This window comes from Peromyscus californicus, unplaced genomic scaffold (assembly GCF_007827085.1).
Source record: "Peromyscus californicus insignis strain IS unplaced genomic scaffold, ASM782708v3 Scaffold_24__1_contigs__length_46423439, whole genome shotgun sequence".
NCBI lineage: Eukaryota > Metazoa > Chordata > Mammalia > Rodentia > Cricetidae > Peromyscus > Peromyscus californicus.
This window is the reverse complement of record NW_026294535.1, coordinates 45,480,675-45,552,763: the sequence shown is the minus strand read 5'-3', so window position 1 is coordinate 45,552,763 and position 72,089 is coordinate 45,480,675. Positions and strand designations below refer to the sequence as shown.

The 72,089-nt window shown below is 36.3% G+C and overlaps 6 protein-coding genes across 6 annotated transcripts in view; all 6 read left to right on the top strand.

The window, feature by feature from the left end:
- LOC128120057 (olfactory receptor 6C76-like) overlaps window positions 1-3,139 on the top strand; it is a 3,343-nt gene extending 204 nt beyond the window's left edge. Inside the window, exon 2 of the mRNA XM_052753809.1 lies at window positions 2,208-3,139. Within this exon, the coding sequence (XP_052609769.1) occupies window positions 2,208-3,139 (932 nt within the window). The remainder of the gene's footprint in view (window positions 1-2,207) is intronic.
- A 13,063-nt stretch (window positions 3,140-16,202) lies between these two features.
- On the top strand, window positions 16,203-17,138 carry LOC128119565 (olfactory receptor 10P1-like). Its single transcript, XM_052752896.1, has one exon. It carries the CDS (start codon window positions 16,203-16,205, stop codon window positions 17,136-17,138), a length of 936 nt encoding a protein of 311 aa, XP_052608856.1.
- Window positions 17,139-32,858: 15,720 nt separating this feature from the next.
- LOC128120056 (olfactory receptor 6C68) lies at window positions 32,859-33,797 on the top strand. Its single transcript, XM_052753808.1, has one exon. The coding sequence runs from the start codon at window positions 32,859-32,861 to the stop codon at window positions 33,795-33,797; it is 939 nt and encodes a 312-aa protein (XP_052609768.1).
- Window positions 33,798-44,718: 10,921 nt separating this feature from the next.
- LOC128120054 (olfactory receptor 6C2-like) lies at window positions 44,719-45,654 on the top strand. Its single transcript, XM_052753807.1, has one exon. The coding sequence runs from the start codon at window positions 44,719-44,721 to the stop codon at window positions 45,652-45,654; it is 936 nt and encodes a 311-aa protein (XP_052609767.1).
- Window positions 45,655-53,262: 7,608 nt separating this feature from the next.
- On the top strand, window positions 53,263-54,198 carry LOC128120053 (olfactory receptor 6C2-like). The gene has a single exon (XM_052753806.1). It carries the CDS (start codon window positions 53,263-53,265, stop codon window positions 54,196-54,198), a length of 936 nt encoding a protein of 311 aa, XP_052609766.1.
- An 8,175-nt stretch (window positions 54,199-62,373) lies between these two features.
- Window positions 62,374-63,312, top strand: LOC128120052 (olfactory receptor 6C68-like). The gene has a single exon (XM_052753805.1). The coding sequence runs from the start codon at window positions 62,374-62,376 to the stop codon at window positions 63,310-63,312; it is 939 nt and encodes a 312-aa protein (XP_052609765.1).
- The last annotated feature ends 8,777 nt before the right edge of the window (window positions 63,313-72,089 follow it).

The following is a 72,089-nucleotide window of genomic DNA, read 5'->3' as shown; positions in this document are numbered from 1 at the left end:
ACCATTTGATGTTGTTTCTTCACTGCTGTTTGCACATTTCTCCAACACTGGATATTTCAAAAGCTAATTTCTGTAATTCACCTAATTACTCAGCTTAGCTTTAGGGCACACTCATCAACACCATCTCTCTCCAGAGACATTTTAACTCTGCTTTGCTGGAAGAATCCCTTGTGTCTGTTTTAAAGGGGTAAAAACATAAAATGGAAATGCTTCTTCTGGAAAGAATACTTAGAAAAACCATTTTCTAACAGTGGTGTAAAAAGCAAAAATTTTAAATTGCAAGCCATCTTTCCTTCCCAAGAGTTACTAGAAGCCAAAGCGGAAAATGATATTTGTCTGTTTTCATAGTTCCCATGGTAAGGACTTTGTTCTTTCTTGGAATTTTAGAAAACGGGTATTTGCTGTTAGGCCTACAACTGGGAATTTCAAGTCATGTTCCGTCTCAACAATTTCCACTCATAGGTCATGTAGCTCTCCATCTTCCACAGATGTTGATTCTTGATTCTTGATTCTCACTCACACTTTGGGTCTTTTCCTCTTTTACCAGTTTAGAGCTTCACCTAGGGAGCAAAAAATACATATATACAGCTTTATTGCCTCTTAGCTGTAAGTATTGCTTCAAACAACTTGACATTGTGCCTGCTTTCTTCCCATTTGTTTTCTTTCTTTGTTTTGTTCCTTTCTTCCCCTTCTCTCTTCCCTATCCTCTTCCTTCCCCATCCTTCTCTCTCCATCTATCTTCTTGAGAGTCTTGGCTACAATCCAAGATACCATGGCTTCTGATTCTGAATCCCTGTTGTTTGTGAGCTTCTCTGTTGTCTCCTCAGCCTTTAAATTTACTACTCAATAGTAGGTTTCAGCCAGAGACACTTTTACTCAATTAAAAAAATACTTTTTCAGTTTGAGACTGTCATGCACAGTATGCATTGACCTGAGAGTGCCTCCTGAGCTTTTTGCTGCTCACTGGGACCCAAGGGTTTCTCAACTTTCTTTGACCACAAATTGTAGAACGCATTACTTTGGTGAGTTTGGCTTTTAGCAGTTTCTACCAACACACAAGACCATATCACCTATCAGACCTCTTCTACTTTAGAGATTTTCCTTATATTCATCCCCATAGTATGCTCCTGTTACTGTGTATAGTCCAATTATCTTTCCAAATTTCAGCTACATGCTGTATAAGCTTGTTATGTATGAAAATCACAATAGACATGAATGAGAAGTGTGAGCAATTGTCCAAAAGCAAGGCATCAAGCAATGACAGTCAGTTAAAAAAAATGCACTGAGTATTTGGGTTTGTGACCACATGGCATTATATGATTTTAAGTCTATGTTCTGTTCCATACTTCATTTATTCTTTTTCCATTTTCTAATTATACTGTGCCCTTGGTTCTTTATCTGGCTGTTAGAATATCATCTGTAAAGTAAAAAAAAAATTATTTAATTCAATAAAGAAACTCTAAAAAGGTTTTTAAACGTTGGAAATTTCTGAATTTGTTTCTTTAGGGTTGTATAAAAATTGATTTTGATGGTCCTGACTCATTTGCTAAATTATTAATTCTTCAGACAGTCAAGAACAGTTTTAAATATTTTCTAAAATTGAAAAATAACATTTGTAATGTTTCATTCACAAAAGTAATACATTCCTTTGTTGAGACAGTTTTGAGAATAAATTAATATTTTTCACATTTTAAGTATTTTTATCTAGTTTTCAGATATATCTGCTCATATACTACAACAAAAGACCTGTAGTGGCCTTATTTTCATCTGTCAATGTGCTTGCTGGATCTATCAAGTGATTCTTCAGCACTAAATAGCTCAAGGCAATCATCAGACATGTACTAGCTTTGTGGTAATTAATATTCACTTTTTTTTTTTTTTTTTTTGGTTTTTCGAGACAGGGTTTCTCTGTGTAGCTTTGCGCCTTTCCTGGAACTCGCTTTGGAGACCAGGCTGGCCTCGAACTCACAGAGATCCGCCTGGCTCTGCCTCCCGAGTGCTGGGATTAAAGGCGTACGCCACCACCGCCCGGCAATATTCACTTTTAAAACTCAGTGTAATTTGGTGGATGATTTGTTTCAGGTTGTATATTGTTACAAATTTTCAATGATGTAATGAAACAAACACATATCACAACAAATATAATTCAAACTTATCCTGACTCTCTAATTCATTTCATAATTACAGACCTGGCAGAATACAAGAAGAAATGAAAAATCGGACATCTGTGAAGGAGTTTATTCTTTTGGGATTAACAAATGACCCAAAGCTAAACATATTGGTTTTTATATTTTTGTTTATCACTTATATTTTGAGCATTACTGGAAATCTGACCATTATTACCCTCACTCTGGTAGATTCACACCTCAAGACGCCCATGTATTTCTTCCTTCGGAATTTCTCTTTCCTAGAAATCTCATTTACAACAGTTTGCATTCCTCGGTTCCTTGTGAGCATTGTGACAGGGGATAAGACCATCTCCTATAATTCTTGCATGGCCCAAGTGTTCTTCTTCATACTCCTGGGTTCAACTGAATTTTTCCTTCTGGCTGCTATGTCCTATGATCGCTACGTGGCTATCTGTAAGCCCTTGCACTACACCACCATAATGAACAGCAAGGTCTGCATCCAGCTTATACTTAGCTCTTGGCTGGCTGGATTTCTCATCATCTTTCCACCTGTGATCATGGGGCTTCAACTGGACTTCTGTGACTCCAACATCATTGACCATTTTTCCTGCGACTCCTCTCCCATGCTGCTCATCTCCTGCACAGACACAGCCTTCCTAGAGCTCTTGGCATTCTTCCTGGCAGTATTCACTCTCATGGTAACCTTAACATTGGTGATTATCTCCTATCTATTCATCCTTAAGACAATTCTAAGACTCCCTTCTGCTGAGCAAAGGAAAAAGGCCTTCTCTACCTGTTCCTCACACATGATCGTTGTCTCCATTTCCTATGGAAGCTGCATCTTCATGTATGTCAAAACTTCAGCAAAGGAAGGGGTGGCTTTGACTAAGGGGATAGCAGTGCTCAACACCTCTGTCGCCCCAATGCTGAACCCTTTTATTTACTCCCTTAGAAACAAACAGGTGAAAGAATCTTTTAAGAACTTGGTCAAAAAAATGTGTGTCAAATAAAATTTAAAGGTAAAGAAATTCACTGCTTCCATTTTTAAAAAATTATATGCAATGTGTATTCACATTATTTTATTTCCTCATACACTGCTGTATTCAACTTAGCTGAATGTTTTTATCTTTTCCATTTCGGCTTTACTTGACACAGTTATCATTTTAAATTTTAGATGCCCCTTAAAATTTTCTGAGTGTGACTGATTTGATGCCACCAAAATGGGAATGGTATTTTAAAAGAATGAATTTATTTTCAAAGAATTTATTCTTTGAGCAACAAGCAAAAGCTAGGAAAAGGGCAACAAGTAACTGAAAAATTATTTTCCCACCATATAAGCATTGAATAAAATGAGATCTTCCACAAGGCAATGTCTCTTACCTATGCTTCTCATTGTATCTCCGAAGGTCTAGACATATTAAATATTGCCCTGTGTGATTCAGTGCATTGGTATTATTTCTTTGTTGTTTATTCCACCATTTACTATTATAATGTATGGTACTTGATGCTTTTTGACCCATTCCAAAAGTTGCTATAAGAATTACTGGGAGCTGGAGAGACGGCTCAGCAGTTAAGAGCACACAGTGGCTCACAACCATCTATAGTGGGACTGATGCCCTCTTTTAGCGCAAAGTCATACATGCAGATAGAACACTCATATACATAAAATAAATAAATAAATCTTTAAAAAAAAAGAATTACTATGGCTCCCAAACCCTGACCATAAAGCATACTTAGGTTGATTTGCTAATTCTGAACTTAAAGCTCTCCTAAAGCTTCCTTGGAAAGAGCCTCTATCTATCTGTTTCCTGATGTATGGATTTCTCTGGCAGTAAAAGCTAATATTTGTTCTATGCCCCAGATAGTTCTCAAAATTCCTGGCATACTCATAATATCTTAAGTTGTTTTCTAATATTTATATGGTTTAATCTTTTTTAAGTGTTGACTTTTTTGTTGACTTTGAAGGATGTGGGACTAAGAATATTTGCTATATATACTGATATGCACTTTTCCTATGAAAGGTTGTTAGGTGTGTGTGTGTGTGTGTGTGTGTGTGTGTGTGTGTGTGTGTGTGTGTGTGTAACTGCCAGAGGCCATGGGAGTATACAGCAGGTGACAACTAGTATTCAAGAAGTTTGACCCACCAGACAAATAACTCTCTGATGGGAAGCCCCACTTGGTAAGGACCATGGGGTCATTGACTGTAAATGACTGTGTTTCTGTCTGTAATTTTTCTTATGTGCCATTAGATTTCTTCCCAAAAAAACAGCTATGGGTATTTTCCCATTGCTTGTGTGTTTTTCTCATGAAAATATTCCATCTTTTGGCATACATATTGCTGTGGATGGTCAGGAAGATGATTCTGCTTAAGCTGTATAATTTTGATGAATAGAAATAACATTAGGATATTTTTATATTCTAACTGACATAGAAAAATAACTGTATTCTCAGTTACAAAGAAAACTTTTCACATATTTAGCTAAGACCTCAGAAAAAAATCCAAAATAGACTAGTTGCCCCTGGAGACTAACTGCACAAGGACAAGTTCCCAAGTGTCTGTTTGTTGAACCCAAGTCAGGCCGATAACATTAAGACATAAACTCCCCACAGCAATCGACGTTTTGCACGTACTCCTAGCCTCAAGGTCCAGCCAACTAATTATTTATTATTTAAGTCCTGAATTTCAATGTCACTCTCTGTCTGGGAACACTAACCATTCAGAGCTACATACTCATTTTATTCATCATGCCCAGTCAGCATGACCTCCCTAGCCTGAGAGAAACCATGTGATTCCTTATGTGTATCAGAATGGCTCTCTCTTATTGTTTACTCAAGAAAATGCTTTGTGACCCTGAAAATGTAACTCAAATTTGTCCAGAGTTTTTGCTGTGGAGTCAGAGAAGTGTATGTAGGGCAGAAATATTTGTAGAGGAAAGTGAATGAATGAGAGAATGAATGAGTAAAGAGTGAATGAATGATGTAGCAATGTGTGAAGGAATATAGCAGAGAGAAGAAATGTGTATAGAAGAGAGATATGGAGCTATATAAAAAGGGATGTAACTATGTATAGAGATGTATGGCTGTGCAGGAGAGAGTTGTAGCTGGGGAGAGAGATATAACTGTGTGAAAAGAGATATAACTGTATGTATAGATGTATGACTGTGCAGGAGAGAAGTATGAATATAAAGAGAGAGATGTAGCTGTATATAAAGAATGTAGCCATATGGAGACAGAGAGATTTTCAGAAAGAGATTTTTTAAGATGATGTAAAAGAGAAAGTTACTATCAGAAAATGTGTCTTTCCTTATTTACCCCTCAGATAGAAAAGTCTAGCCCTCACAGCATTCATGGATTTTTTTTTTTTTTGCATACCCTGGAGGCAGTCTTAAAGCAGGTTTCCTAAAGGCTGTCGATATGTAACCAAGCTGCTCAGTCTGTATAATATTACTTGTATGTATACATTTTCAAGGTAAACTACACAAAACTTAGCTGAAATAGCTTATGTTAATAACCAATAAGTGAAAATAAGTATAACTTTCTCCAGGTAACTTTATTGAGAAATGTATTCAATGACAATTGAATGGGGATGAGGTAAGAAACCTACAAGTAAATAGTTTCATAATAAAATTTAGCTGCTTTTTCAGATTGTTTCTAGACTTTTATTGTTTCTAGACTTTTTTTAAATTAGATTCTAGACTTTTGATTTGGAGCCAGGCATAGTGGGTTAGGCCCTTAATCTCAGCACTCAGAAAGCAGAGGAAGGTAGATCTTTAACAGTTGGAGACCAGCCTGCTCTTCACAGTGAGTTCCAGGACAATCAGGACTACATAATAGAGCTACTCCATCTCAAAACTGCTTGATTCGGTCAACCTTTCTAGCTTAACCATTTGTTCAGTTTGGTGACTGATCTTTTGAGTTCCCTCATCTAGTATTATTTTATTTACCTAAAGTATAAATATTTTGTTTGATAATGGACAAAGATATCATTTTATGAATTTTTGCTGAAGCAATGGTCTTAAGGTGGATATGATGTTGTCCAGGTGAACTTTTATTTTATTTAAAAATTTTTTTCATTTTACATACCAACCACAGTTCCCCCTCCCCTCCTCCCATTCCCCCCTCCTCCCCCCACTGCAAACCCCCATCCATTCCTCAGAGAGAAGTCAAGAAAGTCTGGCACATCAAGCTGAGGCAGGACAAAGCCCTTCCCCCTGCATCAAAGCTGAACAAAGTATCGCACCATAGGAAATGAGCTCCAAAAAGCTAGTTCATGCACCAGGGATAAATCCTGGTCCCACTGCCAGGGGCCCCACAAACAGACCAAGTCACACAACTGTTACCCACATTTAGAGGGCCTAGTTTAATCTCATGCAGATTCCCCAGCCCTCAGTCCAAAGTCCGTGAGCTCCCACTAGCTCAGGTCAGCTGGCTCTGTGATTTTTCCCATCATGATCTTGACCCCCTCCCTGCTCACACAATCGCTCCTCCCTCTCTTCAACTGGACTCCAGGAGCTTGGCACAGTGCCTAGCTGTGGATCTCTGCATCTACTTCCATCAGTTACTGGATGACACTTAGAGTAGTAAGGAATCTGATTACAGGGGAAGGCCAGTTCAGGCACCCTCTCCACTATTAATAGTAGTCTAAGCTGGGGGTCATCCTTGTGGATTCCTGGGAATTTCCCTAGCACCAAGTTTCTCTCTAATCCCATAATGGCTCCCTCTATCAAGATATCTCTTTCCTTGCTCTCACTCTCTATCCCTCCCCCTGCTTGACCGCCCTTGTTTTCTTAGAGTATCAGTTCAATCTACTTTCTTTAAGGTTCATCTTCACATAAAAGAAGGCTGTCATTAAGAAAATAAAAAGCAGAAAATAGTGACAAGGATATAGGAGGAAGAATCCTTATATATTCTTATGGGAATGTAAATTAGTCCTGCTACTATAGACATTAACACAGAAATTTGAGCTAATATGTGATTCAGCCATAAAATCCCTGGGTCCCCAACTGAAGGAACCTAAGCTGACACAAAACAGAGGCACCTGCATATTTGTGGACTCTTCACATTTGCAAAGTCACAGATTCAACCTAGATGTCCTTCAACAGATAAAGAAAGAAAACGTGGCGTATATACATGATGGAGTATTATTTAGCCATAAATAATCATAAAAAATATATCATTTTCAGGAAAATGGATAGAACTGGATATCATCAAATTCAGTGAAATGAGCCAGTTCAAAAAGACATGAGTCCCACGTTTCTTCTATTATACAGAATCTAGTTTTTTGTTTTAGCTGAGACTTGAAAGTAGAAGGACAATGGGGAGACCAAAGGAGACAAAAGAGAATAATAAGAAATAAAAGTGATCAAATTAAGTTGTACACCTAAATGGAAATAATATAGTGAAATTCATTATTTTGGACAAGTACTATACACTTAAAATTTTTTAAGAAACAAAGAAAAGCAAAAAAATGTTTGGATGCTAATAAGTGCATCCATCGTCCAAAGTTCAAGATTCTTTGACTAATATCAATATATGCATGAGATGGCTTCCCCAGACAAACTCAGCCTCATGTGATGTATGTGCCTGAAACTATGACTTCAACCCACAAACACTCTCTGTTGTCCCAATTGTTAAGTACTACTTTATCTTTATCATTCCGAAGTATGAACCACAGATTTGCATTCCCATGAGTTGGATGCCTGTATTCACTGGAATCCTGGAATCCATGATGCTAGTGAATTGTCTAAATGTAGCTGTGAAATAACTAGTCTTATATCTGAATTCTCACTGTGTCCTCTCTAAATCTTCAACGGCTCTTGGTTTACTTTGAGAAGTTTTTGCTACTTCTCAAACTCACTCAACTAGAACTCGTTGTCTTTCCCAAGACTCTCCACATCTGTACTGAAAATATTATCTCTTCATTTTGATTTGTGGTATGGTTTCTCCAGCTGGAATTTGTTTTATGACACAGCTATATTCCAACCCTGAAATTCATGTTTTCTTACTAAAAACTACTTAATAACCAAAGTGAGTGTCTTTTCACTAACAATATTAATTGAGAGGATAATTTGTGGCAATTTCTCAGCAAGCAATCTGTCCATCAGCAGTCTTTTTCTTTGCTTCATGTGAAGCCTACCATCACAGGTGACATTCTACATTCCTACAATGCATAATAGCTCCCTAGGGAACCAGACTAAAGGGTTGACAAAATTAATTAGTCAGACACGCACTCATTCTTCTATCTCTGGGGATGATTATTGCTATGTTTCCCTTTTACAGATTCCTCTAGTATTATACTCCAAAATAGGCAAAATGTGTCTGTGGCTTTTAGGGAGACTTTTGGAAAGCAATATGACTAAACAATATCAGAAAATCAAAATATATACAACATTTATATGACATGACAGAAATTTTGGAAGTATGGTGACTCAATTTTTCTCATCCTTACTAATTGGTATTTAAATTAGAAAGAGATGATTTATTACAATGAAGAACCTTTTAAAGTGCTTAAATTTTAATAATTAAGTGATTTTACAAAAGTGACAGTCTGATAAAAGGGATAAGAGTGAAGTAACATTTCCTTGCCTAAAACAGTTTATTTCCTTGATTACAGATAATCAGCAAAGTATATTGGGACTATGCCTGGAAAAAAAGATGAAATTGAGTATGTATGTAGTCTACATCTACACTGCATTTACCTTTATAAATCAAAGAAATCAACTATTACTTTTTATTATGTTGTGGAGACATCTTGTCAATTCTTGCCTTAGCATTTCTGCCTAGATAGTCCTCAATTTGTTGCAGCATGGTTCTAGAATATACAGCACCAGCCTCACAAGAGATATTTTCCTAGCTAGCACAAAAAAAACCTTTACATGGTGCTTTCTGTTATGCTAGAGAGGATGTGGAGCAAGGGAAATACTCCTCCACTGTTGATGGGAGTGCAAACTTGTACAGCCACTTTGGAAATCAATATGGTGGTTTCTCAGAAAATTGGGAATCAATCTACCTCAAGACCCAGCTATACCACTCTTGGACATATACCCAAAGGAAGCTCAATTATATCACAAGGACACTTACTCAACTATGTTCATAGCAATGTTATTTGTAATAGCCAGAACCTGGAAACAACCTATGCAACCTGAAGCTTTTCTGTGTCCCACCTGACCCCACAGCAGCTTATAAAATAATCATTCAGAAGCTTAATTTTAATTACAAACTGTTTGGTCTATGGCTCAGGCTTGTTGCTAGCTATTACATCTTAAATTAACCCATTTCTATTAATCTATGTAATGCCACTTGTCTCATAGCTTTACCTGTGTTCTATTACATCTTGCTCCCTCAGCAGCTTGCCATATCTCTTCTACTCTTCCTTTCTTCTCATATCTTTCTTGTGTTTCCTGCCTGGCTATATCTTGTGTTGCCATAGGCCAAAACAGCTTATTTATTAACCAATAATAGCAACACATATTCATAGCATACAGAAAGAATATCCCACAGCACTTCCCCCTTTTCTGTCTAATCAAAAAAGAAGATTTTAATTTTAACATAGTTGTGGTGATATATTGTGCACCCTAATAAGCCTTGCCTGAGTATCAGAGAACAGAGCCAGCCATTAGATTAGACAGAGAGGCCAGACAGTGGTAGCACACACCTTTAATCCTATCTACTCAGGAGGCAGAGATCCATCTGGATCTCTGTGAGTTCAAGGCCACATTGGAAACAGAGCCAGGCAGTGATGGCACACACTTTCAATCTCAGTACTTGAAGCACACACACACCTTTAATCCCAGGAAAAGTGTGGAGAAAGGTATACAAGGTGTGAGGAAACAGGAACTAAGGCAGTTCAGCTGAGACCCTTTCGGGTGAAGACTCAGAAGCTTTCAGTCTGAGGATATAGGATCGACTGAGGAGTTGGCAAGGTGAGGTGGGCTGTGGCTGGCTCTGCTTCTCTGATCTTTCAGCTTTCACTCTGATATCTGGCTCTGGGTTTTTTATTTAAAAGACCATCTAAGATTCGAACAACACATAGTAAAATTATATACAGCAAAACAGTTATCATGCAAGAATTACAGTTATAATATCTAGTCTATTTGTATTTGGCAAAATTAAAGAAAATATTCTGTCATCTATCCTATTTTGTGAGTCTAAAGTTTTATATCTAATTTACCTTTTATCAAAACTAAGGAAAACAATTATAACTATCTAGTCTTCAACTCCATCAAAGACCCTAGAAGGATATAATATTATCTAGGTAAATAGGAAGTGCATTGTAAGCAACTTCTGAAATTCTACAAATGACCGAGACATCTGGCTGCCTGGACAGTCACCCAAATTTCCTCTGTAATGTTGAGGCATCTATGCCTACAAGCCTAGAGAATCTGGAAGACTTTTCAGTGGACCAGGAAACTTGAAGGATTGTTCCACCTAATGGCAAAGTTTGACAGTCACTTTCCTCTGTGTCCTGCAGAATGTCTGAGCTATTAGTAAGCTTGGAAGATGTATTGTTTAGCTTTCAAAACTCCAGAAGATGTAAAGGCAGGCATGCAGTATGAATTGGAATAGAATTAGATGAGGGATCTGCAATTTATGCCAAAGCATTCCTGTAAATGGAAATTTCTGTCCCTCCAGCAATCCCCAAATACCTGGCAGCCACTTCCCAAATAATTGACTTGGAGGCTTAGTATTACTTATAAATGCTCAGCTGGTAGCTCAAGCTTATTACTAACTAGTTCTTACACTTAAATTAACCCATAATTCTTATCTATATTTAGTCACATGGCTTGGTACCTTTTCTCAGTATGGTATTCTCATCTTGCTTCCTCTGTGTCTGGCTGGTGACTCCTGAATCTGCCCTTCCTCTTCCCAGAATTCTCCTAGTCTGATTGTCCCACCTATACTTCCTGCCTGGCTTCTGGCCAATCAGTGCTTTATTAAACCAATTCGAGTGACAAATCTTTACAGTGTACAAGAGCATTATTCCACAGCACTCCCCCTTTTTCATCTAATCAAAAAGGAAGGTTTTAACTTTAACACAGTAAAATTGCATAAAACAGTTATCAAGCAAGAATTACTGTTACAATATTTAGTCTATTTGTGTTTGACAAAATCAGAGAAAACACTCAATTATCTATCTTATCTTGATGAGTTCAAAGTTTTACACCTTTGAGTTTACCCTTTTATCATGTACCAGTCTCTTCTAACCCTAAAACAATCACTATAAACAAAGCAAAATCTTCTCTGTCTCTTGTAGTGGACAAGAGCTGAACCAAGCACCCAAATAAAAAGCAAATGTGATCATTCTCTTGGAGATGTGTGAAAATAACATTGTGAGATTAAGATGGTCATAGTGTGTTCAAGGTCTTTCTAAATAAGTAAAGCTTCAGTTGAGACTTCAGTAATGAAAATTTATATAGGCATGTAATAACAATTAGGAGAGAGAGAGAGAGAGAGAGAGAGAGAGAGAGAGAGAGAGAGAGAGAGAGAACATCAATTTGAAGGAGAGTGGGAAGGAGCATATAGGAGGATTTGAACAAAGGAAATGGAACTGATAGATGCAATTAAATTATAATTTCAAAAAATAAGAATTTTAAAAAGAAAAGCCATGTGTGGATAGAGCTGTGGTGGAGATATAGTGCATGAGAAAAGAATGAATTTTAAAAGTATTTAAAGAAAAGAGAAGAAAAAGAAGATTCACAGTTGGATTAAGCAATGAGGGGCTGGTTGGTGATTTCAATAGGAGTAGAGAGGTAAGGACAAATGGAGAAAGTGAGAGAAAAGTGAGGATAGTAAGTGTCAACCAGAGGGCATCAGGGGCTGAGGGGGAAGTCCAGGTTGTTTCAGACAACACAGAGGTCATATTTATTCTACCCCCAGACTTCTCATTCCCAGACTAATAATACTTAGAAGGCTGAACTCTGTTTGGGGTCCTACTCAGTACAGCTACACTGACATGAGAGAAACAGGTTGGCAGAATCCCAGTCCTTCTTATAGAAACCTCTAAAGTAACCACACAGGCAATGGCCTCACTAGAATACTTCCACTTGCAAAGCAAACCAAGCATGAAGAGCAATATGACTAAGTCAAGATTCAATTATTAACTAAGAGTATCTGCAGAAGTGTCTTTATTTAACAGGGATATGAGATTTCATACACAGGAAAAATGTCCCAGGGGAGAGTCCACATATGAGGCAGGGAGGCCCTCAAGCCTCATGTCATCTGTGACCAAGAAAATACAAATAGAAGGCCATTGCACCCAGGAGAGGGAACAGGAAAGATGAAAGCAGGGTCAGTCATTAGTTTATTTTAGGAAAAAGAGGATGGATACAGCCAACATTGGAGACATAGACACAATTATCACACCCAATGACACTACCAGAGCTCAGGGCCTCCAAAGTCCCCTGGGGATGAAGACACTATACCAACCTCAAAATAGTTGTAGGCACCACAGAGGCTGACTTTCAAGGAGGAAGAAGGAGAGGGTAGCCTTCCCTATGCTCAGCATCTCTTGCCCTAACTGGGTGACCACTTTTACATATCCTAGGTAAGGACCACACACAATGCAATACACACTTGGGCTTTTGTCTGATAAAGCTAGGCTGCCAGAAAGAGAAAGAGAAGGCAAAAGGCAGAGCAGGGCCCACTTAGAACCCTGTGTTTGGGGGACCAATACCTGTTCCTGGTCACAGGAGAAAAGAATCCTGGAGAGTGATTTTGAGTCTTGACTGTTTTCTTTACAGATGTATGATCCAGATGTCACATCTTGGTGAGGAGAAAAATCTCAAAAGGGTATAGGGAACAGTGGGGAATTTCTTCCAGATAAAATTGCACATAACAGAGAAAAGCCGATGTATATACAAACAAACAATGCAAACATTTGATGTGTAAGGTAAGCAAATACACTGTTGTCGGGAAGACATGCCATGTGATGTGTTGTGATTATATGCTGTGTATTTCGTGCTGTGTAGGGTGAAACAATGGGTCGCATGTGGGTCTGAGAATTTCCGTGTGGCCTGCCAGGTGGTAATCATAGCTTCCATATGTCTATGACCAACATCTTTTAGGGTCCTCCTAATGGTCTCCTTCTCATGGTTTACAGACAGAGTTGCCTACACTCTACTTTTCTGTCCTACACTTGCCTGATGAATGTCTCTCTCTCTCTCTCTCTCTCTCTCTCTCTCTCTCTCTCTCTCTCTCTCTCTCTCACACACACACACACACACACACACACACACACACACACACACACACACAATGCAGGGGCGAGGTGTTGAGGATCTGGTATCTACCTCTTAGATGGCATATTGAGGCAAAATTTAGTCAGAGAATTGAGTGAAGAAGTGATCACAATGTGTCAAAGGTAACATGGAAATGGAAGGGAGGACAGACTGGCTTCCTCAGCTTTCGTTCGGAAGGAAGATTGGGATTGCTTTCAGCAAATCTTAAGGAGATTTTTAAAAAATATATATAATGCAGCAGGACACACAGACACACAAAAATGTCTACACAACCAATACTTCCATTTCTGGAAATTAACCCTAGAAAAATGTTAACAAAAGTAAATGGAGATACCACAAAGATATTGTTTACATCACATATAATCCCCACAAAATGGGACAATTTAAGCTGCAAAAGTATGCATTGAGTTTATTAAGTGTTATTGGAGAAAATCAATAGATTAATACAAGAACTGGTGTTTTTATTGTTATTGTTTGGGGTTTTGTTTTGTTTTGTTTTTTATTTTCAAGGACCATTTGGATCACTGTGTGATTTTGTGGTAAAATGCCTATAGGAAATATTGAAATGATTGGAAGAAGGCAAAATAATGTGCATACTATAGTTATAAGCATAACACTCTAAGTGTTCAGCAGAACAAAGGCTTGAGAGCGTTTACAAGAAAGGAAAAATTCAACAAAGGTGATCAAAATCACAAATTTATGCTAAATATTCCTTAAATATTTTAATTGAAAAAATAACACTTGAAATCTTTTAAAACAGAGGCTCTGTTACATGTTATCTAAGTGGATGTGGGCACTGGGAGGATCCATGATCACTGAGGTTAGATACTTCTGTTCAAACTTGCTCCATGCAAGTTCATTTTTCTAAAGTATGTGGCTTAAATACACAATTCTGGCTCTGCTACTCCACTATCTGATCTTAGGCGGGGAGTTTAAACCTAGGGGCTCTAGTTCATTTTCTACAATGACTATTAGATTAGTACTCGAGTTTGTATACAGACAACTGAGAAACCACGGAATTCCCAGCATGTAGCAATCTCTAAATGTAGGTGTTAGGCAAACTATATGGTGAAAGGACAAAGGACAGTGAAGGTTAGGTCCATGAGCAACGGCACAAACTACAACCCTCTTTCCTGAGTTAGAAAGTAAGTAAGCAAATGGTTAGACTGAACTCATATAGGATATGGCCACAGAGAATCAATGGTTGATAAACCTTAGGACCCATAGCTTCTGGAAACTGAAGACACAATGTTCTGTCTTTTCTTAACTAGTTACCTAACTTTAAATTAGTCATTTAATCTTTCTGTTCATTTAATCTGTCCCCATCTGTGTAACTGGGATTCATTAAGCCATCTTGCATATGTCTGGGGAAGACTTCACATTTCTAGTACTGTGCTAGTTAAATTTATCTCTGTAATACTTGATAACTTAGTGGCTATGAACACAGATTCTGGAGTTGGAAAGAAACTTGAGCCCAATCTTACTTACTATGTAAATGGCTTGGGCAAAGTTACTGAGGCTATCTACGATTTCATTCCCTCATCTTCAAAATGGAGAAAAAGAGCCAGGCAGTGATGGCACACACCTTTAATCTCAGTACTCAGGAGGCAGAGGCAAGTGAATCTCTGTGAGTTTGAGCCCAGCCTGGTTTACAGAGTGAGTTCCAGGACAGGCTCCAAAGCAACACAGAGAAAACCTGCCTCAAAAAAAAAGAAAGAAAGAAAGAAGGAAAACAAGAGAAAAGTAAGATTTTATACTGCATTGTATCAGTGATTTGATGAATATTAAGCCTTAGGCAAAGTACACTGTAGCAATGAGGCACCTTGGAAACATTAGCAACTTCTCCCCACCATGTTCTGCAGGATCTCACACTGGAAGTAACACTAGGAAGTCCTGGGTCTGTGTATGTATCTCATGAGAGAATGAATAAAAAAATTATCTCTTCAAAAAATATTTTTTTTCAAGTAGTTTGGGACTGTCTGGTAAAAGAGGAGTTAGAATGTCAATAAGCTGCTACATATGTGTCCAAACACACTGTAATTAAGACTTTTCCTATAGCCAGAAGAGGCCAAAGCTGGAAAGAACTGCCTTAGCCCACTACTGTTCAAACACACCAAAAAAAAAATCTTTCTAAAATGTTTTACATAAAATGTTAATGTTGTTCATAGAAATACTTAACCCTAAATGTCAATCCTGAAATGCCATGGATAAATATTTCTAAGTATAAGGAACACACATGCTGCCATGGGGATTAAACTGAAGCCTGAAGGATAAGTGGGATTTTAACCCATACTGAGTGTGCTAGGACAGTATAAAGTGTTTAGCTAATCACAAGGACTTAGATGAAAAGAAAGGAATCGGGGCAGGTGTCAGAATCCCTAATTATGATGTGTCCATGCTGTGACGTAACAAATATTCACATTATTACAGATCATACTCAGTCCTCGGAAGACTGTGATGATCATTAGACACTACCTTGGGACCGTCCCTATCGTGGCCATTTGAGTTTCAGTGTGTTGAGTACAAACGGCACAACAACTGCTTCACTTAAAGCACAAAGTGGGGTATCTCCATGTGGAAGGCGAGACAGAGAGAGTGAACATGGACGATATACAGGCTTTGGAGTCAAAAGGCAGGGATCAAATCACAGCCATGCTATTTCCTCATTATTTGTTCAGACGAGTTTAATCTCTGAGATCCAAGGCAGGCCCATCTGAAAACGGAAGACACCAGCTGTCTTGGATTTGAGGAGGAGCTGTGTGGAAAGTATTTGACTGCATTACAGAAATGTTATTTCTCTTTCCTAGCTGTGCAAAGCTGTGCTCTGTCTGGAGCGATGGCTGAGGAAAACCAAACTGCAACTCCTGAGTTCCTCCTGTTGGGGTTCTCTGACCTCAGAGCCCTTCGAGGGCCACTGTTCTGGTTGGTGCTTCTGGTCTACCTGATAACTTTGCTGGGCAACTCACTGATCATCTTTCTTACGCAAGCCAGCCCTGTGCTGCACTCCCCCATGTACTTCTTCCTACGCCATCTCTCTGTAGTAGAGCTCCTCTACACCACCGACATTGTGCCCAGAATCCTGGCTGATCTGACCTCCTCTCACCCCCAGACCATTTCCTTCTGGAGCTGTGCAGCCCAGATGTATTTCTTCATTGTCCTGGGCATCTCAGAGTGCTGCCTACTCACAGCCATGGCCTACGACCGTTATGCAGCCATCTGTCAGCCCCTGCACTACTCCACCCTAATGAACCAGCGGGCCTGTGCAGCCATGGTGGGAACCTCATGGATCATGGGCATCATCACAGCTACTACCCATTCCTCCCTCATCTTCACTCTGCCTTTCCCCAGACACCCCATCATTCCACACTTCCTCTGTGACATCCTCCCAGTACTGAGGCTGGCAAGTGCTGGGAAGCACAGGAGCGAAATTTCCGTGATGACAGCCACTGTGGTCTTCATCATGATCCCCTTCTCTCTGATAGTCACTTCTTATGCCCGCATCCTGGGAGCCATCCTGGCCATGGCTTCCACCCAGAGCCGCCGCAAGGTCTTCTCTACCTGCTCCTCCCACTTGCTTGTGGTCTCCCTCTTCTTTGGAACGGCCAGTATCACATACATCCGGCCCCGAGCAGGCTCTTCTGTCACCACAGACCGCATCCTTAGTCTCTTCTACACAGTTGTCACACCCATGCTCAACCCCATCATCTACACTCTCCGTAACAAAGAGGTAACGGGAGCCCTGAAACACATGATGAGGAGGTGGGTTCCCTAACCCTGAGGGGAACCGGAGTGTTCCTCTCATTCACTGTTCCTCCTCCCAGCATTCGGGTGTTCAACTTAAACTTCAGCCTAATAGAATCCTTAAAGAAACCTCAAATAAGTAAGTTCTCTTGGTAGAAAGTGCTGGAATTGAGACACAGATATATATCTTATTTCTTACTCCATACCCCAGATACTCTCTCAGAGCAGGTGTTACTAGGAAACAGCAGAATGGAAGAGATCCTTGACTTGGGAAAAGAACATCCTCTAGATTGTCCCGTACCCTGGGCAAGGTGCCAGAGAATCATGTAAGTCGTGAAGGCAGGTTTCTATGAACTTGACCTCCAATGGACCCCTAGAACCTGGAGGAATTAACCTGCTTTGGGTTACATTTCTTCTACTTGTGTGAGCCTTTGTCTGCTTAGTGATACATTTGCTCTGGGGTCTCCTTCAAGAGGGTATCTGAGGGTACTATCACACAATTCCCCTCCCAAGATAACACTGTGAAGGAAGTCATGTTAGTCTAATATGAGACTCTGGAGTTGGGGAAACCTTTTTCCAGGAGACCCTTCCAACAGCCCTTCTGCTTCACAGACATTCCTCCTCTGGAGGAATAACAACCACAGGAATCTTCTGTATTCCCACCTGTCTCCTCCTCTAAGTCCATTTCCATAGAACCTCCTGTTCCCACTAAATCTTCTTATAACTCTGTGTCTTTTCAAAAGCAATTATTTCAGAAATTTTTCATACACGTCTTACCCACCATGTCCACCTAGCAAGTTCCCATTCATCCTGTAATGCTCAACTCAATTAATTCATCCTTGAAATTTGCTGCCTAAACACATCTCGTTACTACATTATGCCACAACTATTATAAACCTTTTGCAAAAATTGTAATTATTTTTATAGTTTTTCATTTACTGTATATAGCAAGTGCTAATATATGAATGGCACTTAAAGGAAAACTGAAATGGCTTTTAATTTAGTAAATTTAGTACATTCTTTTACTTTATAGTTATAAGAAAATAAAATACACAACAATAGAGAAGTCTTTTGATGTTGATTTTATATAAGACTTCCCAAAAACTTGCTTTTGTGAACATAAATTTTGTTCTTGAAATTTTTAAAACATTGCTTCTTTGGTATATCTCTTGGTATATACCTAAAGGATTAGGTCAGCATACCCCAAAGAGATACATGTACACATGTTTATTGTGATACTATTCATAATAGCTAAGAATCAATTGAAGAATCCATCAACAGATGAATAGATATAGAAAATGTGGTGTATATACACAATGGAGCTTTACTCAAACATAAAGAATAAAATTAAGCCATTTGGAGGATAATGGATATTACTGGGGATCATTATGTTAAGGAAGATAAGCAAAATTCAGATAAATATACTTTCTCTCACATACAGAATACATGTACTTTAGATGTAAGACACTAAAATAGAGGTAGGACCATTTGGAAGGAGAAAATGTACCATCAGGTGGGGGAGAGAACAGACAGTAATGGGAGGAGTAATATGATCAAAGTACATTATATTCATGTATAAAAATGTGATAGTGAAAACCCACTGTTTCATACAAAAATACGGTAATTAAAAAGAAGTAAAACATGTTAAGAGAAAAGTTTAAATGCATTTAAAGTATAAGAAAGATTTTCAAGGTCTAGGAAGCAGAAGCTTACTTCAGAAGCTGCAAAGAGTATTCACGAGTATCATGAGTCACTACCATCATTTGCTCTTGTATTCTGGATGCTTCTCTTGATTCATATATATTTTTAATATACCAGAATTTTTGTTTCCTTCTTTCCATAAAAGATTATCTTCTGGCACATAAATGGTACAGTTCCCTGCAGACTCCAACTCATTTTTAAATAGTTCTTGCTTTTAATTTTATATTTGATGGTAGTTATTGAGACATAGTTGATATATAAGAAGCTGTGTTTTAAGGCACATAATCATCCATGAACCCATCATCACAATCAAGTTGATAAAAAATATCCAACAGCTCCAAACCACTGCCTGTCTCCCAATTATCTTTGTTTTGTAATTTAGAAAGAAGGTTTAACACGAAATCTACGCTTACAAAACATTAAGTGAACCACATACTATTGCCAACTATGAGGATACTGTTTTTGTTTTGGGTTTTTTTTTTTTGGTTTTTTGTTGTTGTTGTTGTTGTTGTTGTTTTTCTTTTTCCAGGACAGGGTTTCTCTGTGTAGTTTTGTGCCTTTCCTGGAACTTACTCTGTAGCCCAGGCTGGTCTCGAACTCACAGAGATCCACCTGGCTCTGCCTCCCGAGTGCTGGGATTGAAGGTGTGCACCACCACTGCCCAGCAAGGATACTGTTATGCTGTAGATCTTTAGGATTTATTCAACTTGATAACTAAAATGATGCAATCATTGGCCAAAAACTTCCAGTTTCTCTAATTCCTCACATCTGACAATTAGCATTCTACCCTCTGTTCTGAGCTGGATTACAGTGACTCCTACATTATTTATCATTCTATGACCTAATATTTTGGTTTAGAAGTGTCTTCCAAATTCATTTATGTGTTACATATGTCAAGATTTCCTGATAACATAAAGTTGAATAATATTACATTTTATATATTTCATGCATTTTCTTTTTAAATTATTTCTTTATTCACTAATCTTCAGGTAGACATTTAGATAATTTATGTCTTCCAGTATAAATGATGCAAATTATGTGAGTATAAAAATGCTTAGTGAAGGTCATTTTTTCTGTTCTTTTGTAAATATATCCAAAGTGGAATTTCTGGGTCATATAGTAGTTCTGTTTTTAGTGTTTTCAGGAACCGTTGTGCTGTTCTCTGTAATGATGGAACCACTTTACCTTCCCATTAGCCATGTATTTGTTGTTATTGTTGCTGTTTGTTGTTATCATTATTGTCACTGAGACAAAGTCGAACTGTACCTTCAGACTGGCTTATGATCCTTCAGCATCAGCCTCCTCAGAGCTGAGATTACAGGCCTGAGCACTGTACCCCCTGTGTATTTGGTTTGCATTTTCCCAATGATAAGAGACGTTGAGAAACTGTCCCCAAGCAAGGTGACTCTCTGAGTATATTCAGGTCCACTTCCTGCTTTATCAGTTGAGATATTTTATCCTTTTAAATTGGTAGGGTCCCTTGAATATTTTGTAAATTAACTACTTACCTACTATGTTTATGAGTATTTTCTTGATCCCATGAGTTGACTTACTCACTATTGTTTCCTTTGCTACACAGAATCTTTTCAGTTTGTGGCTTTCTCAATTGTCTATTTTTGCTGAGCTTATATATAAAACCAGCAAAACACTAGACACTTCATTTTATGAAGATTTCTGTGTCTATTTTTCCCTAGGAATTTCTGTTTATGTGCTAGGTTTAAGTCTTTAATCTATTTTACTTGCTTCCACAGAAAGGGACTGTATAGAGATAGGCTTTGCACCCTGACTCAACGCTCTTTTCTTCACATTTATACATCCCTTGTTTTGTACCTAATTTTAATAGATTATATTATTTATTGATTCTGCTTATATATATTTATTAGTTTTATTTTTGTGTAAAATATAAGGTAAATTGCTGTGGAACAACTTTTGTACACTTATGTATTACTCTCATTGCTTAATAAAGAGTTGACTGGCCTATAGCTGGGCAGGAAGAGACTGGGCAGGAGAGTCAGACTTGGAAGACACTGGGAAGAAGGAGGGTGGAGTCTAAAGACACAGAGGAAGCAGGATGTATAGAAACTGAAGTAACAAGCCATGAGCCACGTGGTAAAACCTAGATAAGAAATATGGGTTAATTTAAGTTGTAAGAGCTAGTTAGTAACAAGCCTAAGCAATTGGCCAAATATTTATAATTAATATTAAGTCTCTGTGTGGTTATTTGGGAGCTGACCAGCAGTCCCAACAAAAAACTCTTCCTACAGTAAATATCCAATTTGATTTCTTTGAATGTGAATATCGTTTTCTCAATTCTACTTACCATAGAAACTAACCCTTCTCATTGTGGATTCTTGGTAACTTGTGAAAGATCAGTTTCCTGTGCATTCATAAACTTATTTATGTGTTCTCCAGTCTATACAATTGGTTTACATATTGCTCTCTATACTAATACCATACTGTGCTGAGTATAGTAGCTTTCACTTATACTTTGAAATCAGGAAGTCTAATATCCCCAACTGTGTTATTCTTTCTCAAGATTGATTTAAATATTCAAATTTTGTGGTCATATTTTGTGTTCTAACAAATAAAACTTATCTGAGGATGAGAACAGAGCTAGTCACTAGATTAGACATAGAGGCCAGACAATGGTGACACGCACCCTTAATCCTATCACTGGGAGGCAGAAATCCATCTGGATCTCTGTGAGTTCAAGGCCACACTGGAAACAGCCAGGCAGTGGTGGCACACACCTTTAATCCCAGGACTTGAGATCTCATATCTTTGCTAGGGAAGGGCATATGACTTTAATTCCAGGAAGTGATGGCAGGAAGCAGAAAGGTACATAAGGTGTGAGGACCAGGAACTAGAAGCTTTTAGCAGCAGTTCAACTGAGACCCTCAGCAGTGAGGACTCAGAGGCTTTCAGTATGAGGATTTATGGAAACAGGGTCAACTGAGGAGTTGGTGAGGTTGGCTGTGATCTTTCTCTGATCTTTCAGTTTACACCCCAATATCTGGCTCCAGGTTTTTCATTAATAAGACCATTTAGCAATTCATCTTACAAAACTTTGGCAGTCTATACCATTTTTTCCTTCTATGAAAAATATTATTCAAATTTTGGCAGGAATTGCACTTAATCTATAAAATACATTGCATAAAATGGACATTGAAACATTAAGTCAAGTCCATCTATTTCTTTTCTAATTCACTCATCAAAAGTTTAACCAACAAATCTTTCATCTTCTTATTTAAATTCATTTTATTATATTAATATTATTGTAAATGAGATCACGTACTTGATTTTTTACTAAGTGTTTGCTTTTGTATGTTGATTTTATATCTTAATGCTTTATTGAGTTTGTTTATTGATTCTAACAAATTGTGTGTGTGTGTGTGTGTGTGTGTGTGTGTGTGTGTGTGTGTGTGTGTGTTAGAGAGAGGGGGAGAGAGGGAGAGAGAGAGAATCTGCTCATTTGTCCATGTGAGTGACCCTCTGAAAACAGATATCCTACCTGAACCTATGTGAAAGCCCACAGAAAGACTATGCACTTGTATATTAGTTCTATTATAAATAATTACCAAATCATCCTACTCCTCTCATTTTTATTCTTAAAATATAACTTTGGTTTTGTTTTTTAACCTTTTATATATTTATTGTGTGTGGGTAGGAAATCTGAGTATGTATGCGTGTGGGTGTATGCTGTGGTGTGTATGTGAAGGGTGAAGACTGCTTGTGGGAGGTGGTTCTCTCTTACCACCAGGTGAACTTTTGTTTTGGTTTTTCATACTATTCTGATATGTTTGGTTTTATCTTCTTATATTTTGTTTCATTTTATTATTATCCTTAGAAGCCTGTTTGTTTTCTAAAAAGAGACAGAAAGGGAGTGGATCTGAATGAGAGGAGAGGTGGGAAGGAACTGAGGGGAGTAGAGGAAGGGGAAACTGTAATAATAATATATTGTATAAAAATCTATTTTCATTTAAAAAACATTATACACGACTTTCATTTGCTCAGTTAGAGCTATCTTGAGATATTTTTGAGGCTATTGTGAAAGGTGCTCTTTTCCTGATTTCTTTCTCAGTGTGTTTGCCATTTGTACACAGGAAAGTTACTGATTTTGTGTTTTAATTTTGTATCCTGCTACTTTGTTGAAAGTGTTTATCAGCTCTAGAAGTTTCCTGGTAGAATTTTTAGGATGTCTTATTTATGAAAAGACGGTGATCTATGAATAAAAATACTTTGAATTCTTCCTTTCCTATTTGTATATCCTTGATATCCTTCAGTTGTCTTATTATTCTAGCTAAGAATTCAGATATTGTCCAGAATGGGTGTAGAGAAAGTGAACATCCTTTTCTTGTTCCTGATCTTAGTGTAATTCATTTAAGTTTCTCTCTGTTTGAGGCGATATTGGCTGTGGGCTTATTGTCAATTCCCTTTATTATGTTGAGATATGTGTCTTGCATCCCTAGTCTCTCTAGGACTTTTATCATGAAAGGATGTTAGATTTTTGTCAAAGAGGTTTTTCAAAATTAATGAGATGATCCTATGGTTTTTGTCTTTCAGTCTGTTTATGAGGTGAATTTCATTTACTGATTTGTGTATATTGAACCATTCCTGCATCTCTGGTATGAAGATAACTTGATCATGGTGGATAATCTTTTTGTATGTTCTTGAATTCAGTTTGCAAACAATTAAGAATTCTTGCATCTATATTCATAAAGGTTATTTTTTTACTTAGTCTTTATGTGTTTGGGGTATCAGTGTAATTGTAGTTTCATAAAAATAATTTGAAAATTCTCCTTCAGTTTCTAGTTTGGGAAATAAACCAAGGAGTATTAGCATTAATTCTTTGATGGTATGTTAGAATTGTGTGCTGAATCCATCTGTCCCTGGGCTCTTTTTTTTTTTCTTTTTGGTTGGGAGATTATTTAATTATTACTCCTTTTTCATTGGTGACTATGAGCTTGTTTAAATTGCTTGTATGTTCTTGATTTCACTTTGAAAAGTCATATGTATCAAAAAGTTTACCCATTTCTTTTATGTTTTCCAGTTTGGTAAAATACAGATTTTTTTAAGTATGTTCTTATGATTCTCTAGATTTCTTTGGTGTCTGCTATACTGTCCCCTTTTTATCTCTAATTTTATTAATTTGGATATTCTTTCTCCATCTTTTGACTAATTCAGCTTTGGATTTTGTCAATGTTCTTGATTTTTCTCAAAGAACTAACTCTTCATTTCATTGTTTTGTTTGTTTGTTTTATTGATCTCAACCCTAAGTTTTTTTATTTATTTTATATACCAACAAGTTTCCCCTCACTCCTCTCCTTCCATTCCTTCCTCCCATCTCCTTTTTATCCCTCCCCACCCAAGCCTTGCTCATATAATCCCTCCTCCCTTTCTTCAACTGGACTCCCAGGGCCCAGCCCAGTGCTTGACTGTGGATGTCTGCATCTGCTCCCATCAATTACTGGATGAAGGTTCTATGATGACAGTTAGGGTAGTCACCAATCTGATTACAGGAGAAGGCCAGTTCAGGCACCCTCTCCACTATTGCTAGGAGTCTTAGCTGGAGTCATCCTTGTGTATTCTTGGGAGTTTCCCTGACACCAGGTTTCTCCCTAACCCCATTATGGTCCCCACTATCAAGATATCTCTTTCATTGCTCTCCCTCTCCATCCCTCCTCCATCCCAATTCCCCATGTTGCCATCCCCCATCCCCTACCCTTTACCCTCCCACCCCCATTTTACCCAGGAGATCTCATCTATTTCCCCTTCCCAGGGCAATCCATGCATCCTTCTTAGGGTCCTCCTTGTTACCTAGCTTCTCTGGGGCTGTGGATTGTAGCCTGGTTATCATTTGTTTTACATCTAATATCCACTTATGAGTGAGTACATACCATGTTTGTCTTCCTGGGTCTGGGTTACCTCACTCAGGATGGATTTTTTTTTCTAGTTCAATTTATTTGCCTGCAAATTCCATGATGTCATTATTTTTTACTGCTGAGTAATACTTCATTGTGTAAATGTACCACATTTTTTTTATCCATTCTTCAACAACCCTAAATTTGATTATTTCTTCCCATCTACTCTTTTGGATATTACTTCTTGTTTTAGAGTTTTCAAATGTGTTATTAGGATACTAATAAGAGATTTCTCCAATTTTTATAGAGGCACTTAGTTCTATGAATTTGCCTCTTAGAACTCCTTCACTGTGTCCCTTAGGCTTGGGTATGCCGTGTTTTTATTTGAATTTAATTATAAAATATTTTTAGCTTCCTCATGATTTCTGGCTTGACTAAATTTTCATTCAGTATTGAGTTGTTCAGTATTTCCATGAGTTTGTATACCTTTGCTGTTTCTGTTGTTATTGATATCCAGTTTTAATCCATGGTGGTCAAATAGGACATAGGGTGTCACTTCAATTTTCTTGTATTGTTGAGACTTGTTTTGTGTCCATACCACTTGTGTATGGTCAATTTTGGAAAAAGTTACATGAGCTGCTGATAAGAAAGTATATTCTTTATTGTTTGGGTGGAATGTTTGTAGATGTCTACTGGGTCATTTTGTTTTTTTTTTTTTTTTTTTTTTTTTTGGTTTTTCGAGACAGGGTTTCTCTGTGTGCTTTGTGCCTTTCCTGGAACTCGCTTTGGAGACCAGGCTGGCCTCAAACTCACAGAGATCCGCCTGGCTCTGCCTCCCGAGTGCTGGGATTAAAGGCATGCGCCACCACCGCCCGGCTAATCTACTGGGTCATTTTGATCTGTGGCATCTTTTAACTCCAGAATTTCTCCATTTAGTTTTTGTCTGGATAACCTATCTATTGATAAAAATGAGGTATTGAAGCCATCCACTATCACCATGTGAGGATCAGTATGTGATTTCAGCTGTAATGGCGTTTACGGACTTAGGTGCCTTGTGTTAGGTACACACATGTTTAGAATTGCAATATCCACTTGGTAAATTTTTTCCTTAATAGTATTTAGTGTCTTTCCCTAGCCTTTCTGATTATATTTTGTGCTGTGGGATGGTGTGTATGTCAAATCTGTTGCTCTGATTGATCAATAAATGAAACACTGATTGGCCAGTGGCCAGACAGGAAGTATAGGCGGGACTAACAGAGAAGAGAATTGAGAGAATAGGAAGCTGAGTGAGAGAGACACTGCCAGCCGCCATGATGAGAAGCAGCATGTGAAGATGCCGGTAAGCCACGAGCCATGTGGCAAGGTATAGATTAATGGAAACGGATTAATTTAAGCTGTAAGAACAGTTAGCAAGAAGCCTGCCATGGCCATACAATTTGTAACCAATATAAGTCTCTGTGTTTACTTAGTCGGGTCTGAGCGGTTGTGGGACTGGCAGGTGAGAGAGATTTGTCCTGACTGTGGGCCAGACAGGAAAACTCTAGCTACAATTTTGTTTGAAGTCTATTTTGTCTCATATAAAATGGCTACACCTGTTTGCTTTTGGCTCCATTTGCTAAGAATGCCTTTTCTCATCCTTTTAAACTATGCTGTATGCTTCTTGTGCCATGATAGGCATCTTTTTCTTTAGAGTGGTGAAGTCAGTTTTTATAATTTTGTTGAAAATATTTTCTGGGCCTTTGGCCTGGTTTTTTTCTCTTTCCTCTATAGTTTTTAGTCATAGGTTTGGGTCTTTTCATAGTATCCCAGATTTCCTGAATGTTTTGTGACTTGATTTTTTTTCTTTTTTAAATTTAACATTTTCATTGCTCAGGTTATCTATTTCTTCTACTGGTTCAGATTGACAAGTTAATAGAGTTACACAAAAGAAAATGTCTGCAAAATCAGATCCCCCTAAACATACTTTAATCAACAGAGGATTTAGCACATTGTATATAAAAACATTTATTTTATGAACACAGAGTCTTACATTTTCAAATGATTTTTTTTTACTAAATTAAAATGATCACCTTTAAAAATGTGCAGATTGGGAATAGAGAGATGGCTAGGCAGTTGAGAGCACTTAACTGCTCTTGCAGAGGACCTGGGTTCAATCTGCAGAACCCACATGGAAGCTCACAACAACCTGTAACTCTGACATCCTCTTTTGGTCTCTGTAGGCATTGCACACTCATGGTACAAAGACACACATGCAGGTAAAACACTCATACATATAAAATGAAATAAATAATTTTTAAAGAAAAAAAACATGGCTTAAAATGAACAGAATATCAACTAATAAAGATTCAGAAATGATACATCCTGTAAGCATTAAGCAAATTTCAATAGTTTAATTATTACAAAATTAATGTTGGCAGAGAACTCATTGGTTGAAATGATCTGCATTTAATTCTTTGCTTTATTTTGTTGGTTTGGATACAAGGTCTCAGTATATACTTCAAGCTAGCCTCAAAATTGTGATCCTCCTGCCTCAGCCTCCCAAACACTAAGCATTCACAACTACTTCTAGCAAAACTTTTGATATTTTTATATTCTTTCTCCAGTATTACATATTTATTATTCCCTAAACACTAAGTAAAAATTCCTTTTTGCTCAACTTCGAAAAACATTAGGAATTGGGGTTATTTTACATAAAAGGTTGTTAGTTTGTAGTTTTCTATGAAAAACATCTGTTTTTCATGATTTCTTTCTTCTTAAATATTATTAATTACATATTCAAAAGCTATTTTTGAGACCAAATCTTGATATGTAGTCCAAGCTGGCCTTATCCTTTATCGTTCCTGAGTGCTGGGATTATAGCCATGCACCACTATGCCTGATCCATACCATATTCTTTTTTAATGTGTGTGAGTGTTCTACTTGCATGTATGTCTGTGCACCATGTAAATGCAGTTCCCACAGGGGCCAGAAAGAGATATAAGATCCTTAGGAGTAGAGTTTCAGACAGTTGTGAGCTATAATGTAGGTACTAAGAATCAATTACAGGTCCTCTGAAAGAACAGCCAGTGCTCCTAACCACTCAGCCATCTCTCTAGCTTACCCATCCCATTATATTCTTAATATACTGTAGCCCCTTACTTTTAAGTCAAATTTGAGAACTGTTGTTTTTGGTGGGGGATAGTTGGTGTTTGTTTCCAGCATTAGATATCTCCTCAGTGAGAGCTTGCCTCTAGAGTACTATATAAAATGTCCCTAGCAATAATATTATTTTTCTCACACTATGATGTTTTCAGGTGAAACCATTACCTATTAATACAGTGGTATTACTCACAAATTTACTTTATTGTCTATCTTCCTAAAATTATGATATAAGGCCTAGCCATTATTTTTGTCTGCTTTGTTGACTGCTGTAAGACTACTACCCTGAATAGTTCCTGAAGTCCATACTAAGTTCTTAGTAAATGTTCGCTGAATAAATGAGGACTTGTATTTTAGAGAATGGAAGGAAGTGATGGTAGATGGGTTATACAAAAGAAGGCAGAACTTCATCCATTATAAAATAGTGTACACATTTTTATCTGGAATTGTGCCAGATATCTAAGTGTTCTTTGTTCCTGTTTCATCCATCTTCACCCTCTCAACCGTTCAATGGTGGTGGTTGTGAATGAGGTTTGTTCACTCATGAGTCTCAGAGATCTCTACTTGTTATTAACAGTCCCTCACAAGACCTAACAGAGATGTCAGTTAGAATGAGGAAAGCAGAACCATGTGTTCTTAACTCTACCATCTTCTATCCTTGTACATTTTCAAATGTCTTTCCAGTACAAAGAAAAATCCTATCTTGTATCAAGACAACATATTAAGATTCTTCCCAAGTACATCATACCCACTCTAATTCCTTTTTTTCCACCTTGAGGCCTCACAGATTTTTTAACATATCTGATAAAAACAACCACACAAACATGAAATGTTTCCTCCTAAAACTAAGAACGACTTATGAATGGTGTGGGAACTAGTAATCAACGAGCCAAAATGGTCACCTAAAACCTTGAGACAGTGTGCAAAGAAGCAATGCTCACAGGTGTCTAAGCTGACAATGGGCATTACAAATGTGATAATAAAATATAAATTCTGTTACACAGAATGATACCCAACAGGTTTTTCAGGTTTCCTCACTTGATTGTTGAGTTTATCTCTGTTTTGTTCTGTATTTTTTTCCTTTGATTATAGAATTTCCACAGTGTCCATGAGTTACTTTGTAAAGATAAAGTGATCTTATGCCAGTTTCATTATCATGGACAATACAGGAAAACTTTAAGTAGTATTGTTTGACTCCTGCTATCCAGCACCAACAGTGTGTCTAATGTAGTTAGATGTTCTCATCCCCTGGGCTTTTCCCTGTTGTTGCCTGTGAGGAGCTGATTGCCAAAAAATTATTATCTTGATTCCTAAGTGACTTTTAAACATGATGCTCCAAGGATTCCACTGTCTTCTATTATGGGTGGAATATATAAAATAATAGAAACAGTCTATAGTGCTAAATATATCCAGAAACTCAACTATCCTTAATTAATCAACTGCCTGTCACCAAACCAGCAATTTATGCTGTGCATTAGTGTATTGTATCTAACAAGAAAGCAAGAACAAGCTTAAAAGTCAGATGCTCTGTCATGGAAAAAGTCTGTGCCAGGGGCTCAGGTACTTCAGGGCCTTTTCAGGATGAGTGTGTTTCCCTGAGAACACTTAGCGTTTACATCTCTGACACAGTGTCACTATTCAACCTGGACCTCGCTGTCAGCACGGACAGATAAACTGACAACAGATGTCATGCAATGACCTCCAGCTGAAGGGTAAGTAGGAATATGTTTTTACTCTACTTACATTTATGTGTATTTTTGTATGTTTTGTATACACACTTGCAGGAAAAGATGAGTGGGGAAATATAATGATATGCTTTTTTCCTTTAATAAAGTTGTACACTTAGACAATCAATGTTGAATGCTTGCCTTAGCATTTCATGGAACAAACCTACAATCATTTATGAAATTTTTGCTGGAATGATGACCCTAGAAATTATGACCATGCCTGATTTGAAAGATGCAAAAATAAAATCCCTCAAAAACAGACATATATCCATATTTTTTTAACTTTTAAAATTAAATATATCAACCCAATATCTCAGTGAAATAACAGTTTACTTAGATTTTTATTATTCATTTTTGGTGTCTAGAAAATATATTCAAAACATCATTTAATCAAGATGAATATTATGGGATCATTAATTTAAATATTTGTTCAGGTCTGAATTCAGGAAAAGTCATATATTTATGATTAAAACTTAAAGGTAGTCTCGAGACCTAAGCAAAGCTGAATTCAATACCCAAGGAGCTGGGTGGTGAGTTGAGACTGAAAAGAGGAAGATGTGGCCTGATGTAGGGACTGTAATCCCCATCACTTGGGATGTAGTCACAAGAGGATAACAAGCTTGAGGCTAGACAGTGAATGCCTATATAATATACAAAAGTATTATATATATATAATATATATATTATATATATATATAATATATATATATATATGGGAGGAAGCCCAGTTTGAGGTTCTCAGAATGTGAGCTGCAGTCACCTTCTGATGACAATGGATTTATCAAGTAGATATAAGCTCTCTATCACATTTTTTTATATTTATATTTTATTGTTTTATTTATTAATGTATTTTACTGGGGTGATTGCTCAGTATAGGTGGGGCCAGTAGTAGCTGAAGGCAGTGCTCACTCAGACCAAAAAAAAAAAGGAAAAGAAAGTAGGAAGACATTATTCAAAGGTCTACAAGTACATGAATCAAGACTTTCTGAAGTTAATAGATTCAGCAATGCAGTTAGATGGAGGAATAATCTCTAATGTTCTATAGACTGCAATGCATTGAGATTCTGTGAAAACTCATACAAACTTTGGAAGGTTCCTAAAAGAAATAAATGGGCCTTGAAGTGATAGATATGCCACATATTACATGTAGCTAAAAATGTTCCACCAAGGCCCATAAATATGTTAGTTACTATTGTGGTGGTATTGTGTTCCCCAAAATATTGTGTATCTTAATAAACTTATCTGGGGTCAGAGAACAGACAGCCACTAGATACAAAGGCTAGAAAATGGTGGCACTCACACCTTTAATCCTAGCATTCCAGAGACAGAAATCCTTCTGGAACTCTGTGAGTTCAAGGCCACATTGGAAAGGCCAGGCATGGTGACATATGCCTTTAATCCCAGAAAGCGAGCCTTTAATCCCAGGGAGTGGTGGTAGAAGGCAGAAAGGCAGATAAGGCGTGTGGACCAGAAACTAAGAGAATTTGGCCTGGTTAAGCATTTGGCTGGTTAAGCATTCAGGCTTTCGAGCAGCAATTCAGCTGAGACCCATTCTGGATGGCTCCAGTCTGAGGAGACAAGACCAGCTGAGGATCTGGCAAGGTGAGATAGCTGTGGCTTGTTCTATCTCTCTGACCTTCCAGTGTTCACCCTAATAACTGGCCTCAGGTTTGATTTTATTAATAAGACTCTAAGATTCATGCTACAACTATGATTCAGGTGAATATGCCACTATATTTTAAAAATAACTCTCTGATGGAAATGTTCCAAAACCATAAGAAAACAACATAGAGGAATCAAATTACTAAACAGTCTAAGGATTGAAACAGGAAAATCAGTTATATTTGGCATTTTAATCTCTCTCAGCCCTATTGTTAAACATGAAATAAACAAATAATTGCACAGAAGTGGGCATGTAGGTTTTGTCCATAACTATTCTATTACACCAGTTGTACCAACATGACTTCTAACTGTGCCTCCCTTTATTTCTCAACCATTTTGGTTTAGACAACAAATCAAACTAACTCTTCCTTTGTCTTGATGACCAGTACAAAACTCTGTGTTTGTGAAAATGAAGCCTTCAGTCAAGTATATTCCAATAATGAGAGGACAGTAACTAAGACACACTAACTAAGACTCTGAAGACTGGCTTGCCACTGACCTATGAAAGAGTGGCACATACTTTACCTATTGGTGCCTCAGATTTCCCATATTCAAGTGAATATAGGGCCAATAAGATGCCTGTATATGTTTATTGAACTTTTCTCTTTGTCTCTTTTTTCTGTTTGCTTTTTTTCTTGTTTGTTTTATCCTATTCTGGATTGTTTTTATTTTATCTTATTATGTTATTGTTATTACTGTTTATTATTATTATTGATCATCATTTTAGATGTTTGTTTGTATTGAGAGAGAGGGGGAGGGAGAGAAAGTGTGTGATTTGGGTGGGTGAGGAAATGAGAAGGATCTGGGAGGAGTTGGGGATGGAAAACTGTAAACAGAATATATTTTATGAAAAAAAATCTATTCTCAATTTAAAAAACTAAACAATAGAATCAGTGGGTTAAAGTCTCCAAGCCTAAAATCCTGACTTTAATACTTGGGGCTCACATGGTAGAACTAGAGACTCAAGTACCACAAGTTGTCCTCTGACCTCCATATACATATAGTATAGCATGTGCATACACACACACACACAAATAAATACATATATATATAAATTTAAAAATAAATAAATAACTTAGAGATAAGATACAACCACACTTTGCAGGTTATTGAAAGGTAATACATATATGGTACAGCTAGAATACAGCTTGGTGTATATCAAAACATTATATTTGTTTAATTGTTTATAATGAGATAAATCACAGTAAAACATGCAAGGGCACATTGTAAGTGAATAAGATTAGAAGCTGGATAGTAACAGTGTGAGAACTAAATAACTGATACAGAATGTAGATCTCAAGCAAAGAAGAAGGGAAAAATGCAGTTTTGTGGTAAGAACATTTTGCATCTTTGTTTTAATTTTCTCCATAATACGTTTTATAAATATAATATAAAAAATACACTCACTTGTATGCCTAACAAAAACCACAAATATATATAGTAGCAGTATTGTATTATTATAATAATACAATAAGCATATGTGTAAGCATGTATCTTCTCACTCTAAAATTCTTCACATTAATAAAAATAGCACATAGACATTAGGTAAATTGAATGAATATTTATGAAAATGCTCATCATTGTTGATTTTTGTCATTGAATTCTACAGGCCAAGTCTCCCTGACATTAGCATTTAAGTTTGGAAAATTCCTGGTGTGGATAATGAGAAACCACACATCAATTACAACATTCATCCTCCTGGGACTCACAGATGACCCTCAGTTGCAGGTCTTGCTTTTTATTTTTCTATTTATCACCTACCTACTGAGTGTAACTGGTAACTTAACCATCATTACCCTCACCACAGTGGATCCCCACCTTAAAACTCCCATGTATTTCTTCCTCCAAAATTTCTCTTTCCTAGAAATCTCATTTACAAGTGCCTGTGTCCCAAGATTCTTATACAGTATTTCAACCGGAGATAGAACAATTACTTACAATGCATGTGCAACTCAATTATTTTTTACAGATCTCTTTGGGGTAGCTGAATTTTTTCTTCTGGCTACCATGTCATATGATCGCTATGTGGCCATCTGTAAACCTTTGCATTATATGACCATCATGAACAACAAGTTGTGCAGTACAATGGTTATTTCTTGTTGGATGGCAGCATTCCTGATTATCCTCCCACCACTTAGTTTAGGTCTTCATCTGGAATTCTGTGACTCTAATATTATTGATCATTTTGGATGTGATGCAAATCCTATTCTGAAAATATCATGCTCAGACACATGGCTAATTGAGCAGATGGTAATATTCTCCGCAGTATTGACCTTCATCATTACTCTTATATGTGTAGTCTTTTCCTATGTGTACATCATAAGGACAATTCTAAAATTCCCTTCTGCTCAACAAAAGAGAAAAGCCTTTTCAACCTGTTCTTCACACATGATTGTGGTTTCCATCACCTATGGCAGCTGCATCTTCATCTATATCAAACCATCTGCAAAAGATGAGGTAACCATCAATAAAGGTGTGTCAGTGCTCATTTCTTCCATATCGCCCATGCTGAATCCTTTCATATATACTCTGAGAAATAAGCAAGTCAAACAAGCGTCTCATGACTTACTCAAGAAAATTGCATTTCTTTTAAAGAAGTGAAGTATGCCCAAGCTGACAAATCAAAGTGTCCTCTCTCATTATTTTTCATTATAAATAACAAGCTTTGTACTTTCTTAGACTACAGGCAATCATGTGACCTATTATGGTTTTGGTTTTTTGTTTGGTTGTTTGTTTGTTTGTTTTTGATGTGGTGTTTCTGTTGGTAGTAGAATACCTAAAGAAATCATAAAACTGATAAAGGGCCATGGGGGCCATGGGCTTTTAAGAAAGAAGAGATACAATTCACATGGTATGAAGGGAAAATTAGGGAAAAAAATAAAAATTAAGTGTGGTGGGAGATGGAACAACAAGACAGAAGAGGGAAATTGAGAAGCCATAATTAACACTAAAAGTCTTCTGGAAAGAAAAAATGGCAACCTATTATTTAGAAGCTTCTTAAAATACATATGTACACATATATAAAAAGAACTTAAATGGAATCACCCTATAATGGGGCAACAATGCTCCTCCTATACAACACAGGCTAACAAATAAACAGCCCAATGGCAGGTATGGAATACCTCTTTTGTCTTTGTTGGTTGCTGAGGTCTCATAGACTTCTAAACATTACAGACTACTGTCAGTTCTTTTTGCTGCCCTCTATAAGTAACATCCTATTGCTGAACATACCACATACCTGAGTCACAGAACATGAAAAAATCAAACTGGTGCTCACATGGAATCTTCATGCATTTTGGCTAGCTGTCATAGTTCAGGAAGGTGCTTTGTATGATATTTGGGGACCAAAGTAATCATCCTTCTTATCCAGCTGTGAACCTTGAAAACTACAGCAACTTGAAAAGATATAACCACTAGTGTAGCAGTGGCATGAATGTTATGTGAATAACCAACCATTTTCTAGCTGGATTTAAGACCATTCCACAAAATGGAACTCATGCCCAGTACTATTAATGACTATGGGTAGGTCATAAACCCTGAGAGAATCAATTACTATTCTGCTAAATAGACCTAGTATTAAACCAACTACTAAAGATATAGTATTAAACTGATTCCTAAAGATTTATAGTTATACCCATAGATAGGTTTGTCGCACAGTCCTCATCTGAGAATCTTCTTCTGTGGTAGATGATAAATAACAGACACCATAATTGGCCAACATGCCAGACTACAAAGTGTTCAATCCTAAATGGGGCATCTATATCATGCTTCCTCATCCCAAAGTTCAAGGATCATCATTGAAGAGCATATAGAAGGATTACAATTCAGTGGATGGTTATAACAAAACAGTGTTTCTTGACACATCAGGGCAGTTGCACAGATTAACTGACAATGTCTGTGGCTGCATGCACTAGACCTGCACAAGATCAAGCCAGACAGAAGTCACAGCATGGAAGGCAGAAGTGGTCCAGAGGTCTCTGCCTGAGTTGGGAAGCAATTGCAACTGGTGGTATTAGGAAAGAGTCAGGATTTTTCAGGGATGTGATCCCTGAAAGGCTACTCATGCTCCAATAGATGGCCCTGCATCCATGCACTTTCTGTTAGCACTAAGTCATATAAATGAATTTAAAGTCAGAAATCACATGATCATCTCAATATATTCAGAAAGGGCTATGCACAAAAATCAGCATACCTTCATGACAAAAACTTTTGGAGGCTGGAGTAGAGGGAACATATCTCAACATGGTAAAGGCTATATATGATAAACCTTTAATTAACATGCTACATGTAGAAAATCTCTAAACACAGTAACATCAGTAACAAGAAAACTGTGTCCTTTCTCGCCATTTCTTTTCAATACTTGAAGTCTTAGCTAGAGCAATATTTGTGGAGCCCAGTCCAAATGGATAAATCTACAAAACACTCCCACACCTAAGGACCAGGAAACATTGTGGAAAAGGGGGTGGAAAAAGTGTAAAATCCAAAGGGTCAGGGAGTTTTCTGTGAGATGGTGTACAGTAGCATCAGAAGCTATACCCATGAAGTCACAACAACAGCACTGCCTAAACATGAGCTGAACAAGGATGATGCTAATGAACATGTCACACTGCACAGGGAAGAGTCCACAAGGTCTCAATCCTACACATAGAACTACAGACAGCTCAGCAAAGCTGGGAGAGGTGGCCCTCCCCAGGAAGGAACACATCATTGGTTGCCAAAACGTCAGCCCTCAATACACACATACAAGTAACATTATACGGACTCAACAGGTTATGTGTGGGGATATATATGTTTACATATATATTTATATATAAGAAATACATATACATATTCATTAACAATTGATGAAAAAGAACTTGCAGAGTGGAGAAGGGTGTGAAGGGAGGAAAGGGAAGAGAGAAATGTAATCGCTTCTTCCTATTCCCATGGGGTCTTCATTTATCATGGTATATCTTTCCTTGTTATCCCACTCTGTTCCTGATCCATCTGGGACCTCCCACTCCCTAAATTCTCTTTCCCCTGACCCTTGCCCTCCATTACTCTCCCTCACCCCCAGTTTGCTTGAGAGGTCCCCAGAAATCCACAATGATGACTCTACTATAGACTACTGGCAATGGTCGAGAGGGTGCCTGAGCTGACCTACTCTGGTGATTGGATGGCCAGACACCCTAACTGCCATGATAGAACTCTCATCCACTGACACAGATGCAGAGATCCATGGCCAAAACCCAGGGGGTACTCCAGGAGTCCATCCAGCAGAGAGGAGGGATTATATGAGCAAGAGATATTGAGACCATGATTGGAAAAAGCACAGGGACAAATAGCCAAACTAGTGGAAACACATGAACTGTGAACCAATAGCTGAGGAGCCCCCCATGGAACTATACCAGGCCTTCTTGGATAAGTGAGACAGTTGATGAGCTTGAACTGTTTAGGAGGCCCCCAGGCAGTGGGATTGGGACATGTCCTTGGTGCATGAGCTGGCTTTTTGGAATATAGGGCCTATGCTGAGACATTTTGCTCAGCTTTGGTGTAGGGAGAAGGGGACTGGACCTGCCTCAACTAAATCTACCAGGCTGAACTGACTCCCCAGGGGAGACCTTGCCTTGGAGGAGGTAAATGGGGGGTGGATTGAGGAGGAAGGCTGGGTGTGGGAGGAGGGAAGACAGGGGAATCTGTGACTGATATGTAAAATTAAATTAATTATAAAATTATTTTAAATAAATAAATAAATATATAATCGCAAAAATTAAAAATAAGAATGAATAGAATTAAGTTTTTGAAGGATGAAGCTGTATTTTTATTTCATTTAGAATGAAGATGGCACAGTATTTTATTTTATTTTATAATTTGTTGCAATGACTTATTTCTAAAAAACTATATAAAGGACAACGACATCTCTAATAGAAAAAAATACCTATTTAATTTGAGATTTCTCTACATTGTTGAATTTCATTATTGTGAATGTTGTTTGATATCAAATTATCTGTTATGCCACATCCAGGTAAATCAGCATTGTAAAAATATTAGGTCAACAGGAAGAGTTTAGAAATGGCCAGATACCATGCTACCCACAGATTTAATACAGTTTGTTTAAAAAAAAAGATTCTGGCAAATATTACTAAGAAATACATATTTGCTACTCTTATTTCTTTCTACATGGATATACATTATATTAAAGTATAATTTTCAAATATTTTAATGTAGTTCATACAAATAGAATATACGTTTGACAAAAATAGAATATTTTGTTCAAATAATTTATCAGTGACATGAGGTGGCAAAGCAGTTTCAAAGGGGAATTCAGGGAACACACGCTATCTGATTGTATGTCTGTCCACATAATTTTCTAACAGGTGTTAAACTGGTTAATGACCTACACAGTTTTGGTGATTATCTTTTCAATTATAAACTATGAGTAAGATCATCTATCTATACCCTAAGCAAAAAAAAGCATCATTAAGCATGCACACATTTTTCTGTAAATTTCAATATCTTTCAGATGATCCTGTAAAACAGTGACTTTATAAAGACATAAAGTTGAATTCCTTCTTTATTTCTAAGATTTCAAAAACTTTTCATCAATTGATTTGAGCAGTTATCATGGATATCTCCTTTTAATCAAATCTGTTCTTTGACAATTTCATATGTATATATAATACATTCTGATTCCTCTCATCCTCACCCTCTCATATCTCATTCTGCCCACCCCAGTCAACTCCCTGGCCTCTCCCAATGCTTTTCCATTGTTCATGTCTTGGTTTTGTGCAGGGATAGCACTGAGAGGAAAGAGGGAGAGGAAAGAGCCAATGAGGAGGGTAGTTTAGTATAGAATATGATACAATTATGTATTTTTAACATGGAAAAGTAATTACACTTAGATACTAACTTCCTTTGAATATATTTATACTTTCTCAATCAAAACAGATATCAAGCAACTTTTTTATCTTTTATTACCTATGAGTTAAGTTAAACACTGAATTTTCTGAAAATTCTGAATTGTCCTTTTGTCAGACAGTCATTGATTTGTACTTAGAATGTGTCTAATAAAACTGTTGCATATTTTTGTCTCTAAGGACACAAGTCCCACTGTTGCCGCTGTTTGATATTCTGCCAGTTAGTGACTATTACATTCATTACCCATGTTTGTGTTTGGCCACAAAGGACTCTCTTCTTTATCCTCTACTTATCCATAAAAGACTAGCATAATAAAATAATCACCTTTCTTTACAATTTGAAATTCTTTTTGTCCAGAGAAATTGGAAATCATCTACTAAAATACTCTGAAAATCATTTATATGTCTTAATTTCAGTTTTGAGACATAATAATTTGGTTACTGAGTTTAGAATAGAATACAATCTTTAATGTGAATCTGTTAACCAAAAAGATCATTAACCAAAAAATTCTGTAAAAGAATTCTCTATATCTGTGTACATCTTAATAAGGTTTGTGCACAAATTTAATCACACTTATACTTTCAGCTTTACTTTTAGGAAAACCAAGATTATAAATCAACTAAAGTCATGATTGCCTTCCAGAAGAGTAAGTATGCTTTTCTCTTTCATTTGTTCTGAAGTTTGATTACTTCAGTTTCTTTCTTTGTCCATCATTCTATTTTCCTAGCCTCTTTAGTAGTCACACTTATCCATTTAAAAATCAGAGGTAGCCCATGGGAGGCCTTAACATCTTGTAAGAGGGAATGGGGGGTGGGTTGCGGGGCGAAGGCTGGAGAGGGGGAGTATGGAAGAGGGGGATCTGTGATTAGTATATAAAATTAATAAAAAAAACTCCTATTAAAAAAAACAAAATCAACCAAACAAAAAAAGCAAAACAAAGTAAAAAATTAAAATAATAAAATTTAAAAAATAAAAAAAAATCAGAGGTATCAAAAAATCAATATTGGTGTTGCTAGACAAGGAAATATATTTATGGTGTCATTTCTGTTCTATAAAAATTAAATATATTAAATAATAAGATTCATTGGAAAGAATTTATACATGCATCCTCAGGAAGAATATGATCATAACTTGTTCACTCTTTCTATCCTAATTATTTAATCTGTACCAATCATATATTTCTAAGAAATATACTCTAATAAATTCATGAGTACTCTCAGAGGCAAAGTAATTTTGAAGGCAAACAGAATGGACCCACAACGCCACTTTCACCAATATGTATACAAATGAAAACTGTAACACCCTTCATGAAATCTCCAAAATAATCTGCACTGTTGTCACTTGTGACTACTGACTTCCCAGCAGATGAACCTGAAATCCTCAGCATTGAAAGTGTACCTAGACTGAACTGATTGATCAGACATTCACTTCCTATTGAGGTTCAAAGGGAAAAAGACATTACTGTTCAGACAAGAAAGAAGATTTTCAAATCTGCGATTCTACTATAAGTTATGATACAACATGAAAAGCTAAGGGCAGAAATTTCATATTTGGGCTCAAATCCCAAATGATCTTGTCTGAAAGGATACTATCCCAATCCTAATGAAGCCTGTCTGATTTCAATTAATTATTTCTTTCTCATGCTTGAATTATTTCCCTTGTTCTGTAGAGATGCTTACAAACCAAATGTATTTGTCTGATTATGATTATCTAATGCCTTCACTTGTAACTAACTATCTTAGTAGACACAGCATGACTTAATCCACCAACTTTAAGAAAATACAACTCTAGATTTCTTCTAGAGTGTAATTCATAAGAAATAAGAGTGGCCATTGTTTGGGGGCTACTATTTTCATAAGAAACCTTTTCTAGCTTGAAGTACAGAGAAAATAAAACTCTTTATTTACAAAATGGACTTAATAGACCAAAATTTTTCATAACAAATTTGGAAAGATTAATCATATCTGGATTTGGGGAAAATATTCTGATTGTTTTGATAAAGGAATGAATAAAATTGAAAACAGTAATGTCTTCAAAAATAAATTCAGAATGGAACTGATGCATTCTCCAATTTGCAGAAGCCTCACTCCTCTTCTTGTAAATTCACTAGAAGCTCACAGAAGGTTATCAAAGGCACCAAAAATTCTCATCTTACCAGGCTGAGCTGAATCCTCAAGGGAGTCCATGCCCTGGAGGACATGGGAATGGGGGGTGGGCTGTGGGGAGGGCGGGGGGGATGGGAGGAGGGAGGACAGGGGAATCCATGGCTGATATGTAAAATTAAATTAAATTATAAAATAAAAAAAGAATTGAAAAAAAGAATACAAGAACAAAAATATAATATTCACAATGGCCATTGATTAATAAAAAAAATAAATTAGCAAAAATGTGAGAGGAAGTTAAGGAGCAAAGGAACAAAAGCAGAATGAAGACATAAAGGAACAAAAGAATCTGAGACACTGGCCCTAACTTACTATCTACCAAGAATTCTTGGGAAATTATCCAACCAATGATCACAATAACTCCATAGACTAGATACTGTTGAGGGAACTGAGGCCAAGAAATCAATAGGAATAGAAAGCTCATAGATAGTTTCTAAAGATTATAAATGCACAGGAAATATACTCCCTCATTGGACATCAGTTGGTAGGAAGGAATTATAGAGAGTCAGACCAATTACTACAATATTAAAAATAGTCTCAAAACATCAATGAATTTTTGCTCTAAGGTTCATATAAAAAGAAAATTCTTAGAAGTCATTCTATGATTTGATTTGTGTAGGTCAAACAAATATTATGTTCATTTCAGCATTACTTCCACAAACTTTTATATAACACTTGCTAGATCCATGGAAACATATATTCAAAGGATTGTATTGACATCAAAGATGATCCAATATATAAAACTAAGTGCCCATCAAAAGATGAATAAAGAAAATGAGGTCTAGATGCCAAATAAAGTACTATACAACTTAAATAAGAAGGAAATTCTGGCATTTGTAATAACACATATGGAACAAAATGACATTCTAACTGAATAAGCCAAGCCCACAATATGGTAATTTAATTTTCAATCTTATTATGATGGAGAAAATCATACATAACAAGATATGGGACTTTGGGACCACATTGAAATTTTATTTTTACTTTTTTTAAACCTTTATATCATTTTCTAATATATCTGTACTACTTTGCATTCCTGATAGCTAAATGGAGGGTTGCCTTCTCTCCACATACTTGCAGCATGTGTTGTCATTCACTTTTGATATATTGATAAAAGGCTTAAATGTAAGACCTAAAACAACAAAATAACTAGAAGAAAACATAACAAAAGCAGACACATGAGATGTCACCAAACTAAAAAGTTTCTGCACACCAAAGGAAAATACTTAGAGAGTGAGAAGACAATCCACAGATAGGGAGAAAATATTTGCCAACTAAACATCACACAATGGAGCTAATATTTAAAATATTTAAGGAACTCAATAGCAAAAAATACAATTTTAAAATGGGCAAAATATATGAACATACACATGTAAAAAGATATAGGGGTGGCCAATGCAGTCATATATTACAGTTCAACATCTCTAATCATTAAAAAAAATACAAATTAAAACCACATTATCTAGAGTTAAGGCCTCATGAGCTTTTCCCCCTTTCATGTTAGCATATTTATTGGTGTGGTTATTGTTTGCATCTTGTTTATACACCCAGGTTGATGAGATTTTATGGATGTAGATTCTCTGACATTTCTAGACAAAATGATCTCACAGCAAACAGCCTGTACCTCTGGCTCTTACAATCTTTCTCCTCCCTCTTCCACAATAATGTCTGAGCTTTAAGTATAGTAGTTGTGTTTTAGATGTATCCAACAGGGCTAGGTTTCACAATTCTGCATTTTGATTGGTTGTGGTTTCCTATAACAGTTTTTGTTTATTTTTGCAAAGGGAAATTTCCTTGATGAGGAGTAGGAACTACACTCATCTGTGGGTATAAGGATAAATATTTAGATTGTAGTTAGTGATTTGCTGGTTTAGTAAATTGAAAGTTAAATCTTCTCTAAGATCCATGACTTCTCTAGCTCTAGACAACTAGTTCGGTTTTCAGGATCAGGCGTGATTTCCCTTGATTGCCGAGCAGAATGTAAGTGCAATTGGAAAGTCGTTGGTTGACACTAAGGTGTACATTCCACTATTGTACCCTTAGACTTATCATGTCGAAATAGTCTTCCCCAGGAAACAAACCCCCCAGTTGATTATCAAATACCAAGTGATCAGCCCCCAAATCATATACATACAAGCAACATTATACAGAGTGAACAGGTTGTACCTAGTATTTAGAAATATATACACATATATGTAGCAACAATTGAAGAAGAACCCATGATTTGGGAGAGAGCAAGAGAATTCATAAGAGCAGTTGGAGGAAGGAAAAGAAAGATGGAAACAGAATTATTATCATTTTAAAATTTAAAATATATTTAAAATAAATTTTAAAAATACAATTTTCCTTCATAGAGACTCTTATGAAAAGATGAATAACGAGTATACAAAGAATTTTATTTGAATTTTTTGCTTGTACATAATGCAAAATAAATGAATTAAGCAATTTGTTCAAGGGCATTCAGATACAAAAAGTAAATCGTGAATTCAGAACCTCTATGTTGATTTAGAAGTTCTTAAATAAGTTCAATGGTAAAGTTGGAAAACTGTACTATATATTTTCCCCACAGATATGAAACTGGGGATCATTTCCTTACTTCAAGTCACTGCATTTAAAAAAAAAAAAAACCTCCTCTGCTAACTCCCCATGGGAGGCTTTACTTTGGAGAAGGGGGGAATGGGGGCATGGGAAAACTGGGGGATGGGAGGAGGAAGGAGAGGGGGATCTGTGGTTGTATGTAAAATGAACAGAAAATTTCTTAATAATAAAAAAAGAAAAGAAAAAAAGCCCTACTAAGTAAGAATCAGAAGCAATTCCTTGAAAAGTGATTTACTCTACCCCAATCATAAAGATTAGATAAGGTAAAAGAGCCATGAGGAAAAATGGGAATGTAGTAAGAAATTCAGGAAAAATGTGAGATAATGGAATTAAGTAAGCTATAAAGTCTTTCATGAGGCAAACAGGTCACAGCCTTATATGCAGCAGGAATTGTGAATTAAATAAAGACTGAGTTGTGCTTAATTAATGAGCAAACAGTGATAACTTTGGCCAAAATAGTTTAAAATGTACTAAGATCACATGAGTTCAAGTGGAAAGTAGAAAAACAGAGACAATTTTGAACAGATAGAATGCTAAAGGAAAGGGAACGAAAAAATAAACTTATGCTCTACTCTCTTGATGTGGTATTACTAGGTGGCACTGTCATTTATAATAAAGGATTAAGGCCATCTCAAACTAAAACAAGATTAATCCACAACAGAATTACAAGGATGTGGCTCTTTGATCATGTCAGCATATTGTGATTCCCTGACTTCACACAGTGAACTGAATCAAAATTATCACAAAAGAATGCATACAGAGAGTAAATATGCTGCTATTCCATGTATTTAAAAGTAAACACAGGGAACTTCATTTTAGAATTTTATATAAAAAATATACCTTTATTGAAACCCCTTCTGACAGAAATCAAAGGAAAGAATCTTCATTATCTAGAGAATATGAAACTTGCAGCTAGTTCAAGGACACCAGAGTTTTCATCAAGAAAGTCAAATAACCCAGTGATTCGTTTCCACACTTCCACTTGCAGCTGAGAAAACAATTCTTTGTATGAACCTGTCTTATAAATCACAAAATTGTACTACGTAGACATCCTATGTTGACATTCAAAGGAAAATACAACACTAACTGTCACATATAGAAAATATATATTAGTATGTATGAAAATACAAATATATCAGGCAAAAATCTAAAAACATTTGAACTGCAACACATCTAAATGAATATTTTTTGTGAGGGATCTGTCTACAGAGCCCTAGCTCTCCTGGAACTCACTATGTATACTAGGCTAGCCTCTAAATCACAGAGATCCACCAGCATCTGCCTCCCAAGTGCCAGGATGGTGTGTGCCTATACACCCAGTGGCCTAAATGAATATTTTAGAAAAAAATACACAGTAAAAAAATATTTTAAACATAGAAACTAGATTGCAACTGTGTGATAAGTATCTGCCAGCTTAATACATAATATTAAATATGAACATAATGTTAAGATTATCTTAACAGAGAACACTCTTCCTTTATTTCAGTGATTCTCCTCCAAAATCTTGTCTAGGAAAAGCAGTTAGAAGAAGGCAGAAGTGTTGGACCCAAAGCAATTAATATAAAGGGAATTTTTGTGGAATGATGCTGATAAGATTATGTACTAAACTGGTTATAGATTACAGCTAGACTGTAGACACTTGAGTATATCAGTATGAAATACATGATTCAAATATGAGCTGTCATGTGACACAAAGAGAATATAGAGATCAGCATGCACTATGTGCTTGCTTCTTCATTAGCCAATGGTTAGAATGACACTCAAGCTAGCTTGTCTTGAGGTTAGCACCTGACTGAACTCTGAAGTTTTATCAGTAAAGTCTTTCTTATTTTTCAACCAGGCTGGACAACAGACAACAATCAAGAATGAGAAACCGAACAATAACAACCTTCATCTTGCTGGGTCTGACAGATGACATTAGGCTGAAGATTCTGCTTTTTATCTTCCTGCTCCTCTCTTACATGTTGAGTTTATCTGGAAACATAACCATCATCACCCTTACTCTGACCGACCCTCACCTTAAAACGCCTATGTATATTTTCCTCAAAAATTTCTCCTTCTTAGAAGTTTCACTCACAAGTGCTTGTATCCCCAGATTTCTATATAGCATATCATCTGGGGACAAGTCCATCACCTATATTGCTTGTGTCGCTCAACTGCTGTTTATAGATCTCTTTGCAGTAACAGAATTTTTCCTCCTGGCTATCATGTCCTATGATCGCTATGTGGCCATCTGTAAACCTCTGCATTACATGACCATCATGAACAGCAGAGTGTGCAGGAACTTCATCTTCTTCTGTTGGGTAGCAGCACTGATCATCATTCTCCCACCTATTAGTCTAGGCTTGGGCCTGGAGTTCTGTGACTCAAATATCATTGACCATTTTTGTTGTGATGCAGCTCCTCTCCTGAAAATCTCCTGCTCAGATACATGGTTGATAGAACAGATGGTAGTAGTTGGTGCGGTGTTGACATTCATCATCACCTTTGTGTGTGTTATCTTTTCCTATGTTTATATCATCAAGACCATTCTGAGATTTCCCTCTGCCAAGCAAAGGAAAAAGGCCTTTTCCACCTGTTCTTCCCACATGATTGTTGTTTCCATTACTTACGGCAGCTGCATCTTCATTTATGTCAAACCTTCATCCAAGAGTGATGTAGCTATCAATAAAGGGATTTCACTTCTTATCATATCAATTTCACCAATGTTAAATCCCTTTATTTATGCACTGAGAAACAAGCAAGTGAAGCAAGCTTTCAATTACTCAATTAAAAAAATTGCATTCCTCTCAAAGATGTAATATAAATTGGAGAGGACTAAACTAAAAGATGAGTGAATGAACAGAGCATCTGAAGTTTTACTATATTTTTCTATATGCTTGATCTGTTTGTACTCACACTTTCTCTTTAAACTTGAATATTATGAACCCAACATTCTTTATCTCCTATAAACTCAACTTTTTGAATATGTTTAGTATTGCAGTGAACCTGAAATTGTTGTCTGTTATCCCTGGAAACACAATAGTTTGTGATTTTCTATCATTTTCCCACACTTTTAGGTGCTCCTTTTTATTTTACATTGAAGCTAATCAAATGAGTGTGGAAGTAATATGTACCGTTGACAGATGTGGCCTTTAGAATTCATTATCCATTTTGCACTTAGAAAAAAGGATGGCACTTCTTAAATGACTTTCTATGATTCCTTCTGGTTAGGAATAATCTTATTAATAATTCCTCTCAAAAACTCTCTAGGAAGACCTCCCCAGTCACCATCAGTTTGAAACCTACATAAACCATTTAGGTGAACCAGAAACTGATTTAAGTTCTTGTTAACCAACATTTCCTGGGATTTCTCTGGGGGTTGTTAGCTGTTATAGCAAAAGCCCAAGACATCTGGCATTCGTATATATTGAGAAAATGAATGGAAGATTGAAAACATGAAAATTTATGCAAAGCAATAGGAAAAAAATGATAAGGTAGTTACTTGACTCCCACTTCAGGGAGCCATGATAGCCAAGGAATCAGGTAGGCAATCTTCACTCTCCCTCCTGTCCTCTAAATCCAATCCCCCATAGTCATCCCCAGCTCTGTAGCAGACCATTTGCTGTGGCCACTCCTCCTTCTCTGCCCCAATTCCCAGAGGTCTATGCAGATCCTGGTGTTACATACTGCTTTACTCCCTCCTGTGAACACTCTCAAAATCCCCCTTTTGCTCATTCTCCTTCCTAAGTGTCAGCTCCAAATACCTAGGAACACATTCTGCCAAGGACCTTCAGGGGTCACACCTGGTAGAATCACAAAAGCATTCCTTACCACACAACCCACAGCCACCACATTCTCTTAAGAACCAGTGAAGGCAACAGAAACCTATCCAACAAACACAACCAGATATCAAAACCTAGAATGACAATCAGCCTAACCCAGATACCTAAATGAGAACATAAAAACACAATCAATAACAGTTAGGATAACATGGCTCAAATAAAACTAGGCAACTTCACTACAGTAGACCCTGAGAAAAGCAATATGGCTGAGGAACAGGCAAGGACTTCAAAATAGGCTCTAAAAAAAGGTAGAGGTCATTAAAGAGTATATGAATAAATCCATTGATGAAATCTATGAAAACACAAACAGTAGAATAAAACAAAGAAAAAAATCAAGACATGAAAGTGGGAAAAGAACCAACACAGAAAACTCAAACTGAGGAAAAGCTGGAAGTGAAAAATTAGAAACTCAAGAAGAAACTCAGAAGCAAGCCTCACGACAGAATACAAAAGATGGAAGAGAGACTCTCAGACATGAAGACAAGATAGAAAAATTGAATGCCTTGGTCCAAAATTAAGTTAAACCTGCAAAGAAAAAATATCAAGGCACAAAACATTCAGGACATTTGGGACTCTCTGAAAAGACCAGCCTCTACAGAAATTAATTCAAATATGTCAAGACTGTAATGTAAGACATGAAAGTTTGAAATAACTACAGGAAATCTTATTGAAAACACAGATAAAGAGTTCTGAAAATAATTCTAATACTTCTGGAAAAAATTCTAAGAGTGGAGAATGAGATTACATGAAATTTCAAAGCTCCATCATAGAAAGGAAACAACTATGAAAGTGAAGATATGGCCCTCAGAATGTGAGAACATCTTTGACAGCTATAGATCTGACTAATGTCTTGAATATATAAAGAACTCTAAACTTAAGCATCAGAAATAGCAAACAATCAATAAAAAGACAAACTAATTACACTGTACATTCTCAACAGAAGAAATACAAATGATCAATAAGCATATGTTTTAAATGTTCAATATCATCATCAATAATTGGGGGAAAGCAAATTTGAGCCATGAGACCATGAAGAGTATCTGTGAAAAACAAATCTGAACTACACTGAGATCCCACCTCATCCTAGTCACAATTTTTAATCCAAAACACAGCTAATCCAGGCATAGATACAGGGGAGGAGGACAAAAAACTCTTATTCACTACTACTGGAAATGGAAGTAAACATGAAGGTTCCTGAAACAACAATTTTTGAACTACCATACAATCTGTGGACTATAGGATTCTACCAGCAAACCCCAAAGGATCTAAGCAAACCACAAAGACAACTTGGTACATCAATGCTTATAGTGGCAAAGAACAAGTTTCAAATTGTGTGAACACTCAATGGATTCGGAGCCATAGAGACTCTTAGACAGTAAAATATTGCATGACCTCAAATATTAGATATGTTACTCCATAAAAAGAAATTTATATTTCTGCTTTCTTTGAGAATACTTACAGTTGTTAAATCTACAAATGTTTAATATTTATTTTGACTGAAGAAGTTTTACAATTTGTATTGGGGACAGCACATATATCACATGCCAAGACAACCTTGTGGAGTTCAGACAACAACTTCCAGTGTTGTTCTTAGCATTCTACATTATTTGTAACAATGTCACCCGTTTTGTTGTCTGCCAGGATGTCAAGCCCATACACTTCTGTGGATTCTCCTCTCTCCACTTCTCACCTTCTACAGGAGCCCTGTGATTAGAGACTCACGCTACCATAACCAGCTTCACATGGGTTTTGGGGATTAGAATTCAGGTCTTCATATTTTCACATCAAGCACTTTACTCTTGGCACTGAGCCATCTCCTCAGCCCCATAATTTGACTTGCAAAAATAATACTCTGGAGCCAACGAGATGCTTCATTGAGTAGAGACACTTGTATAGGCCTGGAAACCTGAATTTGATCCCCTGAATCCATGTAAAGAGTGAAACAGCTCCACAAACTTGTCCTCTGACATTCACACACTGTTGTGGCATACACACCCATATATAAACACACAAATCATGTACACATAAAAAGATTGATATTTAATTAATTAATTAATAACTTTTAAAAATGAAATTTAAACATTATTTTTATAGAATAAAACTGAGTGATATTTCAAACCTATGTAATTTATCCACTGTAAAGCAAACTGATAATACAGAAAGTGAAACACAAATATTTTACAACTGGCATAATGAGAATAAATTATAAGAAAATGGACTAGGTTTTCTTTTAATTAAATTCTACGTTTTACTTGCAGTTCCTTTTAAGTGACTTTGATGCTTCATTGAGTCTCCAAAGGCCCTGTTCCCACAAATGATTCATTAGTTATTTCTGAGCCTGGGTCACTGAGGACTCGTGTTTATTTGCTGTAGATATGGCAAATTAATAATAAGTATCAAGCTTGATATTAGATATTTCTCTCTGAGAAAAGACTGCAGAACATCATCTCTTCACAAACTACCAGGTATACCTTTGAAACTATTTTTCAGAGATAGAAAAAGTAAGAAAGTTATTTTCTTATAATATTACATCATCAATGAGAAAGTTAATGCAATTGACTAAAAACAGAAAATTTAAACTCTTATGCATTCCCAGACTACTATTTTTGTAGACATGAATAGATTTAATCAGTGATTGCCAGAAATAATCATTTTCAAATCATATTTACAAAAATCATTGTGGTTAAGTAACTAAGAGAGAGGCTGTGAACAAGTGTGAATATGATGAATTCCATTCTTTCAACTACTGGTTCTTTTTTAGACTCAGATCCCATGTTCCTTTAGTGTAAGGTCTTCATGGCTGTATTAAAATTAGGAATGGGAACTCTAATATAGTACTAATTTAAATGCCATTTCAAAGTGTTTGATGTTGGATAGGGTATAGCCATTAATAAAGTTATATTATACAACAATGAAAACAGCCTGTATCTCCATGCTAAGTGCTTGCCTATCTTGTGCAAGGCCCTGGATTAACAAAAAAAAAAAAAAAAAAAAGCAACAAGGAATAGGAAATCATCTAAAGATGGGGTAATTTGATAGCTGTGGAAAAATATCTACATGCAGTTCTCTAGAAATTTGTGAACTGGAGACTCGGGGACAAGGATGGAACTGGAAACAAAGAGCACTGATGGAAAATTATTCCTGGTAAGTAAGCTGATGGTGGCCATGTCAGAGGAGCAGCAGATAGCAATTAACTTCAGGGGATCAGCCCACCAGGAAACAAAACCTTGATGGGTGAATCTCAGATAGGATAGGCCCCAAGACCACAGATTCAGAAAGGTCTTTTGCTTCTCTGTAACTTTACATGTTTGTCACTGCCATCTCTCTCTGGTATCTGACATGGTGTGAATGTGTGTGGGGAGATCACCACTGCCTGTAATGTAGTATGTTTATCTCATGGAAACATCCTGCTCTACTGGGTATTTTTACTTGTGCATTATTATGAAGATGATTTCTTCTTCAGCTGTACTGTCTAACTGATAATAATAACATTAGTTTAAGTAGACTTTTTAAGATTAAAAATATATACAAGGAAATGTCACACAGCTAGGGCCTATGAGTTTCACCTAAGGAGCCACATAGATCACAGTTCAGGTTAATGATTAAGGAAAACAATTGAGTTCCAGGAGCCAGGCTGGCTCAAATTCTTTTAATCTTAATGTTGGGAAGATGTGTTCACAGGTTTCTGGGTGCCTTACAGCTGAAACAAAGCTTTGAAAATATCTTAAAGTTAGACTAAGATGTTTTTGTTAAATAGCTTTGAGGTGAAAAGCCCAAGAAGACAATCTAAAGTTTTAGAAAGGCACATAGTTGGGGGCTCTTCAGCTTTTGGTTCATAGTTCATGTGTTTCCATTAGTTTTGGGTCAGAATCAGGCCCTCTGGATAAGTGAGACAGTTGATTAGCTTGAACTGTTTGGGAGGCATCCAGGCAGTGGGACCGGGACCCGTCCTCAGTGCATGAGCTGGCTGTTTGGAACCTGGGGCTTATGCAGGGACACTTTGCTCAGCCTGAGAGGAGGGGACTGGACCTGCCTGGACTGAATCTACCAGGTTGAACTCAATCCCCAGGGGAGTCTTTGCCCTGGAGGAGATGGGAATGGGGAGTGGGCTGGAGAGAAGACAAGGGGGGGTGTAGGAGGGGGGAGGACAAGGGAATCCATGGCTGATATGTAAAATTAAATTAAATTATAAAAAAAAAAACAAAATAACATAAAAGACTTAAGCAGTCAAAAAAAAAGAAAGAAAGGCACATAGTTGAGTGAAAAACTCTTTAAGGTCAGGGAAGACGAACAAAGCAGCCCAATTATCATTAGCCTTTCTTGCTAGGATTGGTTGATGACCAAAGGTGATGATACCCATTTCTGCCCTCAATCTTCTGATATAAAAAACTATTGATGAGTGAGTATACATCCTAAAGATTTAAAGTAGACCTGACTTGTTGCTTTTCATGTATAAAAATTAAGGTTTGTGATTCCTTTAAGAGTCCTTATAAGATTACCTTTCAAGGTTAAAAAATAAAGTGATTGGTCCTTTTTTTGTAACTGCAAAATGCAGCCTTCCAGTAAATGACCTGGCTGAGAAAAATAATTTGCTTGCTTACTCTCTGCTAAACTATAACAAGTTGTTTGAGTATGAATGAACATGGGTTCTTGGGGGTAGTTTTATTTTTCACCTGTAATACAGAAAATGTTTACTAATGTAAGTGATATGGATCACATGCTGTTTTTTACTTGTATTCATTGTAATCATTCACTTGAAAAACAGAATGTAACCATACTGTACTTTTTAAATTTCTTAAAAGATTTTGCTAGGGTATATAACCTGTAAAGAAAAAAAAAAACAAAGAGTTAAACGGAAAACATCAGGAATGGGAGAATAAGAAAGGATAAAGATAGAATTAGAAGAAAAACATCAAGAATAAAGATAGAGTTAGAAGGAAAACATCAAGAATGAGAGAAGGAAATCACCAGGAAAACAAAGAATAGAGAATACAGAAGAAGAATAAAGAAGGAAACCATCGAGAGAGTGTGTATCTTTCCCCTTACCCCTCAGATAAAAAAGTCATAGTATGCCACATAGGATGGATTCCCTTTGAGCCCTGTGCTGCTGCAGGCTGGTCCCCCCCCCAGGCAATGAAAGTAAGCCAAGTGCCTACTTCAGTGTGCAGCCTATTGTAAAGGTTTAGTAACCATAACATACTGGTTTGATTTAAAGATACAAAATGAAATAGAATATAGGTATAGATATTAAGTATTTCATTTTGGACTTGTGTTCCAGGTAAACTCAGTTACATGACTGATATGAGGAGTAATCATTTTTAGAGATTAAAAGTTGAAGTAAATAAAAAGAGTTATGTTAACAAATAATAAAACACAGCCAGCTACATAAGACATCAGTAAGAAAAACAAATGTCTCAAAATTACAAAGAAGAAAGGTGACAGATAAACACATATGAGGCCACAAAGGTAAGCTATGAAAGAATGCTATGAGTATTGTGTGGTTAAAAATACACATTCTACTCACAAAGTCCCTCAATTGAAACAAATTTCATAGTGTTTGATTAATTTTGCTATGAATTGTTCAATATAAATAATGGACAAAATGTGACTTTGGTATATTGACAACTGAACATGTTCACAGAATAAAAAGCATCATGGATCAGGATGTGAAATAGTTCAAGTGTGTCTGCAACTCACAAACACTTCATTTTTAGTGTTTCAGCATGGAATGTGTGTAAAAAATAACATTATTTCCATATTAAGACAAGGCTAAGTGACAGTGAAGCTAAGATATCTTTGGAGACAGGCTTAACAGTTTAATATGGCATGTAACAGTTTATATTTACTTAATATATTGATAGTGATACTATCAGTGCATTCCAAAATTAAACAGTAATATCAATTGTGTTGATCTTGTCAAGTATATTTTATATATAACTTCTCATACTGTACAATAAACCTGCCCTCAAGACCTTTCCTTTCTTTTATCCTGTGAGAGGGTAATGATGTAATTTTGAACTGAAATTAAGACGAAGAGATGGGGTAATAACTAAGGAGGGGGTTGTTCAAAGAAAATACTAATGTTCATAGCTATAATACTAGACTCCAGTATATTAGACAGCAAATAAAAATCCTATAACAATGAACTTGAAACTATGTATGATTTTTATAAATAACAAAACCTCAAGAAACACATGAACAGGCCAAAGAGAGCATAAGATTTGACTTCAGAATTCTTCCTCTGGAGAGGAACTCAGTCTCATGGAGTATTAGCAGCCAACTCAAACTACTTGGAAAAACATGAATCCAAAGAGCAATTAAATAAAAAAAATATAACAAATTAAGTATCAAATGCAAAGAGAAGGAAGCACACATAACATTTTGAAATGTGGTGTAGATAAGGCAATTTGATTTTCTAACTCTACCCTGAAAAGATCAAACTACCTACTTGTAGGACCTAAGCAACCAGTGTGTTTGTGATTGTAAACAGAATGTGTGAGTGCATGTGAGTTGGGTTCCATAATATTTCTCCTGTTTTTGCTACTCTCTGAATTTTAAATGCAGACTAGAGGTAACATTTCAATTATGAGAAACCACACTTTCACAACATTCATCCTCCTGGGACTAACTGACGACCCACAACTGAAAACTCTGATCTTCATCTTTCTGTTTCTCACCTACGTGCTGAGTATAACTGGGAACCTCACAATCATCTCTCTCATCTTTATGGATTCACACCTAAAAACTGCCATGTACTTTTTCCTACAAAATTTCTCCTTCTTAGAAATCTCATTTACAACCGCTTGCATCCCCAGATACTTATACAACATCTCAACAGGTGACAAGACAATCACATATAACAACTGTGCCACTCAAATATTTTTTACTGATCTTTTTGGTGTGACAGAGTTTTTTCTCCTGGCCATCATGTCCTATGACAGATATGTAGCCATCTGCAAACCCTTGCATTATGTCACCATCATGAACAGCAAGATCTGTCAAAGGCTTATCTTCTGTTGCTGGGCAACTGGCTTGTTGGTGGTTCTGCCACCACTTACCCTGGGCCTCAATCTGGAATTCTGTGACTCTAATGTTATTGACCACTTTGTCTGTGATGCATCCCCCCTCCTGAAGATCTCATGCACAGATACATGGCTCATAGAGCAGATGGTGATAGTTTGTGTGGTGCTGACATTTATCATGACCCTTGTGTGTGTAGTTCTTTCCTATGTATATATAATCAGGACCATTATCAGATTCCCTTCTGCACAGCAAAGGAAAAAGGCCTTCTCTACCTGTTCTTCCCACATGATTGTGGTTTCCATCACTTATGGCAGCTGCATCTTCATCTATGTCAAACCATCAGCAAAGGATTCAGTGGCTATCAACAAGGTTGTGGCAGTTCTCACCACTTCCATTGCTCCCATGCTGAACCCCTTCATATACACCTTGAGAAACAAACAAGTCAAACAGGCCTTCAATGACTCAGTTAAAAGAATTGCACTGTTCTTCAAGAAGTAGAAACATTTACTACTGTAGAGAGTCAACTTTTCATTAAAAAATATATATTGTATATAGTTATTGTACTTATTGTATATAGTTATTTCTCATATTAGTTATAACTTTTTCCTTTTTTCTTTTTATTAGAATAGAAGGGGGAAATGTGATATTTTATTTGTGCTGAAATGTGAATTTATTTGTATGTTAATAAATAAAGTTGCCTGGAGATCAGAGGTCATAGCCATTAAGCAGAAGTCTGGCAGTGGTAGCACATGCCCTTAATTCAATCACATGGCAGGCAGAATCTCTTGTGTGTTCAAGGACACAGCCAAGCATGGTGACACACACCTTTAATCTCAGTACCAACCATAGAGACCTGGAGGTCTGCATAGACAGGCAGTGACACGGAAGTCATGTGGTTGGGTTTAGAGCCAATGAGAAGGCAGAACAGAAAGGCAAGAAAAAGACAGGACACAGGAGGAAGATCTTTCTATCTAAGGGGAAGGACGGCAGCGACTGGTAAGCTATTCGCTCTGATCTCTTGGGCTTTGAACTCGAAAAAAAATTATATATATAATATATATATATTATATATATATATGCGCCATCCTTAAACTATAACTTTAAAATTTTTATCTTTAGCTTTTTCACTGAGAAACTTTAAATTTAAATTTAAATTTCTTAATAATTATGTATGAAACACTTCCAGGAAATAAAAATATGCCTTCACACAAAACAAAAAGAATAAGAAAACAATAATGAGGCAATCTCAATGAATAATTGTGTTTATTGTCTATTCTAAGTCCAGCTTTCAAGAGGATCTTGGCCCCAGGCACCATGTTAAGTTCTATCTATTCCTCAGTATCCTCAGGGAATTGGTTCAGGAACCCCCACGAGGGTGCTAAAATGTATACACAAATGCCTTACATTAAATGGCTCAGTATTTCCATATTCCTATGTACATCCTCTTGTATATTTTAAATCATCTCAATTACTGAAAGTGTTGAACACAGAGTAAATTCTATGTAAATAGCTACAATGTTTAGGAAATTCTGACTACAAGTTGAGCATGTTGACTTTCTATGCAATTTTTTGTTCGAATGTTTCCCACCATTTAGTTGACTCCTGCATAACCTGTGAGTATGGAGGGACTCCTGGTACTTTATTGTTTGCTCTAAACAGTAAACTAAAAAAAAAGAATGGGTTTAGAACAACTTATATTTAATATTACAGATAATATTTAAATCTTGATTAAATAATAGTGTTAATGGTTTCATCTTTACACTATGGTGATGGTGGTTATTATATAATCCTATTACTTTTATGATTTGCAATAATATATACAAATGATGTGTTATCTTTTGTTTAATACAGTATTTGATACCCTACTAAAATATATCTAGCATAAAGATATCCTAAAGTATAGCTTAAGAAAACTGTAGATGCCTAATAGGAATTTTGATCCATCAATGAAAACAAAAGAAAATGAGTTTAAAAGAAAAATTTGGGGGATAGAGAGATGGCTCAGCAGTTAAGAGCACCAGCTGCACTTCCAGAAGACCCAGGTTTGATTCTCAGCACAAACATGATGCACAGACATACACTTAGGCAAAATACCCATAAAATAATTTTAAAAATATTCATTTTTAATTATAATACAATTGCATTATTTCCCCTCTTCTCCTTTCCTCCCTGTAATCCAACCCATGATCCCTTCCTCCAATTCTTCCATGCTCATGTCTTGTTCACGCAACCAAATTGTTGAGGTATCATGGCTGCAGATTTTCTGTCATTTCTGAGACAGTCTCATAGCAGACTTCTCTTACAATCTTTCTGTCCTCTCTTTCTCAGTGTTTCCTGAGCCTTGGGTGCAGGAGTTGTATTATAAATGTATCCACTGAAGCTGGGTACCTACAATACATTGATCTTTACACTTTGACCAGTTGTGGTTTTCTGTAATGGTCTCCATATGTTGCAAAGAGAAGTTTCCTTGATAAGTGGTAAAAGCTAGACTTAACCTGTGAGTATAGGGAAAGTATGAAAAGGAAGTTAGGAATTACACTGGTCTAGTAAACTGGTGACAGTAGGTTCTCCTCTAATACCCATAACCTTACTAACCCTAGCTAGTTGGCTAGGTTTCCAGCAACAGTCATGATTTCACTCAAGCTGAGCAGGCCCTAAGTCCAATTAGAGAGTTCTTGGTTACAGCCAAGGCATAAGTTCTACTACTGCTTGCTCCTTTAGGAATATCTTGCCACGCTGGTCATTGTTATGGTTTCTAGGTGTTACATCTATGGAGGACTATTCAGTGCTGATAAATTTATTGATCATTCAAAAAACATATTTCAAATATTTCTTTTTGCCAGAGGTCAACACTAGAGGACGGGAAAAACATGGGTTTTGTTGTTGTTGTTGTTGTTGTTGTTGTTGTTGTTTTAGAAGTATAAATAAAGATGCCTTGAACTATTAGGGGATGGTCACTTGCATGAAACTCATCTGATGGTCAGACAATTCTTCTTCCACCAACACCCCTTCCCCATCTCAGGACCTGAGTCTGGGCTGCAGTGGGACAACGGTATACTACCATTGCCTGTGGTTACCCAACATAACACATAGTAAGAACACCAGTCCTGAAGACACCACACATCTTGACCGCAAGAAAAAGAGAAATCAGTCTCAAATCACTCAGGGAACTTTCTCCCTGCTACGAGCTTTCATACTGCTGAAAAGTCCCAGATAGGCTGCTGGGGAGCAAAGACATCAACAATCAAACCCAACACATGCTCTGGGTGCTGTGACACTGTCCTGCTAGACAAGAATCGTCTATTGGTACAACAGGGGCAATAGGTCTCAGTATATAGTTTAAGCTAGCCTCAAAATTGTGATCCTCCTGCCGCAGCGTCCCAAACACTAAGCATTCACCACTATTCCAAGGTAAAATTTTGATACTTTTATAATCTTTCTCCAGTGTTACAAATTTATTATTCCCTAAACATTAAGTAAAAATTCCTTCTTACTCAACTTAGAAAAACATTGGGAATTGGGGTTATTTTACATAAAAGGTTGTTAGTTTGTAGTTTTCTATGGAAAAAAACTGTTTTTCATGGTTTGTTTCTTTTTAAATATTATTAATTACATATTTAAAAGTTATTTTTGAGACCAAATCTTGATATGTAGTCCAAGCTGGTCTTATCCTTTATCATTCCTGAGTGCTGTGATTATAGCCATGCACCACTATGCCTGATCCATACCATATTCTTTTTTAATGTGTGTGAGTGTTCTACTTGCACATATGTCTGTGCACCATGTACATGCAGTGCCCACAGGGGCCAGAAAGAGATATAAGATCCTTTGTGTGTTTCAGTGGAGTTTCAGACAGTTGTGAGCTATAATGTAGGTACTAAGAATCAATTACAGGTCCTCTGAAAGAACAGCCAGTGCTCCTAACCACTCAGCCATCTCTCTAGCTTACCCATCCCCATTATATTCTTAATATACTGCAGCCCCTTACTTTTAAGCCAAATTTGAGAATTGTTTTTGCTGGGGGATAGTTGGTGTTTGTTTCCAGCATTAGATATCTCCTCAGTGAGAGCTTGCCTCTAGAGTACTATATAAAATGTCCCTAGCAATAATATTATTTTTCTCACACTATGATGTTTTCAGGTGAAACCATTACCTATTAATACAGTGGTATTACTCACAAATTTACTTTATTTTCTACCTTCCTAAAGTTATGATATAAGGCCTAGCCACTATTTTTGTCTGCTTTATTGACTGCTGTAAGACTACTACCCTGAATAGTTCCTGAAGTCCATACTAAGTTCTTAGTAAATGTTCGCTGAATAAATGAGGACTTGTGTTTTAGAGAATGGAAAGAAGTGATGGTAGATGGGTTATACAAAAGAAGGCAGAACTTCATCCATTATAAAATAGTGTACACATTTTTATCTGGAATTGTGCCAGATATCTAAGTGTTCTTTGTTCCTGTTTCATCCATCTTCACCCTCTCAACCGTTCAATGGTGGTGGTTGTGAATGAGGTTTGTTCACTCATGAATTTCAGAGATCTCTACTTGTTATTAACAGTCCCTCCAAGACCTAACAGAGATGTCATTTAGAATGAGGAAAGCAGAACCGTGTGTTCTTAACTCTACCATCTTCTATCCTTGTGAATTTTCAAATGTCTTTCCAGTACAAAGAAAAATCCTATCTTGTATCAAGACAACATATTAAGATTCTCCCCAAGTACATCATACCCACTCTAATTCCTTTTTTTCCACATTGAAGCCTCACAGATTTTTTAACATATCTGATAAAAAACAACCACACAAACATGAAATGTTTCCTCCTAAAACTAAGAACGACTTATGAATGGTATGGTAACTAGTAACCAACATGCAAAAATGGTCACCTAAAACCTTGAGACAGTGTGCAAAGAAGCAATGCTCACAAGTGTCTAAACTGACAATGGGCATTACAAATGTAATAATAAAATATAAATTCTGTCACACAGAATGATACCCAACAGGTTTTTCAGGTTTCCTCACTTGATTGTTGAGTTTATCTCTGTTTTGTTTTGTATTTTTTTCCTTTGATTATAGAATTTCCATAATGTCCATGAGTCACTTTGTAAAGATAAAGTGATCTTATGCCAGTTTCATTATCATGGACAATACAGGAAAACTTTAAGTAGTATTGTTTGACTCCTGCTATCCAGCACCAACAGTGTGTCTAATGTAGTTAGATGTTCTCATCCCCTGGGCTTTTCCCTGTTGTTGCCTGTGAGGAGCTGATTGCCAAAAAATTATTATCTTGATTCCTAAGTGACTTTTAAACATGATGCTCCAAGGATTCCACTGTCTTCTATTATGGGTGGAATATATAAAATAATAGAAACAGTCTATAGTGCTAAATATATCCAGAAACTCAACTATCCTTAATTAATCAACTGCCTGTCACCAAACCAGCAATTTATGCTGTGCATTAGTGTATTGTATCTAACAAGGAAGCAAGAACAAGCTTAAATGTCAGATGCTCTGTCATGGAAAAAGTCTGTGCCAGGGCTCAGGTACTTCAGGGCCTTTTCAGGATGAGTGTGTTTCCCTGAGAACACTTAGCGTTTACATCTCTGACACAGTGTCACTGTTCAACCTGGACCTCGCTGTCAGCACAGACAAATAAACTGACAACAGATGTCATGCAATGAACTCCAGCTGAAGGGTAAGTAGGATTATGTTTTTACTCATGTTTATATCTGTTCTTGTACGTTTTGTATACACACTTGCAGGAAAAGATGAGTGGAGAAATATAGTGATATATTTTTTCCCTTTAATAAAGTTATAGACTTAGACAATCAGTGTTGAATACTTGCCTTAGCATTTCATGGAACCAACATACAATCATTTATGAAATTTTTGCTGGAATGATGACCCTAGAAATTATGACCATGCCTGATTTAGAAAGATGCAAAAATAAAATCCCTCAGAAACAGACATATATCCATATTTTTTTAATTTTTAAAATTAAAAAATTGACCCAAAATCTCAGTGAAATGACAGTTTACTGAGATTTTATTATTCATTCGTTGTCTACAAAATATATTCAAAACATCATTTAATCAAGATGAATATTATGGGATCATTAAATTTAAATATTTGTTCAGATCTGAATTCAGGAAAAGTCATATATTTATGATTAAAACTTAAAGGTAGTCTCGAGACCTAAGCAAAGCTGAATTCAATACCCAAGGGACTGGGTGGTGAGTTGAGACTGTGAAAGAGGAAGATGTGGCCTGATGTAGGGACAGTAATCCCCATCACTTGGGATGTAGTGACAAGAGGATAGCAAGCTTGAGGCTAGACAGTGAATGCCTATATAACATACGAAAGAATTATATACATATATTTTATAAATATTTTATATATATATGGGAGGAAGCCCAGTTTGAGGTTCTCACGATGTGAGCTGCAGTCACCTTCTGATGACAATGGACTTATCAAGTAGATATAAGCTCTCTATCACATTTCATTTTCCATTTTATTTTTTATATTTATATTTTTATTGTTTTATTTATTTTGCTGGGGTGATTGCTCAGTATTGGTGAGGCCAGTAGTAGCTGAAGGCAGTGCTCACTCATACAAAAAAAATAAAAGAAAGTAGAAAGACATTCATAGGTCTACAAGTACATGAATCAAGACTTTCTGAAGTTAATAGATTCAGCAACGCAGTTAGATGGGGGAATAATCTCTAATGTTCTATAGACTGCAATGCATTGATATTCTGTGAAAACTCATACAAACTTTGGAAGGTTCCTAAGAGAAATAAATGGTCCTTGAAATGATAGATTTGCCACATATTACATGTGGGCAAAAAATGTTCCATCAAAGCCCATAAATATGTTAGTTACTATGATTCAGGTGAATATGCTACTATTTTTTAAAATAACTCTCTGATGGAAATGTTCCAAAACCATAAGAAAACAACATAGAGGAATCAAATTACTAAACAGTCTAAGGATTGAAACAGGAAAATCAGTTATATTTGGCATTTTAATCTCTCTCAGCCCTATTGTTAAACATGAAATAAACAAATAATTGCACAGAAGTGGGCATGTAGGTTTTGTCCATAACCATTCTATTACACCAGTTGTACCAACATGACTTCTAACTGTACCTCCCTTTATTTCTCAACCATTTTGGTTTAGACAACAAATCAGACTAACTCTTCCTTTGTCTTGATGACCAGTACAAAACTCTGTGTTTGTGAAAATGAAGCCTTCAGTCAAGTATATTCCAATAATGAGAGGACAGTAACTAAGACATACTAAGACTCTGAAGACTGGCTTGCCACTGATCTAGGAAAGAGTGGGCACATACTTTACCTGTTGGTGCCTCAGATTTCCCATTTTCAAGCAAATATAGGGCCAATAAGATGTCTGTATATGTTTCTTTTACTTTTTCTTTGTCTCTGTTTTTGTTTGCTTTTTTTCTTGTTTGTTTGTTTTATCCCATTCTGGATTGTTTTTATTTTATCTTATTGTGTTGTTATTATTATTACTGGTTTTATTATTATAATCATTATTAATTGTTTTAGATGTTTGTTTGTATTCTAATGAGAGAGAGAAAGAAAGGGTGTGGATTTGAGTGGGTGAGGAAGTTAGAAGGATCTGGGAGGAGTTGGGAATGCGAAACTGTAATCAGAATATACTGCATGAAAAAAAATCCATGCTCAATTAAAAAACTAAACAATAGAATCAGTGGGTTAAAGGTTCTTGTCTCCAAGCCTAAAATCCTGACTTTAATACTTTCGGCTCACATGGTAGAAGTAGAGACTCAAGTACCACAAGTTGTCCTCTGACCTCCATGTACATATATTATAGCATGTGCATGCACACACACACACACACACACACACACACACACACACACACACACTCTCTCTCTCTCTCTCTCTCTCTCTCTCTCTCTCTCTCACACACACACACACACACATACACACACACACACACACACACACACAAATAAATGCATACATACATAAATTTAAAAATAAAAAATAACCTGGAGATAATAGACATCCATAGTTTGCAGTTTATTGCAAGGCGCTATATATATATATATGGTACAACTAGATTTTATATATATATATATATATATATATATATATATAGTACAGCTAGATTACAGAATACAGCTTGGTGTATATCAAAACATTTATATTTGTTTAATTGACTAGAATGAGTTAAATCACAGGAAGACATGCAAGGGCACATTTTAAGTGAATAAGATTAGAAGCTGGATAGTAACATTTTGAGAACTAAATGACTGATACAGAATGTAGATCTGAAGTAAAGGAGAAGGGAGGAATGCAGTATTGTGGTACGGATATTTTGCATCTTTGTTTTAATTTTCTCCATAATATATTTTATAAATATACACTCGCTTCTATGCCTAACTAAAACCACAAATATATATAATAGTAGCATTGTATTATTATAATAATACAATAATCATACATGTAGGTATATATCTTGTCACTTTAAAATTCTTCACATAAATAAAAATAGCACATAGACATTAGGTAAATTGAATGAATATTTATGAAAATGCTCATCATTGTTGATTTTTTGTCATTGAATTCTACAGGTCAAGTCTCCCTGATATTAGCATTTAGGTTTGAAAAATTCCTGGTGTGGATAATGAGAAACCACACATCAATTACAACATTCATCCTCCTGGGACTCACAGACGACCCTCAGTTGCAGGTCTTGCTTTTTATTTTTCTATTTATCACCTACCTACTGAGTGTAACTGGTAACTTAACCATCATTACCCTCACCACAGTGGATCCCCACCTTAAAACTCCCATGTATTTCTTCCTCCAAAATTTCTCTTTCCTAGAAATCTCATTTACAAGTGCCTCTGTTCCAAGATTCTTATACAGTATCTCAACCGGAGATAGAACAATTACATACAATGCATGTGCAACTCAATTATTTTTTACAGATCTCTTTGGGGTAGCTGAATTTTTTCTTCTGGCTACCATGTCATATGATCGCTATGTGGCCATCTGTAAACCTTTGCATTATATGACCATCATGAACAACAAGTTGTGCAGAACAATGGTTATTTCTTGTTGGATGGCAGCATTCCTGATTATCCTCCCACCACTTAGTTTAGGTCTTCATCTGGAATTCTGTGACTCTAATATTATTGATCATTTTGGATGTGATGCAAATCCTATTCTGAAAATATCATGCTCAGACACATGGCTAATTGAGCAGATGGTAATATTCTCCACAGTATTGACCTTCATCATTACTCTTATATGTGTAGTCTTTTCCTATGTGTACATCATAAGGACAATTCTAAAATTCCCTTCTGCTCAACAAAAGAGAAAAGCCTTTTCAACCTGTTCTTCACACATGATTGTGGTTTCCATCACCTATGGCAGCTGCATCTTCATCTATATCAAACCATCTGCAAAAGATGAGGTAACCATCAATAAAGGTGTGTCAGTGCTCATTTCTTCCATATCGCCCATGCTGAATCCTTTCATATATACTCTGAGAAATAAGCAAGTCAAACAAGCGTCTCATGACTTACTCAAGAAAATTGCATTTCTTTTAAAGAAGTGAAGTATGCCCAAGCTGACAAATCAAAGTGTCCTCTCTCATTATTTTTCATTATAAATAACAAGCTTTGTAGCTTCATAGACTGCATGCAATCATATGACCTATTCTGGTTTTGGTTTTTTGTTTGGTTGGTTGTTTGTTTGTTTTTGATGTGGTGTTTCTGTTGGTGGTAGAATACCTAAAGAAATCATAAAACTGATAAAGGGCCATGGGGGCCATGGGCTTTTAAGAAAGAAGAGATACAATTCACATGGTATGAAGGGAAAATTAGGGAAAAAAATAAAGTGTGGTGGGAGATGGAACAACAAGACAGAAGAGGGAAATTGGGAAGCCATAATTAACACTAAAAGTCTTCTGGAAAGAAAAAATGGCAACCTATTATTTAGAAGCTTCTTAAAATACGTATGTACACATATATAAAAAGAACTTAAATGGAATCACCCTATAATGGGGCAACAATGCTCCTCCTATACAACACAGGCTAACAAATAAACAGCCCAATGGCAGGTATGGAATACCTCTTTTGTCTTTGTTGGTTGCTGAGATCTCATAGACCTCTAAACATTACAAACTACTGTCACTTCTTTTGGCTGCCCTCTATAAGTAACATCCTATTGCTGAACATACCACATACCTGAGTCACAGAACATGGAGAACTCAAACTGGTGCTCACCTGGAATCTTCATGCATTTTGGCTAGCTGTCATAGTTCTGGAAGGTGCTTTGTATGATATTTGATAAGCAACGTAAACATCCTTCTTATCCTGCTGTGAACCTTGAAAACTACAGCAACTTGAAAAGATATAACCACTAGTATAGTAGTGGCATGAATGTTATGTGAATAACCAACCATTTTCTAGCTGGATTTAAGACCATTCCACAAAATGGAACTTATGCCCAGTACTGTTAATGACTATGGGTAGGTCATAGGCCCCAAGACAGAACCAATTACTATTCTGCTAAATAGACCTAGTATTAAACCAAGTACTAAAGATATAGTATTAAACTGATTTCTAAAGATTTATAGTTATACCCATAGATAAGTTTGTCACACAGTCCTCATCTGAGAATTTTCCTTTGTGGTAAATGATGAATAACAGACACCCACAATTGGCCAACATGCCAGACTACAAAGTACTCAGTCCTAAATGGAACATCTATATCATGCTTCCTCATCCCAAAGTTCAAGGATCATCATCGAAGAGCATATAGAAATATTTCGAGTCAGTGGATGGTTATAACAAAACAGTGTTTCTTGACTTATCAGGGCAGTTGTGCAGATTAACTGACAATGTCTGTGGCTGCATGCACTAGACCTGCACAAGATCAAGCCAGACAGAAATCACAGCATGGAAAGGGGAGGAGGTCAGGAAGCCTCTGCCTGAGTTGGGAAGCTATTGGCAACTGGTGGTATTAGGAAAGAGTCAGGATTTTTCAGGGATGTGATCCCTGAAAGGCTACTCATGTTCCAATTGATGCCCCTACATTCATGCACATTCTGTTAGCACTAAGTCATATAAATGAATTTAAAGTCAGAAATCACATCATCATCTCAATATATTCAGAAAAGGCTATTGACAAAAATCAGCACAAATTCATGACAAAAACTTTTGGAGACTGGGGTAGAGGGAACATATCTCAACATGGTAAACGCTATAAATGATAAACCTTTAACTAACATGCTACATGTAGAAAATCTCTAAACACAGTAACATCAGTAACAAGAAAACTGTGTCCATTCTTGCCATTCCTTTCCAATACTTGAAGTCTTAGCTAGAGCAATATTTGTAAAGCCCAGTGTAGCTGGAGTTTTCCTGGTCCTGCCTGGCCCATGGTCAAGACAAATCTCTCTCACCTGCCAGTCCCACAGCTGCTTAGACCCAACCGAGTAAACATACAGATACTTATATTTCCTATAAACTGTATGGCCATGGCAGGCTTCTTGTTATCTAGTTCTTATGTCTTAAATTAACCCATATCTATTAGTCTATAAGTTGCCACGTGGTTCATGGCTTACCGGTACCTTTCATCTCGTTTGTCATGGTGGCAGCTGGCAGGGTCTCTCTGACTCAGCCTTCCACTTCCCAGAATTCTCCTTTTTCATTGTCCTGCCTATACTTCCTGCCTGGCTAATGGCCAATCAGTGTTTTATTTATTAACCAATCAGAGCAACACATTTAACATACAGAATATCCCACAGCACTTCTCCTTTTCTTTTTTTCAAAAAGGAAGGTTTTAACTTTCACATAGTAAAATTACATATAACAAAACAATTATCAAGCAAGAATTACAGTTACAATATTAAAGAAGATATCCTATCTATCCTATATTCATGAGTCTAAGGTTTTATATCTAACTTATCTTTTATCATAACAAAGGAAATTATAACTATCTAATCTTTAACTACATAAAAGACCCCAGAAGGATATACTATTACCTGAGAAACAGGAGAAGGATGAAAGCAACTTTTGGGAGTCTTGCAGGGTAGACAGAGACAGCTGGCAGCCTGGACAGCAATGTTCCTCTGTAAAGTTGGGGCATCTGTCTTTAGTCCACAGGCCTAGAGTCTCTCAGTCACTTCTCTCTGTGTCCTGTAGAATGTCTGGCAGTTTCCTCTGTGAAGCAGGAACCTGAAGGATCATTTTGCCAAGCAAAGTTCAGTGGTCACCTTCCTATGTGTCCTGCATGTCCAGACAATCAAGTAATCCAGGCAAGAACATTTTCTTGCCCAAATGGCTATTTTTGCCAAGAAGAAGATAAACTCCATATGGAGTGTCTTCAGTGCCCATCCTCCTCTCTGAAGTATATCTGTGCTGCCAGGAGCCGATATGTCTCATTGTCCAGAAAGACTAAGTTTTTAAAAATATTTTAAATGCTATATTCTGTAGGTCTTTGAAGTGTTTGAAGATTACCTGTCTATCTGAAATATATCTATGTATATCTAGAAAACTTAACTAACAAGCTACAAGTTTGACTATCATAAAGACAAATTATTAATCTGTATTTCTTAATTATCCATTACAATCTAAATGAGTTACATAAACATAACACCTCAAATGAGACTACAAATATATATACAGTATAACAAAATTAAGTTTAAACTTGTATCAATAGACTAAAATTCATAGCAATATAAAACATTTTAAACAAGTTGCTCTTTAAAAGTAGATTCAATAATCTACCTTTTCATCCTATCATAACTATATCAGCCCAGTCCCAGTGGATACATCTACAAAATACTCCCACACCTAAGGACCAGGAAACATTGTGGAAAAGGGGGTGGAAAAAGTGCAAAATCCAAAGGGTCAGGGAGTTTTCTGTGAGATGGTGTACAGTAGCATCAGAAGCTATACCCATGAAGTCACAACAATAGCACTGCCTAAACATGAGCTGAACAAGGATGATGCTAATGAACATGTCACACTGCACAGGGAAGAGTCCACAAGGTCTCAATCCTACACATAGAACTACAGACAGCTCAGCAAAGCTGGGAGAGGTGGCCCTCCCCAGGAAGGAACACATCATTGGTTGCCAAAACGTCAGCCCTCAATACACACATACAAGTAACATTATACGGACTCAACAGGTTATGTGTGGGGATATATATGTTTACATATATATTTATATATTAAATACATATATATTCATTAACAATTGATGAAAAAGAATTTGAAAGACGGTGGAGAATGGTATATGGGAGGGTGTGAAGGAAGGAAAGGGAAAGGAGAAATGTATTTAAAATATAATTGCAAAAATTAAAAATAAGAATGAATAGAATTAAGTTTTTGAAGGATGAAGCCGTATTTTTATGTCATTTAGAATGAAGAAGGGCACAGTATTTTATTTTATTTTAAAATTTTTTGTGATGACTTATTTCTAAAAACTCTATAAAAATGATGACCTCCCTAATAGAAAAAAAATAGCTGTTTAATTTGAGATTTCTCTACATTGCTGAGTCCCATTGCTGTGAATGTTGTTTGATATCAAAATATCTATTATGCCGCACCTAGGTATATCAACATTGGAGAAACATTAGGTCAATAGGGAAGGGTTTAGAAATGGCCAGATGCCATGCTATCCACATATTTAATCCAATTTGTTTAAAAAAAAGATTCTAGCAAATATTACTAAGAAATACATATTTTCTACTCTTGTTATTTCTTTCTACATGGCTATACATTCTATTAAAGTATAATTTTCAAATATTTTTAATGTTTAAAATATTCTATTCATACAAATAGAATATATGGTTGACACAAATAGAATATTTTGACCAAATAATTTATCAATGACACCAGGTGGCAAAGCAGTTTCAAAGGGGAATTTAGGGAACACACACTATCTGATTGTATGTCTGTCCACATAATTTTCTAACAGGTGTTAAACTGGTTAATGACCTACACAGTTTTGGTGATTATCTTTTCAATTATAAAATATGTGTAAGTTCATCCATTCTATACCCTAAGCAAAAAAAAAAGCATCATTAAGCATGCACACATTTTTCTGCAAATTTCAATATCTTTCAGATGATCCTGTAAAACAGTGGCTTTATAAAGACATAAAGTTGAATTCCTTCTTTATTTCTAAGATTTCAAAAACTTTTCATCAATTGATTTGAGCAGTTATCACGGATATCTCCTTTTAATCAAATCTGTTCTTTGACAATTTCATATGTATATATAACGCATTCTGATTACTCTCATCCTCACCCTCTCGTATCTCATTCTGCCCACCCCAGTCAACTCCCTGGCCTCTCCCAATGCTTTTCCATTGTTCATGTCTTGGTTTTGTGCAGGGATAGCACTGAGAGGAAAGAGGGAGAGGAAAGAGCCAATGCGGAGGGTAGTTTAGTATAGAATATGATACAATTATGTATTTTTAACATGGAAAAGTAATTACACTTAGATACTAACTTCCTTTGAATATATTTATATTTTTTCAATCAAAACATAGATATCAAGCAACTTTTTATCTTTTATTACCTATGAGTTTAGTTAAACACAGAATTTTCTGAAAATTCTGAATTGTCCTTTTGTCAGACAGTCATTGATTTGTACTTAGAATGTGTCTAATAAAACTGTTGCATATTTTTGTCTCTAAGGACACAAGTCCCACTGTTGCCGCTGTTTGATATTCTGCCAATTAGTGAATATTACATTCATAACCCATGTTTGTGTTTGGCCACAAAAGACTCTCTTCTTTATCCTCTACTTATCCATAAAAGACTAGCATAATAAAATAATCACCTTTCTTTACAATTTGAAATTCTTTTTGTCCAGAGAAATTGGAAATCATCTACCAAAATACTCTGAAAATCATTTATATGTCTTAATTTCAGTTTTGAGACATAATAAATTGGTTACTGAGTTTAGAGTAGAATACAATCTTTAATGTGAATCTGTTAACCAAGAAGAGCATTAACCAAAAAATTCTGTAAAAGAATTCTCTATGTCTGTGTACATCTTAATAAGGTTTGTGCACAAATTTAATCACGCTTACACTTTCAGCTTTACTTTTAGGGAAACCAAGAATATAGATCAACTAAAGTCATGATTGCTTTCCAGAAGAGTAAGCATGCTTTTCTCTTTCATTTGTTCTGAAGTTTGATTACTTCAGTTTCTTTCTTTGTCCATCATTCTATTTTCCTAGCCTCTTTAGTAGTCACATTTATCCATTTAAAAAACAGAGGTAGCCCATGGGAGGCCTTACCGTCTTGTAGGAGGGAATGGGGAGTGGCTTGTGGGGTGAAGGCTTAGGGGCGGGAGGGAAGAGGGAGATGTGTGATTGGTATGTAAAATGAATTTAAAAATCTCTTAATTAAAAAAATCAAGCAAACAAAAAACAATGCAATACAAAGTAAAAAAAATCAGAGGTAGCAAAAAATCAATATCAGTGTTGCTAGACAGGAAATATATATTTATGATATCATTTCTGCTCTATAAAAATAAAATATATTAATTAATAGGATTCATTGGAAATAATTTATACATGCATCCTTAGGAAGAATATGATCATAACTTGTTCACTCTTTCTATCCTAATTATTTAATCTGTACCAATCATATATTTCCAAGAAATATACTCAATAAATTCATGAGTACTCTCAGAGACAAGATCATTTTAAAAGCAAACAGAATGGACCCACAATGCCACTTTCACCAATATGATATGAAAATGAAATGAAAACTGTAACACCCTTCATGAAATCTCCAAAATATTTGCAATGTTGTCACTTGTGACTACTGAGTTCAAAACAAATGAACTTGAAATCCTCAGCATTAAAAGTGTACCTAGACTGAATTGATTGATCAGACATTCACTTCATATTGAGGTTCAAAGGGAAAAAGACATTACTGATCAGACATTAAAGAAGGTTTTCAAATCTGCAATTCTACTATAAGTTAAGATACAACATGAAAAGCTAAGGGCAGAATTTATGCATTTGAGCTCAATTGGCAAATGATCCTTTCTGGAAGTATACTATCCCAATCCTAATGAAGCCTATCTGATTTTAATTAATTATTTCTTTCCCATGCTTGAATTATTTCCCTTGTTCTGTAGAGATGCTTACAAACCAAAATCATTTGTCTGATTATGATTATCTAATGCCTTCACTTGTCACTCTCTTAGTAGACACAGCATGACTCAATCCAAAGGCATCAAAAATTCTCATCTTTTATCAACAATACAAGAACAAAAATATAGTATTCACAATGGCCATTGATTATTTAAAAAAACAAATTAGCAAAACTGTTAGAGCAGGTTAAGGAACAAAGGAACAAAAGCAGAAGGAAGACATAAAGGAACAAAAGAGCCTGAGATACTGGCCCTAACTTAGTATCCACCAAGAATTCTTGGGGAATTATCCAACCAATGATCACAGTAACTCCATAGATTAGATACTGTTGAGGGAACTGAGGCCAAGAAATCAATAGGAATAGAAAGCTCATAGATAGTTTCTAAAGTTTATAAAAGCGCAGGAAATATACTCCCTCATTGGACATCAGTTGGTAGGAAGGAATTATAGAGAGTCAGACCAATTACTACAATATTAAAGATAGTCTCAATACATCAATGAATTTTTGCTATAAGGTTCATATAAAAAGAAAATTCTTAGAAGTCATTCTATGATTTGATTTGTGTAGGTCAAGCAAATATTATGTTCATTTCAGCATTACTTCCACAAACTTTTTTATAACACTTTCTAGATCCATGGAAATACATATTCAAAGGATTGTATTGACATCAAAGATGATATACTGAAGATATTTCCATATTCCCATGTTCATTTTGTCTTCATTAAAAATATCCAATATATAAAACTAAGTGCCCATCAATAGATGAATAAATAAAGAAAATGAGGTATAGATGCCAAATAAAGTACTGTACAACTTAAATAAGAAGGAAATTCTGGCATTTGTAATAACACATATGGAACAAAATGACATTATTCTAACTGAATAAGCCAAGCCCACAATATGGTAATTTAATTTTCAATCTTATTATGATGGAGAAAATCATATATAACAAGATATGGGACTTTGGGACCACAATGTAATTTTATTTTTACCTTTTTTAAACCTTTAAATCATTTTCTAATATATCTGTACTACTTTGCATTCCTGATAGCTAAATGGAGGGTTGCCTTCTCTCCACATACTTGCAGCATGTGTTGTCATTCACTTTTGATATATCGATAAAAGGCTTAAATGTAAGACCTAAAACAACAAAATAACTAGAAGAAAACATAACAAAAGCAGACACATGAGATGTCACCAAGCTAAAAATTTTCTGCACACCAAAGGAAAATACTTAGAGAGTGAGAAGACAATCCACAGATAGGGAGAGAATATTTGCCAACTAAACATCACACAATGGAGCTAATATTTAAAATATTTAAGGAACTCAATAGCAAAAATACAATTTTGAAATGGGCAAAATATATGAACATATACATGTAAAAAGATATAGGGGTGGCCAATGCAGTCATATATTACAGTTCAACATCTCTAATCATTAAAAAAAAATACAAATTAAAACCACATTATCTAAAGTTAAGGCCTCATGAGCTTTTCCCCCTTTCATGTTAGCATATTTATTGGTGTGGTTATTGTTTGCATCTTGTTTAGATACCCAAGTTGATAAGATTTCATGGATGTAGATTCTCCGACATTTCTAGACGAAATGATCTCACAGCAAACAGCCTGTACTTCTGGCTCTTACAATCTTTCTGCTCCCTCTTCCACAATAATGTCTGAGCTTTAAGTATAGTAGTTGTGTTATAGATGTAACCATTACAGCTAGGTTTCACAGTTCTGCATGTTGATTGGTTGTGGTTTCCTGTAACAGTTTTTGTCTGTTTTTGCAAAGGGAAATTTCCTTGATGAGGAGTAGGAACTACACTCATCTGTGGGTATAAGGATAAATATTTAGATTGTAGTTAGTGATTTGCTGGTTTAGTAAATTGAAAGTTATATCTTCTCTAAGATCCATGACTTCTCTAGCTCTAGACAACTAGTTAGGTTTTCAGGATCAGGCGTGATTTCCCTTTTGCCGAGCAGAATGTAAGTGCAATTGGAGAGCTGTTGGTTGACACCAAGGTATGCATTCCACTACTGCACCCTTGGACTTATCATGTCAGATGGTCACTGTTGTGATTCATAGTCTTCCCCAGGGAACAAACCCCCCAGTTGATTATCCAATACCAAGTGATAAGCCCCAAAATCATATACATACAAACAACATTATACAGAGTGAGCAGGTTGTACTTAGTATTTAGAAA

Bases quoted from the DNA above. Each gene is read 5' to 3' on its own strand.
- LOC128119565 (XM_052752896.1), top strand. From the start codon at position 16,203: ATGGCTGAGGAAAACCAAACTGCAACTCCTGAGTTCCTCCTGTTGGGG.
- LOC128120056 (XM_052753808.1), top strand. From the start codon at position 32,859: ATGAGAAACCACACATCAATTACAACATTCATCCTCCTGGGACTCACA.
- LOC128120054 (XM_052753807.1), top strand. From the start codon at position 44,719: ATGAGAAACCGAACAATAACAACCTTCATCTTGCTGGGTCTGACAGAT.
- LOC128120053 (XM_052753806.1), top strand. From the start codon at position 53,263: ATGAGAAACCACACTTTCACAACATTCATCCTCCTGGGACTAACTGAC.
- LOC128120052 (XM_052753805.1), top strand. From the start codon at position 62,374: ATGAGAAACCACACATCAATTACAACATTCATCCTCCTGGGACTCACA.